Source organism: Globicephala melas, chromosome 1 (assembly GCF_963455315.2).
Source record: "Globicephala melas chromosome 1, mGloMel1.2, whole genome shotgun sequence".
Taxonomy (NCBI): domain Eukaryota; kingdom Metazoa; phylum Chordata; class Mammalia; order Artiodactyla; family Delphinidae; genus Globicephala; species Globicephala melas.
In genome coordinates, this window is record NC_083314.1 from 57,988,184 (window position 1) to 58,058,986 (window position 70,803).

The following is a 70,803-nucleotide window of genomic DNA, read 5'->3' on the forward strand; positions in this document are numbered from 1 at the left end:
TGTGAAAGAGGAGACTGGGTATTGTGGAGAAAACACAAACATCTATCGAGGGTTGAATTAGGAGATCTGTAAAATCCTTTTGAACTTTAAAATGGTGATTATATGAAGACAATATACATTGTTTCAAGGAAGGCAAGAAAGAGATCTTAAACTGGAAGTCCCTGAAAACTGTGCTCACTCAAGTTTTATCTGACCTGTCCAAGGCTTAAAAATCTTAAAAAAAAAAGTTGCTAAACATTAAAAATCCAGAAAATAACAGATACAGATATCAATACAAAGCTTTCTAAAAATTTTAGAAAATCTGATTTTGCTGGGCCTGCATTTTTTCCTCTTCAGTTTATTGGAATTTGGAATTATTGAGAAGGATCAGTGTTAACTCATTATATTTATTTATTTATTTGCCATGCCATACAGCTTGTGAAATCTCAGTTCCCCAATCAGGGATTGAACCTGGGCCATGGCAGTGAAAGTACCGAGTCCTAACCATCCTAACCACTGGACCACCAGGGAATTCGGTTGTTAACTCTTATTGAAATGTTTGGTAGAATTCAGCTGAAGCCACCTGGTCCTGGACTGTTGTTTGTTGGGAATTTTTAAATTACTGATTCAATTTCAAGACTGGCAACTGGTCTGTTTATATCTTCTATTTCTTCCTGATTTAGTCTTGGGAGATTGAACATTTCTAGGAATTTATTCATTTCTTCTAAGTTGTCCATTTTATTGGCCTAAATTGTTTGTAGTATTCTCTTAAGGATCTTTTGTATTTCTGTGGTGTCAGTTGTAACTCCTCCTCTTTCATTTTTTAAATTTGGGCCCTCTCTCTTTTTTTCTTGATGAATCTGGCTAAAGTTTTATCAATTTTGTTTATCTTTTCAAAGAACCAACTCTTAGTTTCACTGATCTTTTAAATTGTTTTTTTAGTCTCTATTTCATTTATTTCTGATCTGCTCTTTATCATTTCTTTCCTTCTATTATACTAACTTTGTGTTTTGTTTGTTCTTCTTTTTCTATTTCCTTTAGGTGTAAGGTTAGAGTGTTTATTTGAGATGTTTCTTGTTTCTTGAGGAAGACTTGTATCACTATAAACTTTCCTCTTAGAACTGTTTTTGCTGCATCACATAGATTTTGGATTGTTGTATTTTCTTTTTTATTTGTCTTCAGGTATTTTTTGATCTCCTCTTTGATTTCCTCAGTGACTCATTGATTGTGCATATTGTTGAACCTCTGTGTGTTTGTGGTTTTTGCAGTTTTTTTCTTGTAGTTGATTACTAATTTCATACTGGTGTAGTTGGAAAACATGCTTGATATTGTTTCAGTCTTCTTAAATTTCTTGAGACTTGTTTTGTGGCTTAACAAGTGATCTATCCCAGAGAATGTTTCATGTGTGCTTCAAAAGAATGTGTATTCTACTGCTTTTGGATCAGCGTTCTACATATATGTATTAACTCTGTATTGTTTATGCATCATTTCAGGCCAGTGATTCCTTACTGATTTTCTGTCTGGATGATCTGCCCATTGATGTAAGTGAGGTGTTAAAGTCCACAACTGTTATTGTGTTGCTGTCAATTTTCCCCTTTATGTTTGTTAGTATATGCTTTATGTGTTTATGTGCTCTTATCTTGGGTGCATATATATTTACAATTATTATATCTCCTTGTTGGACTTGTTGTCAAACCCAAGCTTATGTGCCCAATGCAGAGTGGGGCCAAACAAACAGAAGTGGGGTTTGAAGCAGAGGAAGTTTTATTGCAAGGGTCAAGCAAGGAGAATAGGTGGTTCATGCTCAAAAGACTTGTATTTCCAGATGGTTTTTGGGGAAGAGTTTTTAAAGGCAATATTTGGGGTGATGGCTGCATGATGTATGACTTTCTTCTGATTGATTGGTGGTGAGGTAACAGGGTGGTGTTCCAGGAATCTTGTGTTTAGCGTGAAGTTACCATCCTCCACCTCACCTCCCTAATTGGACAGTTTGAATCTGCCTTTTGGAACTCAGAGATGGTTTAGGAGGCTGAAACGTTTTTCCTATAAACAGGAAATGGGGGAAACAAAGGATTTTGTAACCATGAGGGCCCCATAGGGTCCTGCTCTTTCAATCCCCCCTTTTCTTTGATACTCCTCAATCTTGAGGGTTAACAGGTGTGGGACTGTAAGCAGATAGGTTAGGGGGTCCCCAGAGAAAGAGAACCAGGAATGGCTTTCTTGACATAGAGAAGCCATTTTGGCCTAAGACATTTTGTTATCTAAGCCTGGCTACAATGCTTACCCTTGAACAGATCTCAGTATTTAATGATCTTAAGGGAAGTAAGGGAATGCAGAGCAAAGGAGAAGCAGGCAAGAAACAATAGTTCAGCAGTAAAACAGAGTCCTAGTTCCTCCTCAAAGGATATTCATGACAATCTGATCAGTCTTTCAGTACTGTAGGAACTAAGGCTCCCACTCAGGTGGAGGATGGAATGATGATGTTGACCCTCCTGACTTCAGTCAACTAAAGCTTGGACTCTGTCCGCCTTTTCCCCAATTCTATGCTGAATTCTCCCCTACTCAAACCCCTTCATGAATATGCATGTACCCTTAGCTTAAAACTTCCCCAATTTTGCTGTTTGAGGAGACACTGCTTTGGGAAAGATCCCTGGTGTTTTCCTTACTTGCTGTAAGTAATAATAAGTCATTCCTTCTCCTGACCTTTGGCATGGTTGTGTCTTTTGGTTCGACACCCACCCAGAGGCAAATCCAGTTTTTGGGTAACAGGACAAGAAAGGGGATAAAGTTTTGAATAGGGAGGTTAATCATAAACTCAGCAGAGGAGCTAGGTTTTAGGGGGAGTTGGTTTCAGTCCCCACTCCTGTTTCAACCTTCACTCAGTCTTTGAGGGAATGGGGTGCTGACTGTTCTGGCTACATCCTGCTGAAACAGGACACAGTTCTGCCTCAACTTGTAGAATGGACACCAAGGAGTTGGAAATATTCATGAATTCCATGTCTTGGATCTGAGTCTTGTGATTAAGATCTCAGTCCCTTGGTCTACCATTTTGTAGCTACAGAGCCAATTAGACATGGGAGGAGAGGTGACAACCTGAGCTTTAATAAACCTTGGAAAATAAATCTTATTCCCTGAGGGATTCAGGAAAATAAGCCTGAAAACCAGTCTGGACTTGGCACTTTGAGGTAGACTTGTTGTAGCCAACAAATATTTTCTCCTGAGAATTCATGTTTTCCTGGTCCATTTTTTCTGATCCATTAATCTGTGTATTCATTTGAAATAATAATATAATATTGTATCTTTATACTATATTTAAACACCTGACAGAGGAATTTCCCTCCCAGATTTGTCTTCATCAAAATTTTCTAGACTGCTCTTTTTTATGAATTATTTCAGATTGATTTTGGAATTGTCACATTAATGAGCAATTTGTTGGGTTTACAAACATCTCAAAACTCCTTTCTTTGTATTTCAGCATGTTATTCGTTCCTGGTTTCCACTCCTGTCTTTCTAATTATTTCTTTCTAGTTTCCTTCTTTTACTTTGCCAACTAGGGCTGTCTTCTTATTTTCTTTTGATTCTACATGTTTTCCCTGGCTGATTTCACTCATGTCTTTGGCTTCAACAACTATTTTTACCCATGCTAATCTTTTTTTTTTTAATTGAAGTATAGTTGCTTTACAATGTTGCGTTAGTTTCTACTGTACAGCAAAGTGAATCAGCTATACGTATACATATCTGTGCTAATCTTAAACCTCTTACTTTTGCCTTGTAGATCCATACTTCCAATTGCCTCTGGGACATTTTCACAAGCATTTCAAATTTAGCTCACCCTAGCTTATCATCACTGTTTTCTAATCCATATCTGCTCCTTTGGGATTTTTTAGTTCAAGTGGAAGAGTTAATATCCCTTAGGTTCCCAATGGAAATTGTAATGTCATCTCTGACTCTAGCTTTCCATTTACTCAACACATATAGGTAGACACTAATTCCAACAGTTCCACTTTGAATTTAGCCTCTCATCTCCAATATCACCACCACTGCATCGTATTAGGTTAGGGGATTACCATCTTTGGTTTGGACAACTGAACAGACTCCTAACTATGAACCTTCCTACCAATATTTTCTTTGGTGAGGACATCCTCCATACTACTGCCAATGTTCTTTTCCTAAAAAATTCAGGTCATTGAAACCATAAAACTCTTAGAAGAAAACATAGGCAGTACACTCTTTGACATTGGTCTTAGCAATATCTTTCTAGATATGTCTCTTCAGGCAAGGGAAACAAAAGCAAAAACAAACAAATGGGATTATATCAAGCTAAAAAGCTTCTGCACAGCAAAGGAAACCATTAATAAAGTGAAAAGACAACCTACTGAATGGGAGAAGATATTTGTTAATAACATATCTAATAAGGAGTTATATCTTTGTCATATATATAATATATAAAGAACTCATACAATTCAACAACAAACAAACAAAGAATGCAATTAAAAAATGGGCAGAGTAATATTCCATTGGGTATATGTGCCACATCTTCTGTATCCATTCATCTGTCAATAGACACTTAGGTCACTTCCATGTCCTGGCTATTGTAAATAGAGCTGCAATGAACATTGTGGTACATGACTCTTTTTGAATTATGGTTTTCTCAGGGTATATGCCCAGTCATGGGATTGCTGGGTGTATGGTAGTTCTATTTTTAGTTTTTTAAGGAACCTCCATATTATTCTCCATAGTGGCTGTATTAATTTACATTTCCACCAACAGTGCAAAAGGGTTCCCTTTTCTCCACACTCTCTCCAGCACTTATTGTAGATTTTTTGCTGATGGCCATTCTGACTGGTGTGAGATGATATCTCATTGTAGTTTTGATTTGCATTTCTCTAATGATTAATGATGTTGAGCATTCTTTCATGTGTTTGTTGGCAATCTATATATCTTCTTTGGAGAAATGTCTATTTAGGTCTTCTGCCCGTTTTTGGATTGGGTTGTTTGTTTTTTTGATATTGAGCTGCATGAGCTGCTGGTAAATTTTGGAGATTAATCCTGTACCAGTTACTTCATTTGCAAACATTTTCTCCCATTCTGAGGGTTGTCTTTTCATCTTGTTTATGGTTTCCTTTGCTGTGCAAAAGCATTTAAGTTTCAGAGTCTGTCATACAGAGTGAATTAAGTCAGAAAGAGAAAAACAAATACCGTACGCTAACACATATATATGGAATCTAAAAAAAAAAAAAAAGGTCATGAGGGACCTAGGGGGAGGATGGGAATAAAGACGAAGACCTACTAGAGAATGGACTTGAGGACATGGGGAGGGGGAAGGGTAAGCTGGGACAAAGTGAGAGAGTGGCATGGACATATATACACTACCAAACGTAAAATAGATAGCTAGTGGGAAGCAGCCGCATAGCACAGGGAGATCAGCTCGGTGCTTTGTGACCACCTAGAGGGGCGGGATAGGAAGGGTGGGAGGGAGGGAGATGCAAGAGGGAAGAGATATGGGGATATATGTATATGTAAAGCTAATTCACTTTGTTAAACAGCAGAAACTAACACACCATTGTAAAGCAATTATACTCCAATAAAGATGTTTAAAATAACTAACTAACTAACTAACTAACTAACTAATTAAATGTTAGACCTAAAAAAAGAAAAAATGGGCAGAGGAGCTGAAGAGGCATTTTTCCAAATAAGACATACAGATGGTCAACAGGCATGTGAAAATATGTTCAAGATTACTAATTATTAGGGAAATGCAAATCAAAAGCACAGTGAGATATTCATGTTTGTTAGATTGGCTATTATCAAAAAGACAAGAAATAACAAGGGTTAGAGAAAAGGGAACAATCATACACTGTTGGTGGGAATGGAAATTGGTGCAGCCACTCTGACAGACAGTATGTAGAACAGAACTATCATATGATCCAAGTATCCCACTTTTGGGTATTTATCCAAAGACTATAGAAAAGCACTAATTGAAAAGATATATCCACCCCTATATTCATTGCAGCATTATTTGCAATAGCCAAGATATGGAAACAACTTAAGTGGCCATCAATGGATGGATGGATAAAGAAGATGTGGTATATATATATATATATATATATATATATATATATATATATATATATAATGTAATACTACTCAGCCATAAAAAGATGAAATCTTGCCATTTGTGACAATACAGATTGATCTTGAAGGTGTTATGCTAAGTGAAATAAGTCAGACAGGATTAGGATTTCACTCATATGTGAAATATAGCAAAATAAGTGAACAAACCAAACAAAAACCCCCCAACCATGTAGATACAGAGAACAGAGCAGTGGTTATCAGAGGGGGAGGAATGCGAGGGGAGGACAAAATGGGTAAAAGGGATCAACTGTATCGTGACGCATGGAAACGCAATTTTCGGTGGTGGGCACGCTGTAGGGTATACAGAAGTAGAGATATAATGTACGCATGAAAAATAAATAAATTGAGGTTAATTTTGACCTCCTAATATCTCAAAAAATTCAGATCGTATCATCTGCCTTTTCCTCTATTGGCTCTCTGCAGTAGACATTATAGGGGAGGAAAATTAATTTTCCCTCTATCCTTCTGAGTTCCTGGCTAAGACCCTTGTAATAAAACACAGATTAACAAGAGAAAAAAACAGAAGTTTATTAACATGTATACCTCATGTGTACATGGGAAATGCCCAGAGAAAAATGAGTAACTCCCCAAGGTGGGGTGGAATTCCAGTTTATATAGCATTTTCAACAAAGAATAATAAATTTGTGGAGAAAGGACAGGACAAAATAAAGCAGATTTATGCTTCTAAGGGTGAAGGTAAACACTATTTAGTAAAGTTTGTTATGTAGATTCCTCTGGTGCCTTTTCCAGGCTGATAGGGTCTAAAGTTGTCTCCAGGTATTAACATTTGTTCTTCCTGATAGAGAGAGGATGAGGGCTTTGTGAATTTATGTACTGCTTTTAGGCAAATAGGAGGAGGGTAGAGAGCTTTTCTTGTGTCTGATTCTCAATTGGCTTCTTCTCAAGATAATCCTTATGCCATAGTGGCATATTTTGTGGTGGCATAATGTGCTACTCTTCAGTGTCATAAATTCTAAACTCCTTAGCACGAAATGTAAGACTGTATCTAATTTGGCCCTACCTTCCTGTTCATCCTTATTTTCTATCACTTGCCTTTTAATACCCTTTACTCCTATCACTTAACTTGAATTTGTTTTATTCATGGCTTCAATGATTCCATTCCTTCTTATTAGAATACTCTTTTCCATCTTCTCCTGCATATTATTCATAGTCCAGATCAAATGGCACCTCCTTTGGGAAGCTTTTCTAGAGATGCCCAGGAAATATTTCTGTTTCCTACACTACTTCCTTCACATTGCCTTTTTAATCTTGATCACATTTTTACTATGTAATATATATGTAAACACACAGTATAATATATTCTCATAATATTCATATATTCTTCAGAAATCTGATTAAATGCATTGTGCCATATTTATACACACACCTATACATACATGTATATATATGTATACATATGTACTTATAGATACAAACATGTGCACATGTATTATATAAACAAACACACACATATATGTATATACATGTATATATATAAAATGTACACAATGCATTTAATCATATTCCTGAAGAGTACTACCATATATGAAGAATATTACATGGGTGGTGATATAAGTATGTCCTTTTTGTTCTCAATGCCCTCATGTGCTGTTTAGACAAAATGATAGGAACTAGTCAAATAGCTCTTGGAATGAACTCTGAAATAGGGAGCAAGAGGCTTAACTCCTTAGTTCTGCCCTCAATCCCCATGTTACCTCAAAGTTTTTACAGCCTCATTGTAAAATAGGGCAAGGTGATGATAATGGTTAGAGGAAATGCCATAAAGATTAATGAAGTACTCTCAAACATGAAAGAGAATCAACATTAAAAAGTTCTTGTGATTGAAGCAGTGAATATATTATCTCAATTTAGTTTATTACTTTATGCTAGAATTTTAGGGGTAAGGAGAACATTAAAAAATAGTTTGTTTTGTATCTGATGACACAAAACCAAGCAGTCTCTTAACTGTTAGCCTTTCTCCCTATCTGTTGTAAAAAATCAGTGATTATCATTGCTAATGAACTGATAAAAATGGTTTTGTTTATTCAATTTGTTAATGAGCTTGCCTGCTATAGTCCTTACACTGCGTTCAGTCACAAACATATCCACGCGCCTACATATACACATTTACATACACACAAACACAAATTTCACTGGCAATCCAGCTAAGTACCCAGTCAGAAGAATAAAATGCCCTTGAGTTACCTTGTTCTCTAGACCTCTGTTGCTCCTCAGTGTTCCTTTGTTCACACCTTATTTTGCATAACTGGTAAAGCTGTTGGGAAGATACATGCTTATGTCTATTTACTACACAGGACAAAGTACATAGAGGTTGTAAGTAGCATTGCATCAAATTTAAGTTGATGAAAATTAATCTTGTCCTTTTGATTGAATAAGACACCAACGACTCCAATTTACCAACTAAATTTCCAGTCGGTTTAAATATTCTAAGTCTGAAGAGTCAACACTACACTTAGCCACATTTCCACCAGAATCTTGGTTGGGGAAAACAACCCTCCAGTACTGGGTCTGGATGGGGAGGAGACTCTTACACCCTGAAACATGTTCCTGAAACATAGACATCTCCACTCAAAATATCACTTTTCTTGTTCTCCTCAAGTGTCTGTATCAGTTTCCACATCACTATTTTTTCATATCGTGTAAATATCCAATTGTTCCAGTACCATTTGTTGAAAAGACTGTCTTGTAGCTATTGAATTACCTTAGATAAAATGAACAAATTGCTTGAAATACATATACTGCCAAAGCTCTCTCAAGAAGAAACACATAACCTGAGTAACACTACATCTATTAAAGAACACAAATTTGTAGTTTAAAATTTTTCCACAAAGAACTTCAGGTTAAACATGGCTTCACTGGTGAATTCTATCAAATATTTAAGAAAGCAGTAATTTCAATTATATACAACTCTGCCAGAAGATTAAAGAGGACAGAATACTCCCCAACCCATTCTATGAGGCCATCCTTACACTGTTACCAAAACCAGACAAAAATATTATAAAAATTAAAGACAGATTAATATCCCTCACAAATGTTACCAAATATAATTCTGCTGCATAAAAAATGGATAATATATCATGATCAAGTGGGTTTTATTTCAGGAAAGCAAGATTGGTTTAATAGTCAGTGGAATTCACCATATTTATAAACTAAAAATTAAACATAAGATCATCTCAATAGATGCAGAAAACAGCTGAAAAAAGACAACATCCATTCTGATGAAAATTGTCAGCAAACTAGGAATAGAAGGAATGTTATTCAACTTAATGAAGGGAATTTATGAAAAATCTAGAGCTAATAACATACTTAATGGTAAAAGACTGAATGCCTTAATCCTAAGGTCAGGAAGGGATGTCTGATCTCCCCATTTCTATCCAAAATACTGGAGTTTCTAGCCAGTGCAATAAGGCAAGAAAAAGAAATATCATACATTCAAATTTAATGGGAGAAGTAAACTGTATTTTCAGACAACATGATTGTCTATATAGAAAATATGGAATCTACATGAAGTTCCTAGAACAAATAAGTGCACTTGTTAGCAATAAACAATAAGAAATTAAACAAAATTAAACTACTATTTATAATATTCAAAAATATGTAATACTTAGGACAAATCTGACATAAGATGGGTAAGACACTAAAAACTACAAAACACTACTGAGAGAAAGGAGATCGAAATAAATGGAGAACTATACTGTGTCATGGGTTAGAAGACTCAACATTGTTGTGATGTAAATTCTCCCCATGACAAAACACACGTTAAAAAGTTGATTAAACTTTGTTCAGCCAGCAAATCTGTGCTCACTCCCATTTATCGCCCCATCTTTTACCTTATCTTGAGTATCTCCAAACTTGCCAATTTAGATTCTTATCTAAAGAGAGATGCTATTATCCATTTTATTTAGACTTTAGTCAAATGGGCTAGGATTCATTTTAAGTCTGCAGGAAGGGAAAGAGCAGCTATGAAATTTAATATCTGTATATGCATATTTGCAATTGAACTTCTGGGCTGAACTCTGAAACCCAAAGAACTTTCCCATTAATAAAATGCAAGTAAAACAGCCAAACGAAGCACTGGGAATAAAAGTGTTTTAAGCAAATTGTAAAACGGTTGGGGTCTCTTAGATTCACTGACAGCTCTTGTTCTGGTTGGCTTTACTGTCCTGTCCCATTGGGTCAGGATGGCATTTCTGGCTCCATCCCACTTTCCTGGTCCCATCAGTCGAAGCTGGTATGGGCTACAAGGACGAAAGTGCACCTCCAGGGCCAGCTGGGGATCAGTCAGGAAGAGCCATGGTATGTTAGGCTTGGCCCCTATGAAGGAGCCCAACTCATCCATGTATGTGATGTAATCTGTCTACAAAGTCTGGCTCTGGCCAAACCTGGGGAAAGAAAAGAACACATTGGAATGAGTGCCACAGTTGTAAACAGAAGCACAAATTTCTTACTTTTTACTCTCAGAAAAGTAACATTTTAGTCAGCACCTCCAGTAATACCCCCACTCCTCCCTTTTTCCACAACATAGAATTTATCATTTGTTCTTTGACTGTAAGTGAGCTTTTTTTTTTCCTCTCCTTCCTAACCTCTATTCAAGTGTGATGTCATTTTGGACTTTTGTCTCTAGCCATGAAGCCTGGAGTGAACTGACCCTAGGGTCTCAAGGTGACTGATTAACTTAGTTTACTCTTTGATACATGATTATTCTTTATATGACATTGCTTAGGATCTCCCCTAATGTTAGATTTTCATATCAATGTGTTTAAAATTGGGTTTATGTATAGTTTTAATATTGTTACAATTTACTAATATAAATTGTTTCATACGTTTAGTTGGAGTGTGATCTCATTTGCTTTTAGAAACCCTTATTTAAGCAATAAGATTGACATTGAGGCTGCTCTTTTTCCTCCTCATTATTCCTATTGGCCTCTAACATAAAGGGTAATAAGTAGAAAATACAAGGGCAGGTGAACTCAATTTAATTCTTCATTTGGTTTTCTTGTTACATCACTGCCACTGCTCAGTTTCCAGCTAGCTAGTTTGCTGACAGACGCATGGCTGGTGGGAAAGGAGCTGTTGGGGAAAGAGTCAGAGTCATTTCTGATCCTCTGCACTATTGGCATTTTGAGATGGATAATTCTTTGTTTAGGTGGACTGTTCTCTGCACTGTAGGATATTTAGCAGCATCCCTGGTTTCGACCCATTAGATGCTAGTAGCATGCCCTCTTCACTTGCAATGACCAAAAATGTTGCCAAATTTTGCCAAATATCCCCTGGGTTGCAAAATCACCCATCTGAGAACCTGTGCTCTAGAGTTACACAGGAGAAGTGCAATGACAATTATTTGCCCATCGAATACTGCTTGATTATAGCAAGTGTTTAAAAAATGTGAACTTTGACTAGTGAAAAGATTATAGAATCTATTAATGTTTTCCTACACATATAGGCAAATTTTAGGATTTGTTTATTAGCAAGTACCATCTCTTACCATTTGAGTTTCTTCCCCATTTTCTCACTAATATCATCCATCATTTCATTTGTAGTTGGCAGGGTGCATGAGTCTAAAAAAGAAATGAAGACAGAAATATTGAAAAAGACAAAGAAATCAGAAATATGTAATTATACATGATTAATTTCATTCAGTGTTTATGAACTATGTCCCTAAAAGATTTTGTATCAAGAGGAGCTATCTTTAGTATGTTTAGCAGAATAACAATTCACGGAAACAAAGATCTGAGAAGCCAATGAACCTGCTCTGGGAATGGCAAAGCTGGCCTACAATGAAATAGTGACAGTGGAAAAATTTTTAGCTTCAAGTCATCCTATCTTACATTTCTGATGACATTATGGAGGGTCAATCCTCAACATGCCTCATGCATATAATACCTTATCAGTTTCATCATTTCTTTCTGCATCCTCTTACTAAGAATTCTCTCAAGAAATAGTCTGGTAAAATAATTCAATCTAAGGTCTATGGCAATTAAAATTGGACAATGGAAGGAAACCTGGGTTTTCCAGCATCAGCCTGCAGCCAAGGAAGATGTTTTAAGGGGCAGCAGAAAATTTTTATTTTTTTAATAAATTTCACTATATTAGTGGAGGCCTCTTTTAATTGCTAACTGTAGCTCATTTGCCTTTGTAATAATGGCAGGAGAAGTTATGGCATTCCCATGAATACTTCCCAGTCATTATTAGCATCTCACCTCAGCCTGCTGGTACCCTGTGGTCAGATACTTGCTGTGCCCCTGCTAGAAAGTAAGGGACCAGAATTTTGGTCATTTTGTTTGATGTTGTATCTTAAGTGCCAAGACAGAACCTGGCACATAGCAGGTGCTCAGTAAATATTTGCTGGATGAATAAATGATGCCCATTGTTTTATGTACATTTCTTGGGTTTATGAACTATGTCTGATTTTTCCATAAAACCTCAGATGCTTGGCACTGTTTTGCTTTTCAAGAGAAAAAGACAATAGAATCATTTTATAAGTGAGCACCCTTACAAAAGATTTCATAATGGGTTTTTTATTTTTTATTTATTTATTTTTTAACATCTTTATTGGGGTATAATTGCTTTACAATGGTGTGTTAGTTTCTGCTCTACAACAAAGCATAATGGGTTTTTTAAAATAACAATCTTTCATGGTACATTTGAAATAGAAGCTTACTTATGCACAACATCTTAAGAAAACATACACATATACTCTATGATTTTAACTTTTTCTTCATTACTTGTAGTCTAAGTTTTTATGGACGGTATGTTAGGTAAGGTACACCTATATTGGCCAAGATTCTCAAACCCTTGAGTAAAAGGATACTTTCAATAATAGTGGTGATCAATATGATTGGAGTAAATTAAATTGATATTTGAGATATTGCCTTTCTCCTCATATCCTTGATTTGCCCACACAAACATACTTGTAGTCCCTGAAACCCATGGGGTCCAGGGGGAGGAAGGGGGAGAAGATTATCAACAGAGTAGGAGTGGCCCAACACTGTTATTCTGACACAGTTGACATCGGTAATGCCTCCAGCATGTCCTGACACCCACCAGGGTCCTTTCAACCTTTGCAATGTACCTTGACATTGCAGTGATCCACTGCTGTCCTTCTCTTGCCTTTATAGCCTTGCAAAGTCCTACCAATTCCCCTATGAGAAGTCTAAGCTCTTTAACACAGGTTATAAGGCCCTCCATGCTCTGGTTCCTTCCTCTATTTCTTGCTGCTGCCTGCCTCTGCTTTATATTTCCTTACACCAAAATGTTTCTGGTTCCTCACACACTCCATGCTGTACTTTACCTTTATATCTTTCCTCATGCTGTTCCGTTTTTGTGGAATAACTCACTACCCAACTCCCCTCACCAGAACACTGTAGAACTTTCCCTATTGCAGCATTCCCCTCACCTTATTTTAAGCTCTGTGAGGTCAAGAATCATGTGTATCTTATTCCCTTTATATCCCTAGCACCTAGCACAGTGCTTGGTGTATAGTATGTGCTCAGTAAATATTTGTTGACTAAATGAATGAAAGACAGAATGGTCCACTTACTTGCAAACACTTTAACTGTCCAGTGGGTCTGCAGGTCAGCTGTAGGGATGGCAGACCCAAGGGACCGGACAAGGTCAATCACAGCCAAGGTTGGCTTCTCCATCAGCAAGGGGAAGATGCCTTTAAACAAGGTGACCTCATTGTTTCTGCTTTTGATGATGGAGTCATCAAGGAAGGGGTAGGCATACCCATAACCTGTTGCAAAGATGACAACGTCAATGCCCTCAAACATTGTCCCATCCTCAAACATGGCTGAGGTCTCTGAACTCCTTCACACTGGGCTTGATGGACACAGTGCCACATAGCATGTGGGATGGTGGTTCGTCATTGAACACAGGCTCTTTCCTCAGGGTGCTATGGAGAAACAACAACAAAAAAAGCCCTTGCTCTAAAGTACCTCGTTTCCAAAAAATATTTGCAACAGCCCATATCACTGAACAAATTTCAGGGTAAGCAGTTAATCATCAGCATGAAGACAACTAAACTTTCTTCTTTTGGGAAAGTCCTTTCCTGTTGCTAGTAACAATCCTTAGGAATATCTGTCTGACATACAGATGGCGAACAAGCACATGAAAAGATGTTCAGCATTGCTAATAATTAGAGAAATGCAAATCAAAACTACGATGAGGTACCCCCTCATACCAGTTAGAATGGCCATCATCAAAAAGTCTACAAATAATAATTTGGGACTAACAGATACACATTACTATATATAAAATAGATAAACAATAAAGACCTACTGTGTAGCACAGGGAACTATATTCAGTATTTTGTAATAACCTATAACGTAAAAGAATCTGAAAAAGAATATGTATATATTTAACTGAATCACTTTGCTGTATACCTGAAACATTGTAAATCAACTATACTTCAATAAAAAAATTCTATAAATAATAAATGCTGGAGAGGGTGTGGAGAAAAGGGAATCCTTCTATACTGTTGCTGGGAGTATAAATTGGTACAGCCACTCTGGAAAACAGTATGGAGTTTCCTTAAAAAACTAAAAACAGAGTTACCATATGATCCAGCAATCCCACTCCTGGGCATATATCCAGAAAAGATGAAAATGCTAATTTGAAAAGATACATGCACCCCAATGTTCATTGTAGTGCTATTTACAATAGCCAAGACATGGACACAGTCTAAATGTCCATCGACAGATGAATGGATAAAGAAGGTTTCGTATGTATATACAATGGAATATTAGCCATAAAAAGAAACGAAATTGAGTTATTTGTAGTGAGGTGGATGGACCTAGAGTCTGTCATAGAGAGCGAAGTAAGTCAGAAAGAGGAAAACAAATACGGTATGCTAACGTACATATATGGAATCTAAAAAAAAAAAAAAATTCTTAAGAACCTAGGGGCAGGACAGGAATACAGTCGCAGATGTAGAGAATAGACTTGAGGACACAGGGAGGGGGAAGGGTAAGCTGGGATGAAGTGAAAGAGTGGCATGGACAAATGTACAATAGATAGCTAGTGGGAAGCAGCTGCATAGCACAGGGAGATCAGCTTGGTGCTTTGTGACCACCTAGAGGGGTGGGATAGGGAGGGTGGGACGGAGGGGATATGGGGATATATGTATATGTATAGCTGATTCACTTTGTGATACAGCAGAAACTAACACACCACTGTAAAGCAATTATACTCCAATAAAGATGCTAAAAAGAACCCAAAAACCTCTGTGTAACTGAAAAGTGGTTTCTTTTGAGGAGCAGTTGAAGGCTAACTTCAAAATAAACATTTCCCCTCTGTTTCAAGAACAGGATAAAAATTCACACAATGTGCTGCCTTGAAAGTACATCTAAAAGCTGGCAGCCTCTCTTTCCCCATATTCTGAAGGAACTTTCATGAAATGAAGGAAAAGTATGGAATGTTATATTGCTCCTGGATTCAAGACATCTATTTCCCTCCAGCCCAACAACCCCAAATGAAAGGATTGTGTCTCTGATGGGCTGCCTCAGGCCTCACTGTTTCCTCTTACATGACAAAAGCATCCTCTACTCATGGTTGCTGTATTTCTCATAATGGTGAAGCTCAGAGATTTAAAATTTTTTAAAACCTCACTTGGAAATTTCTGCTAAGGTCAGAAAAAGAGTGAAGGCTCACGCTTGGAAGGTTCTCATGTTTGAGTCTGTACCGTTCACGCGTAGCTGGTAACTTCTGTTGATGGTTGTGAGAAGGAGCTTTCTCAGCTGCCCACTGAAAGGAGGGCTGAGCTGCGGGTTGCAGACTGGTTAAAAAACATGTAAGATTCTGCTCCGGGAAACAAAGGTGATAAGACCTCACAATATTTCCATCCTTAATGAATCCCTGCTCTTTCGTTCCTGGACTCCAGCCAATTGTAACATGAGGAGAGAAGAGTACGTGCCCTACAGCTCCTTGGAATTTTCCCTAAAAGGATGTTCTCCAAACAAAGGAAAACAGAAGTATTATATAACAACAGACAATTGCTCCAGAGAGCTCACATTTTCATTATTTCAATATTAGGGTGGTTTGAGCCAGTAAGGAGGAAATTAAGCTCAGACTCTGCCTCTGGATGAGAGAGCTTGTCCTAGACCTAGATGCCAAGCAGCTCTGGGGCACATTATCACTGTGTCTTGGATTATAACTGTGTCCATCTCCCATCATCCCCACTAGAACATAAGGCACTTGAGGGCAAGGTCAGAGGCTAATTCAAGACTATTGTGCATGCATTTTAGCAGTCTGCCTTGGTGGTCTTTGATATTCCATCTCTGCTTATCAAGTCCTATTTTTGCTTGTCTAGATATACCCTCAATGTCCAGCTTAAAAGCTGTCTCCCTTCTCATGTCTTTGCTTGTCTTCCCTCCCACCAATTGGAAGTCATTCCACCAAGCTCTAATTGTCTTTACTGCCCTAATCATACTCTGTCCTATTCATTTATATTATGATTATTCTAATACTTCTTTTCTCTCTGCTAATACTTCTCTCTCTAATACTTCTTTTTTCTCTTTTCTCTCTCTTAGAATACTGTCTGCCTGCTGTACTTCTTATATGTAGCTATGCCTAACATAGTACCCGATGCATAATGAACTCAAATATTTATTTTCTGAATGAATAAATGAATGAATGAGTGAAACAAAAGTTCAGATAGTTCTGGTTCTATTATTTTCCCCTTTGCAATCCAAGTGATACTGACCTATTGTACATGGCTTGTTGAGCAACCTCTTATTACAGCAACAATAAAATCTTTAGAGGTCATGAGGTCCTATATTGGAGTACATTAAACCTAAGACATGCTCACATTCAGCGTGCTAGTATTTAAACTCCATTTGGTTTTCATTTTACAGAAAAAGCACACTGTGAAGAGTTCAGAATTATCAGGTTTCTCTCTTCTGGATTACCTTCTGCCTAACAGGACTTGCAAGATGAAAGCTTATGTAACACATTTTTCAAAAATTCCTCTCTGATCATGCAACGTACCAAGCAACTTTTCTTAGAAAATAAGGAAGGGGTGGGGTGTATGGAGAGGGCTAAAGTTTAGAATATTTGTATATGTTTACATCCCCACAGGGTTTTTGAGTATAATTCTGCTTATGCACAGTGACTTTATGGAAAAGAGACATTCCCCTCTTGTGGATAACCCAGAGTCTGACTTTGCATCTTATTGATCTATCATCTAATGCTTCTTCAAATAAATGTTCTGATCTGGCTGCACTAGTTGACTCACAGATTTCTGGATACACCATGTTCATTGCCTTCTTCTGTGCCTTTCATGGATTGCTGGTCACCCCTATCTAGAAGGGTGACCAGCAACCCCTTTTTCCTACCTGATACTGGCACACTGTTGTGTTCTGCACTGTTGAGAACGCCACTCTCTGGAGTTGTGTCACATAATGGTTCTGTACTTTTCTTGTCTGAGAACATCTTTCAAGTCTCAGCTAAGTGCTATCCCTGTAGGAAGTTTCTTTTGACTTGCTAATATTCTAGTAGTCCAGCCTCATCTAAATCTCAAGGCACTTGTTTATTTAGTTCACAGTCACCTAGGGCTGTCTTGTTGTAAAGTTCTATAATCTTTCTTTTTTTGGGGGGGGGGTCATGAAATTAAATTTTTATTTTTTTAGTTTTTTTTCGTTGTGGTTTCTGTATTTTATTTTATTTTATTTTATTTTATTTATTTATTTTTCTTCTTTTTATTGTGGTACACGGGCCTCTCACTGTTGTGGCCTCTCCCGTTGTGGAGCCCAGGCTCCGGACGTGCAGGCTCAATGGCCATGGCTCACGGGCCCAGCCGCTCCGTGGCATGTGGGATCTTCCCGGACCGGGGCAGGAACCCGTGTCCCCTGCATCGGCAGGCGGACTCTCAACCACTGCACCAGCAGGGAAGCCCGAAGCTCATTGTCTCATGAGTGTTAATTCTTATCTCTGTTAGACAGATTTCATATTTCCTATCATGGACCATCATGTGTACTTTAAATTTTATTTTCCTCAACACCCAGTAGAGGGTTGGGTATTCAGTAGGAGATCTATAAGTAAATGTTGATTTAACTTGATGACCCCTTTCTAAGTGTTTTCTTATTAGTAACACAGAACAGTGATTAAATTCATCTGCCAGAAGTACTCTTTGGTATCATGGGATTTGGAACAGACTTCATCTCTTTCCACAGGAATGCTTGGAGCCATTCTTCTTTGGTTTTGAATGTAATATTCTGTGCTTAACTTTTCAGACAAGTCTATGCCAGATGCGTTTGTTTGTTTGTTTTTTGTACTGGTTGCAAAATACATTCTCTCTATTTATTTTGTTATATGAAATTGGCTTCAGGATTTGGATCCACTTAAATCCATGAGATTTTGGCGTACATCTCCCTTCTGATATGGTCAGGGGGAGAAGTGGGGGAATGCAGTGAATTAGAAGCTGAGAAGTTTCCTAAGTTTGAAATTAGGCCAATCACTCCACAAAGAAGACATTTTCTTTTATTTCCTCAAGTGACATACCGTTTAACCAAGGTGTTCCTATATTCAAAAGCCCCTAGTGTCATCCAAGCCTGATTTGCCTAGACTGATATTCAGTTAAGTTAAATTCATTTACTAACTTACTTAGTCTTTCATTAAAATATGTATACCTACTATGTGCCAGGTCCAGTTGTAGGCACTGGGGATTCAGCAGTGAGTAAACACAACTAGTTATTGAGAAGTCACAGGGGATGTGGAGAGAAATGGTTATTGTTCCAGCATTCACAGATCTCTAACATGTGTGTGTTTGTGTATGGAGGAGAAGGATGGTGGAGAGGGGAGAGATTAAGACAAGTGCAGGCATAACTCTAGTGCAGGGAAAAATGTAAGTGACACCAAAAGGAAACCAAGTTACTATATGGATTCAAATGAGAGAGAACACACATTTATATAGGGGTAAATTAAGAGAGCCTTTATGGGGGAAGTGGTATTTGAGATGGGTTTAAAGAATGCTGGCTGATTGATTATTATTTTCTCTTGACCTCAAACAGGTTCTTCTAAAAAAATTTTATTTTTAAAAATTTTTGTACAACTTTTAAATGTTACTTTCCATTTACAGTTATTAAAAAATATTGGCTATATTCCCCATGTTGTACAATACATCCTTGAGCCTATCTTACATGCAATAGTCTGTACCTCTCACTCCCCCACCACTATATTGCCCCTCCCCCTCACTGGTAACCACTAGTTTATTCCCTATATCTGTGAGTCTGCTTCTTTTATGTTATATTCACTAGTAGTTATACTTTTTAGATTCCACATATAAGCGATATCGTACAGTAATTATCTTTCTCTGTATGACTTGTTTCACTTAGCATAATGTCCTCTATCCATGTTGCTGCAAATGGTAAAATTTTGTCCTTTTTTATGACTGAGTAGTATTCCATTATATATGTATCACAGCTTCTTTATCCATTCATCTGTTGATGGACATTTAGGTTGCTTCCATGTCCTGGCAATTGTAAATAATTTGGCTATGAATATTGGGGTGCATGTATCTTTTTGAATTAGTGTTTTTGTTTTTTTGGGCTATATATCCAGGAGTGGAATTGCTAGGTCATATGGTAGTTCTATTTTTAGTTTTTTTAGAAGCCTCCATACTGTTTTTCACAGTGGTTGCAACAATGTACATTCCCACCAACAGTGTATGAGGGTTCCCTTTTCTCTGTATCCCCATCAACATTTGCTATTTGTGTTCTTTTTGATGATAGCCATTCTGACAGATGTGAGGTGATATCTCATTGTGGTTTTGATTTGCATTTCCCTGATGATTAGCAATGTTGAGAATCTTTTCATGTGTCTGTTGGCCATCTGCATTTCCCCTTTGGAAAAATGTCTATTCAGTTCTTCTGCCCATTTTTTAATCAGGTTGTTTGTTTTTTTGATGTTGAGTTGTATGAACTGTTTATATATGTTGGATATTAATCCCCTACTAGTCATATCATTTGCAAATATTTTTTCCCATTCAGTAGGTTGTCTTTTCCTCAAACCTGTTCTTTCATGCTCTGCTGTATGAAGCTGGGCCTGGGACTCTGCAAACATCATTCTCCTTTGCCAGCTGGCTCCTTGTTTGGGGGGGGTCTAGAACCTGGAAAAGAAGGGGCTTGCTCCTTTCTGTTTGCTTCCTGTTCCTGTCAGCACTGCTGCAGCATTATGTCTTCTGCTTGGCAGCGATGCTGGTGCCATAGCTAGGTCCGGGTTACAGTTGTTCTAACACTCCTAGAACCAATTTATTTATGCTGCTTCAAAGAGACCAACACCAGCCAGCTGGCAGCCTCCTCAGAGGTACCATCTCAGCTCTGCAAGTTCCCTTTAAGCTTCTCAATTCCAATAATCCCAGTCTCTCCCCTTTGTCTCTTCAGGCCTGGAGGTGGTAGCTTCTTCGGCTGTTGCTACCTCTATGATATTCTGTGTTCTCTTTTTGTCCTTTAGGGTTTCTGATATCTTACCAACAATTTTTTTTTTTTTTTTTTTTTTTGCGGTACGCGGGCCTCTCACTGTTGTGGCCTCTCCCGTTTGCGGAGCACAGGCTCCAGACGCGCAGGCCCAGCGGCCATGGCTCACGGGCCCAGCTGCTCCGTGGCATGTGGGATCTTCCCGGACTGGGACACGACCCGCGTCCCCTGCATTGGCAGGCGGACTCTCAACCACTGCACCACCAGGGAAGCCCTCACCAACAATTTTTAATATTATATTCTTTATGTTAAAATAAGTGGTGATGTTTCTATTTTCTGACTGGGTACTGACTGATACAAAAGTTGGTGCCAGGAATGGTCCAAGGAAATGGACACTCAAAAATGAGATTTGGGAGTTGGTTTGGTCATCTCCCTGAACTTGAATGCAGTGCTGAGCCCCTTGACAATTGTGAATTGGGATGCAGTGATCCATGGAAAATGGTGGTATCACAACTAACCATATTATCACCTGTGTTTGATTGTGGGGAAGTACGTACTAAAGCAAGTGCCTTGGAGGAACAAGTGGCTGTTGCACTTACCTGTGTGGCAACAAAGATGACTGAAAGGTCATGGGGAGGGATGGCTACTCTGAGCACACTGAAGTGCTTAAGAAAGAAAATGACAGGCTCCGGTCTTTAGACTCTCAGCTCAATGCATGGTCAGAGAGGCAGAGCTTCTGTGGTGACCCTAAAAGGATCTCTTATTCTTCGGGGCTAACTTTGTTGAAATTCAGAACAAATTTAACTTTTGCAGGCTTCAGAATTATAACATAAGTGGAGTCCCCAGCCTCAGCAAGTCTTTCAATAAACCTGAGAATCTTGAACTTTTGAGTCACTCTAAGCCTCTCTTATGGTGGAAGCAGCCTACCTCCCATATATGAGGATGCTTAAAGATGCTGTAATAACTTTGCAACAGGATGACTATTCTCTATTCTCTACCCCAATCTACCCTTTCTTTGTTGCCATTAGACACATAATCAGAGTTAACCTCAGCAGGTACGAAGTCTGACCCAGGAGGAAAGAGTTTAGATTTAAGACGGGTTTGAAAGATGCTTAGACTCCAAGCAGGAAAATAACTATAGCTATAGGCATCAAGATGGATCTATTCAGAGATCAAACTGTAAATAATCTAGTTAATTTGGAACGTGGTTGCAAGTAAGACTAGGAAAGCAGGTTGAGCTATATTGGGAGGCACCCTGCATGTGATTAAAATGGAGGAAGGAAGAAGTGGTGAAGGATTTTGAGTAGGAGTAATGTGTTTAGGGGCTCATCCCAGAAAGGTAACCTGGCAGTGGTGTACAGGGTATATACTGTGACAGGGAAACTAGTCTAGCTGGCCAGTTAGAGGTCCATTTCAATAGTTTAGGAAATAACAGTAGTTGGACCTAGCTTGTTGGCAGTAGGAGTTAAAAGGTGAGGAGAGGAATGCAAAATGGTGTACGTACTTTGGAAAACAATTTGGCAGTTTCTGCCAAAGCTAAACATACTTAACATACGATCCAGCAGTCGTGCTTCTTGGTATTTACCCAAAGGAATTGAAAACTTACGTCCACACATAAACATGCAAATGGATGTTTATAGCAGCTTTATTCATAATTGCCCAAATTTGGAGGCAACCAAGATGTTCTTCAGTAGGTGAATGTATAAATAAACAATGGTACATCCAGATAATGGAATATTATTCAGTGCTCAAAAGAAATGAGCTGTCAAGCTATGAAAAGACGTGGAGGAATCTTAATGAAAGAAGCCAGTCCGAAAAGGTTCCATACTATAAGATTCCAACTGTATGACACTCTGGAAAAGGCAAAACTATGTAGACAGTAAAAAGATCAGTGGTTGCTAAGGGTTATAGGGAGAGTGGGAGGAATAGGCAGAGCACAGAGGAATTTTAGGGCAGTGAAACTATTCTGTATGATACTATAATGGTGGATACAAGTCATTATACATTTGCCCAAACCCACAGAATGTACAATACCAAGAATTAACCATAATGTAAATTACGGATCTTGGGTGATGATATGTCAGTGTAGGTCCATCGATTGTAATAAATGTACCACTCTGGTCAGGGATGTTGATAATGGGAAGGTTATGCATGTGTGGGGATAGGGAATATATCGGAAATTTCTGTGCATTTTTCTCCATTTTGCTGTGAGCCTACAAGTGCTCCACAATAAAGATACAATTAAAAAGGTGGGGGCAGGTAAAAGACACATAGAAGGTGGACTTTATAAGATCTATTCTTACACTGCAGATGGGGATTCTAGGAAGAAGAGGAAAATGAGGTGAAATTTTGAGTCTATGTAACTAGTGGCGTGAATGTGAGTCCGCGCAAGGTGAGGGGGAGGGGCGAATATAAGAGAGGGAGTAAATGAGAAAATGAGTAGGTAAAGGCAAACGTGGGGTGGGAATAAGCAGTGAAGATGCCCAAAAAGGTGCATTCTGTTGAGTCAGACTGTGATTCTACTGGGAGAAAATAGATGTATTTGCAGCTGAGTTTCCACACTGGAATGAATCTCTACAGAGATATTACTGGGGAAACTGGGACTTTAGAGTACCAAAGAATTGACTAGAAATCCATCAGGTCTTGGGCGGATATGCTTGAAGAATATAGTTGCAGTAGCTAAGAAAAAGACACACCTAGGATTCAAATGGGGTTGGGGTTGGTAACCACCAACCTTCCATAATTTGGGGGTCACTTTGGTCTGAAGCTAGAGGACTGGACTAGATGACATTTTAGGCCTTTATTCTCTATTTTCTATTATTCTACGACATGAAATTTTTTTTTGGATTTCTTCCTAGTCTTATTGGGATATAATTGACATACAGTACTATATAAGTTTAAGATGTACAGCATAATGATTTGACTTACAAATATTGTGAAATGATTATCACAATAAGTTTAGTTAATATCCATCATCTCATATAGATACAAGATATTTTATTTTTATTAATTTGTATATTTGTTTATTGACTGTTTTCCTCCAGTAGAATGTAATCTTCTTAAGAGTAGAGATAATTTCTATCTAATTTACTGTTGAGTCCCCAGGGCTTAGTATAGCCCTTGCACATTATAAGTACTCAATAATTATTGGTGGAAAGCATAAATTCTATTTGTTCCTTACTATTATCATTTTTATTAAAACCTTTGGACTAGAAAATATGATAATTATTTTGGAGTTGAAAACACTGGCATTGGAATACTATTTACAGTAGAGTAACAGTCTGAGAAATAAGCAGATTATGTTGCTTCCACTATTAGTTGGGGCAACTAGTAGGGTTGCAACTAATAGTATTTGGTGTTCTTCCAGAAGACTACTGATTAAGAAGAGGTTGGGGATGGGCTTCCTTGGTGGTGCAGTGGTTGAGAATCTGCCTGCCAATGCAGTGGACACGGATTCAAGCCCTGGTCTGGGAAGATCCCACATGCCGCAGAGCAACTAAGCCTGTGTGCCACAACTACTGAGCCTGTGCTCTAAAGCCCGTGCACCTAGAGCTTGTGTTCCACAACAAGAGAAGCCACCACAATGAGAGGCTCGTGCACCGCAACGAAAAGTAGACCCCACTCGCCACAACTAGAGAAAGCCTGCACGCAGCAACGAAGACCCAACACAGCCAAAAATAAATAAATAAATAAATTTAAAAAAAAGAGGAGAGGTTGGCAGAACCACATAAAACACCGGACAGGATTAGTGTTGGAAGGATGTAAGTGACACAGTGAAGTTTAGATAAGAGTTTACCATTATCTTGCTGGAAAAATTTCAAGTTATAATTTTCTTATTTGAAGTCTCTGGGTCTGGGTCAGCCTTTCCTCAATTTACATAAGCTTGGGAAAAGAGGATTAATAATCGCCAGTTGCGCCTTTACACAGAAGCACCTGTTTACCTGCACAGAGAATTTTCAGTCTGTTGGTTTTGCTGCCCCCAATCCCTGGGCCAATTCACTTCCAAGGTGGAAGGTGCAATGGCCACCTGCAGGGTCTAGAATGAGTCTTGGTTTACTAATATTGGTAAAGTCTTTACCTGGTCCCTCACCAAGACCTTCTGTAAATCCTACAGGGCTGACACCTTCTGGCAGACACAAGAATGAACAGATCTCCAACTGTAGGAAGCATAACTGATCAAGGACTCAAGCTGATCACTGCTCGCTGCCTTGGAACTGAGGCCATATTTATTGGGCTGCTCCCAGCCAGTGACTGAGTGTGGCAGGGATACTCAGCAAGTCCATTCCTTGTAGACACAGGGCTCCTCTGATACCCAACTTTGAATCTGTAATTCTCCTATGGCCTGGCCTTGCCAAACTTTTCTTAGGCTAATCTACGGCCTAGGATGCTTCACCCAACCCTCTTCCCCTCTTTCCTTTGCTTGGCCCAGACTTGCTTCCCTGTGTGACAGCTCTCCCTGTCTTCCAGTTTCTTCCCTGTTATCTTTCACAGTTTTCTCTTGATAAAATCCATGTTCATTTAGTCCTGTCTTGGCATATGCTTCTTGAGAACCCTGGAATAACATACCCTTTCTGTATGACTGGACTTTTTCTCTTTGTTTTTAAAATCAAAAGTGAAGCCCTATTCTGATCTCCAGGCCACTTTATTGGGACTCTGATAGCCTGTCTGGTTCTTAGAAATATTCCCTCCTTTCCATTTAGGAGCTGGATCTTTTCATGTCATCTGCTTCTGGCTCAAGTCTTACTTGAATAGGTGGACACTATAGAATCACAGTGTCCTTTGGAACCATCTGTAAGACTTTGACTATTGCTACCACCTAGAAATTCACTGCCTTGTCTTCATTATTGCTATGACCAAGAAATCACCAACTTGTCCTCCTCTTGGATATCAACAGCTAGTTAAGGCAAGTTGGACTCTGGAATTTTTACCTCTGGCCACATATCTGTGGTGCTGGCCCTAGGATGAGCAGGTAAATTGCACAAGCCTGTAGCCTACATGATTTTGGGCTTTGTTGCCTTCCACACCAGCCTGCAGTTGAGGTCCTAGCGTCCCATACATCAAGAATTAAAGTACCACTCATCTAAATGAGGTGTTGAAATATACACCCCAGTAGAGGTGATATTTTCAGCTGGTTCCAGTAATCCTTAATGAGAGTGAATTACAGATTCTTTATTGAGATTACTGTGAAAGTAGGAGAAATATGAAAGCAGTGGGTATTTGAATAACATGGCAAATATTCCAAGGAGCACAAAAGCAGAAAGGAAAACCTGGTACTTCAAAGCAAACCTCATTGCCTCCACAGTTTTCCCCAATGTCAGGGAGTGCCTTGGACTTTCTCTCTTGAGTTGAAATCTCTATTTGCCAGATATCCACACAGTTACACCACAAGCAGGAGGCTATACATTTCCATGTGGGGTATAGTATTACAACTAATCCTTCTGGCAAGAAGAAATGGACAATTATTCTGACCAACTTGTGTTTCTAAGTTTGTAAGCTGTATATTTTCAGGCCTTCCTCCATAGCTAAGCCTGGTAGCTGAGACTTGTGAAAAGCAGTTGTGAATACAGTAGGTACAAAAAAGCCTATAAGAAAAGGTTTGAGCAATGGAGGTACCATCTCAAGATTAGAAAGGGTACTCAGAACTTTCTTTGTTAAATGGTGTTCTCTTAACCCAAGAAAACAGTCAACTGAGAACTGGGTTTCTAGATTCTAGTTGCTTTCCTCTTGTGCTTTGTCACAGCATTAACCTGCACCCTGCCAGGGGATTGGAAGACCCCTGGCTCTACCGCTACCTCTTTGCATGTTTATTTCCCCATCTGCAATATAGGCATGGAGAATGTCCTGGTAAGCTTACATGCTGTTCATGAAAAGAGGATGATAAAAGTAAATCTAAATGCACTTGGAGACCACTGTGATGCCCTAAAAATACAAGGTAATGCTATCTGGATAGGAATGGTAATAATAATGAACAAGGGCAACCATGTACCTCTGGAGTTTATGCAGCAAGTTGATTAGCCTCATGAATTAGTACCATGGGTTTCTTTCCATTAGTTGACTATTAACCCCCAAATAGTCAGCTTCAAAATAAATAATATCCTGGTTTGTTTTTAAGAATCTGATTCCTTTGTCCTTCAAGTATTCCCATTTGCTTCTATAAATGTGAATGTATCAAATACAGAGTACAAATTTGACTTAACCTGATCTATCACCTGGCCTATTTTAAACCTCTTTTCAAGAACAATAGATTGGATATTAGAAAGAATTGCTTAAAAAACATAATATTTCTTAATTTAATATTATTTAGTTTAACATTTAATATTGATATGATTTGTTATGATAGGTTAATTTTGATACTAGTCATCTTGATAAAAGGTAACTATAATACTTATTTAAGACCTATAAAAGTAAATTTTTATTGCACTACCCAAATGCCAATGGATGTATCATTTTATATAATGAATATATCACAATTTGAGAGTAATGAACAATACTATTTATTTTACAGAATAAAAATGACTTTGAAGGGAACATGTTAAATAATTTTACTGAATAAATATATATTAAGAATGTATTAAAATGCATGTTTTTATGAAGTGTAGTGAATACACATGCAAATGTATTTACTAATTTAATAAATATTTATAGAGTATCCACTAGTACCAGACACAGTGAAGGCACTGAGGATACAGTGGAGAATAAAACAGGCGGGATTTATGTTCATATTGTAGCTGGGAGTGAGAAAGAGGAAGATAGATAAGAAACAAGTAAAAAAAAAATGAATAAGATGATTTCAGAAAAAAGCAGTGTCAAGGAGGAAATAAAACAGGATGGTTTGAAAGAGGGTTATGCTGATGTAAATTGGGTGGCCAGGAAAGGCGTTTTTTTTTTTTTCCTGAGATTGTCCTATGTCAATTGAGATCTGAATACCATAAGAAAATGTCAGTATGCAGAGATCTTGAGATAAAGCATTTCAAGCAGAGCGACAGCAAATGTAACTGTTCTCAGTTGGGAATGAATTTAGTTGGAAAGAAAGCCAGTCTGGTGGGAATACAGAAGGGCGGAAAAATGTATCCGATGGGGTTGAAGGTAGAGCAGGATCTTGTAGGTCATGATGAGACTTTAATTTTATTCTAATTGCAATGGCTCACCATTGTAGGGATTTAATCTTGGGGGTGACAAGATTCTATTTGTGTTTGAGAAAGATCACCTTTGCTGCTACATAGAAATTGAAATGTTAGGCAGCCCTAGCAAACTAATACCTGAGACAAAGAAAGGAATCAAGGATCATGCCTGGGTTTTTGGCTTGAGAAACTGAATATTTAGACATCTTATTACCAGAATGAGTAAGGCTGAGGAAGAAGCAATTTGGGGTATACATGGGTGTGTTGTTGGTGGGGAAAATGAAGAGTGAAATTTAGTAGTTAAAACTACATGTTTGAGATGCCTATCCACATGCAAGAAAATATATCAAGTAGGCAGTGGTATATGTAAACCTAGAAAATTTAGAAGTGGTTATACAAATGGTTCAAATAAAGGAATTTAGAACCATTCCTCATCACTTTTGGATGTCAACACAAAGAGCTTGTTATACAGAACTAATATCATTTATCAATGTTGGTAAGTTGGACTATGGTTTGTATATTATTTGTACTGAAGGGAACTATGTGATGCATGATTTCTGGGTCTCAAAGATCAACAGATCTTGGACAGACACAATAAGGTCAGATGTCACCTTGAAATCCATTCCAAATTAGGAGCAGTTGTGACATTCTGAAAAAAATGTACTGGATTAGATGTCATGAGATGTGGCTTTGGATTTGAACTGTGCCCTTTCTGGATGAGTGTGTAATCCTGGATTATAATCTCTAAGACTCAGATTTTTCAACCATTTTATAATGATTCTTATTAGGGGTGATTTCACTCCATTTAGGACATTTTTGAAATTTGCAGGGGCAGTTTCTGTTGTTGCATGATTGGGGAGCACTAGACATTAGATACCCTGTAAAGTCCTATGACATTGGACAATGATTTGTCCAATATTTCAAGCAACTTTTGAAACCCAGTGGTTGTGTATTTGTAGGTAAAAAACCCAAAGAGGTCCTAAACATTACAATGGGGCTACAGTGGTTAAGATATATTTTTTATATGTGTATGTAGGTTATATTGTCTATAAATTTCACTTCAGGACTGTAAATAGAGCATTGTAAAATACTTACTATTAAAAGGGGGACATTGCATTGGATTGTGTTGAGGACTATTGACTTCTAAGGGCCATCAGAGAGACCACTTGGCCGAAGACTCATATTCATAAAGGACCTCACATTTATTCTTTTGATGTTGTCTACAAATGAGATTCACAATGGTAGAACTGAAAGACGTTTTCTATCTTAAAACATTGAATTTGCAGCTGTGTCTTAGGGTACAGCTAGGGTATTATGAATTCCTATTTTTGTAATAAAACCTATAACTATCTTGTGAATATATATGTAATATTGTGTCATATCTTTTGCTTTAAAGTTTTAGTTCTATATAAACTTTTAAAATAAATTACAGTTTTTATAATATTTTTGACATTTCTTCATGTCAAAAAATTGTTCTGATAGAAAAAAGTCTCAGGCTTCTCTTGACTTCTGAGAAGTCCTGGTGATAAGACCTGTGTTAAAGGGTTATTCTGAATATTAATTAAGCTGCAATACTTTAATTAAACTCTAACATAGCAGATGCTAGCAATTTCTGAAAATCTTGGGCAACTGAGAACACAGAGGCTGGATTTCTACAAAAAATTAGAAGTTTTTGCTTGCTCAAGGCAAAGTTAGATTTTTTTTTTTTCAGTTCTCTGTTACATACCAGACTATACCTGACTGAAGACAGGGGCCATATCTAACTCAGCATCTTCATCACAGCATGTAGCATGGTTGTGTCTAGGGGAGCATGCTCACTTCTTGGAAGACAGTTTGGGGTTAGCATGTGGGACACCATCCCAGAAGATCCAAGGGTCCTTCAAAGTGAATACTCCTGCCTCCAATCATTTCTGCTGAAGGAAAAGGAAAAAGGAAGAAGGAAGGGGAAGAGAGAAGATGAAGAAGTTAGAGAAAGAAAAAAAGAAGTAAGAATAGTAACAGAGAAGAAAGAAGAGGAAGATAAAGAGGAAGAAGACAGGAAGGAAAAGAGGAAGTGAAGAAGATTGGTAGGTAAATACACTGAAGGCTGACTTTGGTCTCAGTATTTGGCTAAAAACTGCTACTTGGCTTCAGAAGCTGGAAACCTCTGAATGGCTGAATTGCCGAAATCCATTTCAAGGTCCTTCCTCCTGTTGCGGAAAGTGGGTGTGGCCAATAATCCTGTGATCCTGCAGGTCAGCTTCATATCTAATCAGCATAGCTATGACAGCTGTACAAAAAGAATTTTATTTGCTTTTATTTTTAATATCTGACTATGCACTTTTAAGAACTGGTAAGAATTTCTAGATGAAACTGGGAGTGAAAAAAATCTTTTGTGCTTCATATGTTCAAATTGTGTGTCAGTTGAAATACACACACACACACACACACATATTTAGTCTTATCCGAGTAACTTGTGGAATTGAATGATTGAGAATTACTGTTATGTACCAAAGTAATTAAGACATTGATAATAGTTCAGTTTAGTATGGGAATAGATAGATGTTAATAGGACTATTAAGAGAGTATGTTGGCTACAATAGTTTAGGAAAACTATTAATGAGCCAATTAATGTTTACAAAAACTTAAAGAATCATATGAGGAAGAATAAAAGAAACTGTATCAATTTTAATCTTCAATTTATTTTGCATACTAGCATTTATAACATGAAACAAAATAAATTTTATGTGCTGTATTTAATTTGTTTACTTGATTCCATGTGGGCCACAGGGTTTCAAGAAAAGTTCTGTTTCACTTGGGAATATTTGGGAATACTTCACATCTGTGAGAAGACCTTAAAAGCAGAATATTATTTTGCTACCTTAAACAATTAGGAAAAGGGAATGATTTAAAGTTGTCTACAACAACATCCATAATAAATCTTAGCTCCAAAGATTAAAATATCAAGAGAATTTAAAAAAAAAGAAAAGGAGAAAGTGTTAGAGAAAAATGTGATCTCCTCCTTCTCTTGTTGCTCTAATGGCTTCAGTTAGAAATTTTGTAAGGAGTATTTCATAAGGAATATGGATTCCAGGATTTTGTAAGGAGTATTTCATCTAAAGAAGCATAATAAAGAAAGGAATAATGAATAAGAAAGATAAAATGGTATTTCCCCCCAAATCTGTGACTGTCCCTTTATAACCAAGTATAGCACAAGATTTTTTTTTAATAAAGTCTGTTTGGGAAAAAAAAAAAGAAATGAAGGTGTAGTAAGAAATATGGAGTTCAACAACATGCAGAGCCCTCTGGTGGCTGGTGATGCTGACAGATTATTTTATCTGCTCCATAATGTCAAACTTGAAAATCTTTAGCTATCAAAATTTAACTGTAACATGTAATAATACTTTAAAAAATAAAATTTTAGATTTATTCTGGCACCCCATTCTATAAGGGTATATAATTTTATATGATCTGTATCAGGTTTTATTAGGCTTGGGTCATAGCTTTGGCTAAACATTTAATTTTTTAAAAGACTGTCCATTCAGTTAAAAGGTATATTTGGTGCTCTACTCATTATTATTGTTATTGTTGTCATTATTTTGCTGCTACATGTTGGAAAGTTGGTTCCTTATTGAGAATCTGAATAAAATGAGTTACTTCTTGCTAACTTTCATTATAAATGGGGTCTCCATGCTATGTTTCTTGGCCAGGACAGGAGGAATCGTCTGGAGGACAGAAATAGAATATAATAGCCAAATTCTCCCTGCAAATAGTTTGTAGAAGTAGGCTGGGACTATCATATTGCAGCTACTCTGCTTAATCTGTTCTTTGTTTAGATTTGAAATACATATTTCAAACATTGTTTAAGGAGAAAAGGAATCATGTCAAATGTTTCAGGAGAAGACTTAGGTTAGAGATAAAGAGAATATATCTAACTATGAAATGTTATGGAAATGTTATGGAATTATGAAATGTTAGTGGAACCTGAAGAGAATTGATTAATGTTCTTTAGATCATGACATGGTTCTTACAGGGGCTTATTTAAAGGCCTAGAAATAGTACTGTCTTACTGACTAACGCCTGCTAAATAGGAAAGTAGGAGGTGTGCAATTCCTAATTTTTAAATAGCAAAGTTTCTTCCCAGGTAGTGTTAGTAACTTTCAGAATCCTAGATGGAATGATGATTAGAACAACACAAGGAAAGCAGCAATTGACAGAACAGAAATAAGAACGGGCCTGAACCAACTGCAAAATAAGCAAGGCTTCAGAGGACTCCCAACAATTCTTGTCGTCGTGGGTTTCAACGTCCGGTCCCACTGGGTCAGGATGGCATTTCTGGCTCCTGGCCACTTCCCCGGGCCCACCAGCCTAAACTGATATGAGCTGCAAGGGCCAAAGTAAACCTCCAAGGCCAACTTTGGATCTGTGAGAAACAGCCATGGGATGTTGGGCTTTGCCCCAATGAAGGAGGCAAGTTCATCCATATAAACGATATAATCCGTCTGTATGGTATTGCTTTTGCCAAACCTAGGGGCGGGAGAGGAAACAAGACTGTGGTCATCCACGCTTTGTATAGGAACAAGAACAGGGAAAATGCCTCACACCTTTTTATCCATGGGAATCAGCATCTATCCTTTGTGTTGGTAAGGGGACTATTGCTCATTATCCTGTACTTTGTAGTTGTTACTAAAGGACTTTCATACTGATCTCATTTGGACATTCCACAACACGGCAAGGCAGCTGAGAAAGGCATTTTTATTCACATTTACAAGTAGGTAAATTGTCTCTTGCTCAAGTGAGGTTATTACTTCATGGCCACTGAGCTAATTAGTGATAGAGGTAGAACTGGAGCCCGGTTCTTCTGACTAGTTCTCATTTTATTAGAGCCATCTGTTGGAAGGCATCCTTTACATCTTAGAGGATTTATGGGCTAGAAAATTGAAGTCCACATCCACGTGTTCCCAAACTCCTCTAACTTCTAATCTTTCTGGGTTTCCTTTCTATGACATATTGCAGGAGCTATGGAGGGTTAAAACAGGATTTAGTGGGGTATCAGGTACAAAATAGATCCTGGATATAAATATTTGTTGAATGGCTGAATTTAGCTCATAGCTGTCAACGTAATGACCTCACTCAGGGCCATTTAAGACTAAAACAGTCCCAAGTATTCACAAATTCTGCTTTTTCTATGAAAATTCTACATCCCTTTACAATAGCTGCTCTTACCATTTGAGCTTTTTCCCCATTTTTTCATCAATGTCATTCATCATGTCCTTGACAGAAGGCAAAGTGCAAGTTCCTATAAAAAGGGAAAGACATGATAGTAGTTAAATAAGTCTGGCACAGGACCAGCTTGCAATGTTTCCTTTTTAATAGTGAGTTATGAATCACATTAGCATTTCCAAATTTTTTGTCACTGTCTAGCAAAATAAAATTTTGAGACAAACATACAGGTCATTCCCAATCTTCTCAGTGATGATACTCGTCACAATAATTAAAAGCCATTACCCAAATAATCTTTTATCTTTGTATCTTTGCACTTAAACCAGTTATCGGATTTAAAAAATCAGTTTCAAAATATTAGATTATATATTCTAATCTCTCAGCTTTATTTTTAAGTATGTTCTCTAATAAATTATAGCCAAAGGTAAATAGGCATCTCTTTTTTAAGATTTAAGAAAAAAAATCTTCATAGGAAGTTATCTTGCTTTGCCAGGAAAGGGAATTTCCAGCAGATAAGATAGAGAATTTAGTGAAGCCGCAGGGTTCTCTCTGAAAACCTGAATGAGACTGAGGATATGTACTGTCCATAAGTCACCAAGGATATCGGGAAGTCCCAGGAGACCAAATCTGATTTGGGGCTGCCCCAAGATTTCAGGCTCTTTCTGGCATCAATTTATAGAATTCTCTGAAATCTAGACCCAAACTTTTGTACCCAGATGCTTCAAATTAATGTGGTTTCTTTGGCAATTCTGCGATCACCTGGAACCAGAATTCCCAGCCTAGCTCTGATTGCTCAAGACCTACAATGACTTGCCTAACTCCCTATTCCTGAAATCCTTATAGACAGGGTCATGTGAACAGTCTGTAGACATGGCCTTGTTTCAAACCTTGGAACTCATTCTGTCCTTGGGCAGGAGGAGAGATGGAGAAGAGGCTATATTCCATAGCCCACCAGCTATTGCCATTGGGCTGCTTGTAGCTGACCCCTCTGTCCTGGTACCCTGGTTCCCCCAAATTGGATTGTTTGCCTTATCTTCCATTTCCCCCAAGACTGAGTCTTTGCCTTGTGCATCAGTTCTCTGTTGATTGGGTATCTGCCTTGTCTCCTTTCTTCAGAGCCCAGGTTACAACTCTTGTCCACACAGAGAGTAAGTGTCCCACATTTTAATGCCAGTCTCTTTGAACCTGGACCCTGATCCTAGCTCTTTCTAAGTAGAATTTCATGCCCTCACCTTCCTGGCTGCTGCCTCACTGGAGTAACATCATCCTGCAACACATCTCTGCTTGGGGACCGGGGAGGGAAGGAGATTCAGAGAGGTCACTGATATAAAGGACTGTAATGATGTGGATAGTAGCCTGGTGGTGGGCGATGATGCAGGCTATGTAATTGCAGGTTCCAACCACCAGTATAAAAGAACACTTAAACCCCAGCAAGTCAGGTAGGACTGGAAGCCTTAGATGTGGCTTCAAAGGAAGCAGACCAGCTAAGATTCCTTATCCATAATTTTCATACCTTTAAGACCAACTAGACTTTGCACACTAAACTTTGACATCTCTATTTGTTCTTTAACCATGGCCCTGTTTGGTCTTATTGTCTGAATTGGCCCACAACTGCATTTAAAGCTTAGTGTGAATCTGATCCCAGTGCCTAGGGCTGGATGATGCTGCCTGCCTTCTTTGCTTGGCCCCAATCAAGTTTGTTGTTTCCTTTTTCTTTTTAAAATACAGGGATTTAGTATTCCTTAGAGACTGTCTACCACACCAAGTGCTTTCTGCTTCTAATGATCCATGACAGGGAAGAAAATAGAGCAGGAAATCCACTTCCTCTCTAGCAATGATAATTTTTTTTTCATGACTGTGGATGTTTAAAGTTGGCTGGATATTGGCTTTGAAACATCTTTTATTAACCTTTCAAGAAATGTCATTCTATTGAGTTTTGAAATCTTAATTTTATAAAGTTGTCATGCATTTAAGATGAGAGTCTCTGGTGTTCTCAAGTTTAATGAAAGGTCTTGGGTAATTAACAGTTCTAAGGAGTTATTAATCACAAACTACTCCTTGAATAATACCTTGTACTATTGTTTATGACAATTCAATGTAATATGTTTTTAATTGTTTATAAAATATAATACTAAAAAATGTAGAATTATAGATTCTGGAAACTGGATGGGACCTAGGATTTGTCCCTTGTTATTAGGATTATTGTTTTCACAAAGACTCAAAGCCATTCTCATTGGCTTCCATCTTTCCCATCAATGAGCTTCTTTGTCTGCTTACCCTTTATTACTCGTACTGCGCAGCGAGACTGCAGGTCAGTTGTGGGGATGACAGCTCCAAGGGACTGGACAAGGCCAATCACTGCCATGGTTGGCTTCTCCAGTGAAGGTGGGAAGATGCCTTTAAATAAGGTGACCTCGTTGTCTCTGCTCTTAATGATGGAGTCATCAAGGAAGGGGTAGGCGTAACTATAGCCTGTTGCAAAGATGACACAGTCAATGGCCTCAAACACTGTCCCATCCTCAAAAATGGCCGAAGTCTCTGTAAACTCCTTCACATTTGGCTTAACGGTCACAGTGCCACATAGAATGCGAGCCGGGAGCTCATCATTGAACACGGGCTCTTTCCTCAGGGTGCTATATGGAAAACAGAGATGACCATTAGAACAGTAACATTTCCTGTTTCTTTTATTGGTCCATAATAATTAATTAATGATTGTTAATAGTTAATTAGTAAGGAAGGAGAAAATGACTCAAGATTTTTTAATGTGCCATGGAGTGTCACCAATATGGTTGAAGAACAAAACTGATGTAAGACAACATTGTGGAGTAAGAGAAATTGTTTTTTTGCTGATCCCTTCTCTATTTCCTGTGATCTTTCTCTTCTCTTCCACAGAGCTCTCTCTAAATCCCAGAATAAGCACTCAGGCCCTTCCCCCTGTTAAAACCTATATCAGGAAAAACTCTTAAAGTCAGAGTACCTGGGTCTTTAGATTTTTTTCTTTGCTACTTATCAACTGTGAACCTTGATCAAATTAAGTTTTCTTAATTTCTCTTGCCTCATCTTTCTCATCTGGAGTGGCAATAAAGTTATACCTACCACAGGTCATTGGGAGACCTAAGTAATATAAAGAATTTGGCATAGTTTGTAGCACATACATAGTGCTCGAAATGTTAGACATTATTCTTAACATAGCATACTCCAAAGTGGTCATCGTGATGTAAAGAAGATCAAATAGGTGGAAGGAAGCTAAAGGTGGGAAGACTGCAGTCAGGTTCTATCATAAAATGTGAAGAGCCCCGTGCAGACAAAGGCACAAGTCAGGTGAGGGAGGGAGCATCTAGGAATTTAAATAAGGCCAGGAGCAGGAAGAGGCCACTGGAAATCTGGAAAGAGAGAACTTCTGATTACTTTTTATTCAGTAACATCTCTAGTGAGTGCACATAAATCTGAAGTTAGGGGTGAACGGAATAGTGTTGAAGGAAAAGACTTTGTTCTTATAGGACGGTGAGAGCTGTGAGAGAGCCATAGGTAGACTCCACTGGGGAGGAAACTGAGCCAGACAATGAGATTGGTTGGAATGCTGATTGGAAAAAGGCTGGATTCAACTGCTCGAATTACCTGCCATTTATCTTAAACCCACTGCCGTGTTGAAACTTCTTTTGTCAAGGCCGCCAGGATCTTCAAGCTGCCAGATCCCATGGTCTACTCTTACTCCTCACTTTACTCAACTTATTAGCAGCATTTGACACACTTGATGGTGTCCTCCTCCATGAAACACGGTCTTCATTTTGCTTTCAGGTCATCACTCACTCTTGATTCCTTTCTACCTACCTCGCTATTCTTTCTCAGTGTCTCCTGCTGAATTCTTCTCCTCTTCCTGACCTCTAAATGATGATGTGCCCCAGGACTCAGCCCTCATACCTTTTGTTTTCTCCATCTCCATTCATTCTTCAAGAGACGTCATCTAGTTTTCATTTCTTTAAGTACTATCTATATTCTGACCAGTCCACATTTTTGTTGTTGTTTCAGTTCACATTTTAAACTTACGGTTTGAATGTCTCTTCTGTCTTGTGTATCCCACTGCGTTTCCACATTTTTCTGTGCGAATGTCGAATAGACATTCCAACTTTTATACGTTTAAAACTAAATTTCCGCTCCTCCCATGGTTTTCCACGTCTCAATAGATGTCACCTCCATCCTTGCCCTCTTGCTCAGATCAAAAGTCTGGAAGACATCCTTGACCCTTTTTTTGCTTTCACATCTGTTATTCAGTCTAACAGAAAATGCTGTTTGGGTTTACCTTCAAACTGTATCCAAAATCTGACCACTTCTGAGCATTGATGATCCTAGTTCAAGCCACCTACCCCTCTCATCTGGATGTTTGACAATAGCCTCTTTTTTTAAATATATTTTTTTTATACAGCAGGTTCTTATTAGTTATCTGTTTTATACATATTAGTGTATACATGTCAATCCCAATCTCCCAATTCATTCCACCACCACCACCACCACCCCTGCTTCCATACATTTGTTCTCTACATCTGTGTCTCTATTTCTGCCTTGCAAACCGGTTCATCTGTACCATTTTTCTAGATTCCACATATATGCGTTCATATACGATATTTGTTTTTCTCTTTTCTGACTTTCACTCTGTATGACAGTCTCTAGGTCCATCCACGTCTCTACAAATGACCCAGTTTCCTTCCTTTTTATGGCTGAGTAATATTCCATTGTATATATATACCACATCTTCTTTATCCATTTGCCTGTCGATGGGCATTTAGGTTGCTTCCATGACCTGGCTATTGTAAATAGTGCTGCAACGAACATTGGGATGCATGTGTCTTCTTGAATTATGGTTTTCTCTGGGTATATGCCCAGTAGTGGGATTGCTGGATCATATGGTAATGCTATTTTTAGTTTTTTAAGGAACCTCCATACTGTTCTCCATAGTGGCTGTGTCAATTTACATTCCCACCAACAGTGTAAGAGGGTTCCCTTTTCTCCACACCCTCTGCAGCATTTGTTGTTTGTAGATTTTCTGATGATGCCGATTATAACTGGTGTGAGGTGATACCTCATTGTAGTTTTGATTTGCATTTGTCTAATAATTAGTGATGTTGAGCAGCTTTTCATGTGTCTCTTGGCCATCTGTATGTCTTCTTTGGAGAAACGACTATTTAGGTCTTCTGCCTATCTTTTGATTGGGTTGTTTGCTTTTTTAATACTGAGCTGCATGAACTGTTTATATATTTTGGAGATTAATCCTTTGTCCATTGATTCATTTGCAAATATTTTCTCACATTCTGAAGGTTGTCTTTTCATCTTGTTTATAGTTTCCTTGGCTGTGCAAAAGCTTTTAAGTTTCATTAGGTCCCATTTGTTTATTTTTGTTTTTATTTCCATTTCTCTAGGAGATGGGTCAGAAAAGATCTTGTTGTGATTTATATCAGAGAATGTAAACTCTTAGAGGAAAACATAGGAATAACACTCTTTGACAATAGCCTCTTACCCAGTGTTTCTACTTCCTTCCTTGACCCACCCATCTATAATGAGTGATGACCATAAAAGCCAAAGTGATCTCTTCAAATTAACTTAGATCTTGTCTTCAGTTTACTCAGATGCCTGCAATTGCTTCCCACTGCAATTGCAGAGTAAAGGCCAGACTCCTTACAGTGGCCTACAGGACCCAACATCAACTGGCTATTTTGATGTCTCTGGTTTCATTTCCTGCTACTCTCCTGAGCCCTCTTCTCCAGGAAGAGAAGCTCATTGTAGTTTGTTGAACATACCAGTCATACCCCTGAAGAGGTGATGTCCTAGCTGTTCCCATTGTCCAGAATACTCTTCTCCAGATATCCTCATGGCTCATTTTCTCATCTCTTTCAGGAATTTGCTTAAAAGTTTTCTCAGTGAGGCCTCCCCTACGGAGTGTTTAAAATTGTCCTGATGGCACTCCCTATTACCCTTGCTTGCTTTGTTTTTCCTCCCTGATACATGTCATTGTATGATTTTCTGCTATTTGTTTATTGTCTGTTTCCCACTACTAGAATGTGGGACAGGGATTTTATGTGTTTGTTCACTGCTATATCCACAGGATTTAACACAGGTCCTGGCACATAATAAATGCTTAATAAATATTTGTTGAATTAATGAATTAACTTTGATGTAAACAGCTTATAACTTGGGTTTTTCACCCATGTCAAAGTAATTTCTTATCATGTGACTGGCTTGGGGGATGTTATAGGAGAGAGTGAGGAGGAGACTGAAGATGTAAACATTGTGGCCATAGTTCAGTGCGAGGGCTCCATTAAGGGGCAGGTGTTGAGAGCGAAGCACAGGGAAAGTTCTGCTTTGCTTAACTTTGTCATTAAGAAAGAGGCAGTAGAGCAAGGTGGCTAAGAGTGAGGGACTCTAGAGTCAGCAAATCTGGACATGGCTTTAACTTCCTGGCTGTGCGGCTTTGGTAGAGTTAACTACATTGAACCACAGTTTTCTCATCTCTGAAATGAAGATTATAACAGAGCCATCCTCATAGTTGTTGTGAGAATAAAGGGAGGTAATGCGTGTCAGAGACTCTGACTTGTATTAAGGGCTTAAAACATGTTGACTACTATTATCATAACTCTAGGGACTAATTCCTGAGGTACTGATATTATATAACTTCGCAGCTGTGCAAATCTGGTAAGGAGGATTGTGAATAGGAAAATACCCCTAACTTTTGCAATTCTTTATCCTCTGAAAAGTGAGAGGTGATTACTTCACTTTGATTTGTTTGGGGGTTACAACACACATTAGGGTTGTTGACACTGAAATAAAAATTAGCAGGCATATCATGTTTAAGTCTACTTTACCCATTTAAAGGCATCAAGCCATAGTTCTCATGCTTGAATCTTGCATTCATTTGCTTGACGTACCACCAGTCAGAGATGACTGTTGGTAAGTTGTTGTTGAGGAAGGTTTCAAATCGAGTGATAAACATCATGTCCCATGGATAGCCACCATGCCAGACCCGGCTCATCACCCAGGAGCCACTTCTGGAGCTGACGATGACCTTAAAAAACACCATTTCAACCATTAAAGTGGTGACCATTTGTACTGGATACTGTGATATATCCCCCAGATCTGCCTTTAGGAATGGAGTTATTATAGCAGCTTCTGGGAGTGTTGCCAGAAGGCAACCCTCAGCTGTCAGCCCTCCTTGGCAGTTAGTTTGGTAACTTATACTCTTTGGATTCCCTGCATTCAGTGACTGGTTCATGGAAGGATATAAAGGCCCAGCCTCTCACTTCAACTAGAGACAATTCTAAAGGACTATCCTAGCTTCAGAGTAAGTAAAGGAAAACTTCTTTCCCTTGCCTCAGAGGTATTCATCCAGAGAGCTCTCCCAAATAAACTCCCTGCCTTATAATCGACATCTTAGGGTCAACACTCTGTTATACTCCTCCAGGCAAATTTTCATATCTTAATCAAATCTTCTCTGGTGTTGATGACCAATAACTGAATTCTAGTGCATATTTCTTCTAGTGCTTATCTGATGATCCCAAAATGATCCCATTAGTTTCGGAGGAATTTACTGGACACATGTTAGACACTAAATGTCCCAAAGAAGAAGATTGTTGAATGGCAACATCACTCCTTGCTGATGTTCTGCCTTTGCCATACAAGCTATTTAAAATTTCACAAGTTACCAGGGAAGTTGAGCTATATGAAACACTACTTAGTATTCCGATCAAGCACCCTGCTCTTCTCCCGTTTCGTTATCACACCTTTCAAATGGTGTGTCTGTCCCTTTAAAGAACTCCCTTAGTATCTGGGAGGCGTACCTGTTCTGCTGTGTGGCTGAGTTCTGAGGCAATATCACAGCCCGAATTCCCCAGGCCAATCACCAGGACTCGCTTCCCCTTGAATATTCCTGGTTCTTTATAGTCCCAGCTGTGGAAGCATTTGCCTTTAAAAAGTTGTAGACCTGAGTGAAAAGTGGGAAACATATGAATCATTTGATTTCCATTTAAAAAACTGCTGTAACAGATCTTGTGGGTGAATATAGTTGCAGTAATCTGGAATTTTAGCACACCAGGTATGTTAGATACAGTGGAAGCATATTTTAATTTAATGTGTACTTTTATAAATTGTACTTTTATATATGTAAGAAAGACATTATCAAGGTCATTCATTCATGTCAGATTTGTAGACGGCACCCTAAATTTTGGTCTTACCTTGAAAGGACTCTTTTGGTAGGTTGGGGTACACATGATGTCCAGAACAAATCATTACAGCATCAAAGACAGCTGATTCTTTTTTACCATCCTTTTCAGTGATAACGTCCCATTGGCCAGTGACTGAGAAATCAGGACGTTTATTTACACTGGATACAAGTGTCTAAGAGAAACACAGAAAGATAGCCTTCTTTTTTTCTATGCTAACAGGTAGGTTTGGCACCAACTTGATCAAATAGGATGAAAAAAATCTTTAATAGTGTCTTAGGAAAAATACTTAATTCATTATGAAGGTACATATTACAAATTCAAAATTCCTTCAGAATAATTCAAAACATTAAATGGTCTATATGTTTTTTATCCCCACATGGTTCCTTGTGTATGACCAGTATTTTCTGCAGTAGAAGAGTGATTCCTTTCGGAGCTATGACAGTGAATTGAATCATAGTTTACAAGAGGCATGTAGCACATGTAGTAAATAATCTGGTGGCCAATAATTTTTGTAGTAACAACATTTCCTAACGTATTTCATTAGCCATTTTATTTTTAACGTTATTGTCTTAAAATGAAAGATGTCTGTATTCAGAGCATAAGTTCTTTTCAGATTTTAGTGTGTGTAAGGATTACGTGAAAAACCTTAGGAATCAGGATCGTGCCTGCAGCCCGGGGAGGGAGCTGTGAAGGAGGAAAGGTTCCCACACCTTGGGAGGGCTCCTCACCAGTGGAGAAATTAGACTGGATGGAGGGGGAGTTTCAGAGCCTAAAAGGAGAAAGCAGCCCCAGCCCCAGCTTATTTTCTAATATAAGCATTTAAGCTTATAATTTTCATGAAAGTTTTGCTCTCTCTGCTTCCCACAAATACCGATATGTAGAATTTAAATTATCGTTCAGCTCTAAATATTTTAAAATTTCCATTGCATTTTCTTTTTTGACCCATAAATTGTTTAGGAAAAAAGAGTTCTTAAGTTAATGGAATGTGGTCAAGTTTTGTAAATTTCCTACATATTCTTGAGAAGAATGTGTATTCTCTAAATCTAGGGTCAGAGAAGCCACATTGTTAAAAACGTTGACAAGTAAGAAAGAGACACTGAAAGAACTAATGGGAATCTACTAATAAAAAGAAAATTCCTCACAGCAATGCCCCGAATTAATTTCTTGATAACATCTTACCTTAAGTTGAATGTATCTCAGGAGGTTCTTTTCTTTGGCAAACGCAGTGATGTATTCCTGGAGCTTACTGTTATGCATAAAGTTGGGAAAGTCATCAGGAAAAGGGAAGTCCGGAAAACATGTCATCTCTTTGGAAGAGTTGGTAAAGACTGACCGATAAATGCTGGCCCTGCCTTCCTCGGCATGGTCCTGTGAAAGTATGGTTTTAAATGGAAGAGAGTTTGTGAATGAGTATACTTATCACAGTCAGGGCCAGTTCCAAATAATTAGCACTCATTTTCAGTCGGCCTTTACCCACAAGTAAGTGAAATAAGATGAGGCATAAATTAACTTCACTTAAACAATTTGATGATAATCAAAGGAACTTAGAATGTGGAAAAATATATCTTTCTTAACATCTTTGCTTTTCTAAGGGAAACAAATTCTGAATTTCATCATGTCCTTTAAAGAACATGTAACTGGAATAATTTTATTCCTTTTAGCCATTAAATACAGTGATAGATATTTTCCAAAACTCACCCATGCATGATTTCAGTGTGTCAACACATAAGCATGGACAAACAAAATGTGATATATACATACAATGGAGTATTATTCAGCCTTAAAAAGAAAGGAAATTCTGACATATGCTGTGATAGGCATTGACTTTGAGGATATATGCTAAATGAAATAAGCCAGTCACAAAAAGATAAATACTGTATAATTCCACTTAGCTGAGGTACCCTGAGTGATCACATTTATAGAGACTGAAAGAGCAGTGGTTGCCTGGGACCAGGGAGAGGAGGGAATCGAGAGTTATTGTTTAATTTCTGTATTATTTTACTTTGGGACGATTAAAAATGTTCTGGAGAGGGATGGTGGTATGATTGCACAGTAATGTGAATTAACTTAAGGCCACAGAACTATATGCACTTTAAAATGGTTAAACAGCAAATCTTTATTGTGGTTTATTTACCACAATGAAAAAAATTTCCTTTAGCGTGTCATGAGGTAGTTCTGGTGGATTAGATCATGATATTTTCTTATGTACCTAGGGCAGAGAGAAGTTTGGTTATGTTTAGAACAGTGTTTTTCAAATGTTTTTGCCCATATCCTATAGTTAGTAATATATTTTATATTGCAACCCAGTGCGTGCACACACACAAACACACACACAGTGGGGACAAAAGTTTTATGAAATAAATCATTTTCAACAAGTTGAGTTGCACACATACTTTCTATACATTTCATTTAAACATGCAGATTGATTCATTAATTTATATCATAGCACACTAATGAGTCATAGTCTCCAGTTTGAAAAACATTGGTTTAAAGAACTGGGTAAGGAGAAAGGGGAATAGAGGCAGAAAAAGGGGTAATGGTGGATTACTTAAGTCCTAAGCTTTATTCTGGAATTCTGAAATTAACATTGAGGGGAACACTGAGGGAAGAGGGGCTTTTGTTTTCACATTTGAAATTCTGGTAAGATATCAGAATACATATCAAAACCTCCCGCTGAACCAGCCTGGGTAGAGGGAGGTTGACACAGGAAAGTCAAGTAGCAATGATTAGGAAGAGGTAGAACTTTAGTTTAGTTTAGTTCTCTTGAACCCATTCAGTTTGAACAAAACATAGGAGTTCCTGCTTGCTCCCAACAGGGATGCAGAAATTATCTGAGAATCTTAGTACGTAGTTTACCAGAGAGTTGCTATGGAGGAAGCTAAGCGACATTTTAGGAGAGATGCAGAGTGGACCACTTGAGTCAGGGACTCAGTGAGAAAACTGGACCTGGCAAGTGAGGTCTATTCAGCAAGCAGATTCAGTGGCTCCTGATTAAGTTAAGAGAGGACAGTCTCCAGGTTCATCAACTGCTGTCTTATCCTCTTGAAGGATGAGTGTGAATGGTAACCAAATAGAATAGAAACATCAGGAGACCAGAGCGGCCAGAGGACAGTCCCAAGACCTGTGTTTGAATCTGGGAAACTTTGGCTTCCCTTTACTCCAAGGTCATTTAAGTTCTCCTTCTCCATAAGCCCAGATACAATTTTGGAAAGAGCTGAGGGGCAAGGAGGGGACCTGAAAGACCGAGCATTGACCCAAAAGAGACCTAGAGATTAAGCTGTGCCAACTGGGGGTACTCTTTGTGTCTTAGAATGCTTTTATGCTTCTCTCTATGTAATTCTGGACATTTGTCTGTTGTCCTGTTTATGCTAGACATAAACGAGTGACCTGAACACTTAGTAGTCTAGTATTACTTACTGACGAAACATTGCAACATATCAAGAACTCATGGGAGAAAATGGGAGAGGATCTCCCAGGACAGAGTGAGAGTTTTAGGGTTCGCTGACATGCTTCATGACTTTCCCTCAACTTATAGCATGAGGCATTTGGTAGACAGAATTTTAAGAGTGACCCTTAGTGCTCCTCAGCCTTGTACAGTCATTTGCCCTCTGAGTCTGGGTGAAACCTGTAAATATCATATCACTCAAGGTATGAGGAGGATTCAGCTTGTTGTTCTTGGCACTGAAGATGGAGGGTGCCATATGCCAAGGAATACTAGCAGCCTTTAGGAGCTGAGAGGAATCCCAACTTACAGCCAGCAAGGTAACAAAGACCTTAATCTTACCACAGCAAGGAACTGAATTCAGTCACCACCCTGTATGAACTTGGGTGCAGATTCTTCCCTTGTGCCTCCAGATAAGGGCCCTGCCCAGCTAGCAGCTTATTTTTGACCTCGTGAAACTCTAAGCAAAGAACCTAGCTGAACTATGCTGTACACCTGAGAGTAATAAGTAAGTGTTGTTCTGAGCTGCTAAAGTTTGCAGTAATTTGCTACGCAGAAATAGAAAACTAATACAAGGCCAAAGGTAAGGTTTTGGAGCAAGCCAAAGTCAGGGAAAATTATGTAATGTAACAACAAGGGAGGAGTTTCATATAATAAAAATGATGCAAACCTTTGAGACAGGTTTGAGGTGCTTTTGCAACTTTGGTTGCTTCAGGATAATATTCAGTAAATCCCCCTAGCAATGCTGAGCTGATTGGTCTTCAGTTTTTCTTGGATTCCGAAAAGGCCATGATTAATGAGAGAGGAGTTGCAGCATCAACTAACCACATCATGTGTGACTTGCTTAAAAAAGAAAAAGAAAAAAAAAAAATATGTCATGAACATCTTACTGTTCCTATTTGGTATTATAGTGTATCTCAGAGCCCATGTTTATAGACTGATTCTTTTAAGTTGATGATATAAGAAGTTCATAAGAGAATGACTATAGAGTCATAAATTGCATTTTCAAATATAAATTTTTTGTGGGGCAAGTGTTCAACAAAGAACCAAACCTTGGTTATTTATGGAAGTAACTTTATTTATTTATTTTTGATTACTTAAGTAATCCAGACTTCTGATTAAACATGAAAGATTATGTAGATGCATTTAACTCTTTTTCCACTAAAATTACTGTAAAGGTATCAGAGATATGAACCCACAAGGAAAAAAAAGAAAAAAAGTAAAAGCAAACAAGAAATAACAACAGTATTTTGAAAGTAGAACATAGATGCATGAGTGATAACTGACTTAACAGACCAAAGAAAGGTGAAAGCTGAGACTAGATCTAATCAACTGGGAATCTGGATCAAATAATGATACTCTAAGACATTCAAAGTCTACAATCTTTTACTTCACATATATAATTTTTCAGAAAACTACTGAGGATGTACTCTCATATAGTCTACTAAAATGAGAGAATAAACAAAATAGTAGAAAGATAAGGTTTCCAGAAAATAGGGTTACCCAGGGTAAAGCAGTGTAGCTAGCCTAGGGAAAAGAAGGAAGACAATCTGAAAGAGTATCTTTAAGAGATAGTTGAGAGAAGAATTAAGCTGGTGAAACACCTTGTGTGTTTAAACATGCTGAGAGAATTCTGTGGGATGGCCTGGGGTTTGAATTAGAGATAGCATTTATAAAATTAAACCAACAAAGGACACAAGGCAGTTATTAGCTCCAGTGAAAACAAAAAGTTATTTAAGAAAGAAAATATAACAATGAACAGTATTTACATGGTTATAATAATATAAGCATGAAGGTTTACTTAAACAAAAAGAATGGTATAACTATATGAACAAGAGAAGATGGAAAATCTTGTAAATGGGTGTGTCTTTTGTTTGAAATATTCTAAGGGATTGTTGTTTGTACATAGCACCAATCAAAAAAATTCTATAAATACAGAGGAAGTTACAAGAAATGGGTCAAAAATGAATATGGTGGAACAGAGAATTCAAATTTAGCCTAAAAGAGGCCAGGTATTAGAGTAAGAGGAGATACAGTGTTGCCTGATTTTCTAATTTTTCAAAAGAAGATATATCCCTAGATCTTTATGTGAAATATCATGATTTTAAAATAATGGATCAAAAAATTTTAAAAATGTATAGATCAAATAAAACAGAACAGCTTTAGTATAAAAAGAGCCAGTTTGCTAACTCTAAAACATGTATAAACTATTGATTTTTGTCTGGTAATTCCAACCTCATTGTATTATCTTATTTTTTGCAGCCATTTTCCAATTGATGTCCTTCATGGTATAAAATCAGATGGACAGTAACTGATAATTTTTCCTCCTTTCCAGTTTCTCTTTTTTATTATCAATCGCTTGTCTTATTGAATTGGCTCGAACTTCTAAAAGAACATTAATCAATAGATCTTTAAGAGAGAACTTAAAAATTTCCTGGAGGCAGTATTTTCCATCATTTTGGTATAAGTTTCTATTTTATTGTATTGGCAACAGAGAATTTCATTTTATTTATACATTTTTTCAAAAATTTTGAGGCTTTTTGGTTGAGTCAGTTTTAGAAATGTTCCATGGGCACTTGAAAATAAGGCATATTTCATTTTTTTATAGTGTTGTATATCAACTAGTGACAGACCAAAGTGCAAGATGCAATAGTTGTTAAGCTACTATTTGACCAAAACTATGATCCTTAAAAAATAAAATAACAAAGTAAACATTAGTCTAATTCTTCAGATTGCACTTTCAAATTTAAAGAGCCAATTAAAAAAAAACAAAAAGCAAACAAACAAACAAAAAAAAACAAAAAAAAACCCCACCCCAAATAGGGGCTTCCCCGGTGGCACAGTGGTTAAGAATCTGCCTGCTAATGCAGGGGACATGGGTTTGAGCCCTGGTTCGGGAAGATCCCACGTGCCGTGGAGCAAATAAGCCCATGCGCCGCAACTACTGAGCCTGCGCCCTAGAGCCCACGAGCCACAACTACTGAGCCTGCATGCCACAACTACTGAAACCCATGCGCCTAAATCCTGTGCTCCACAACAAGAGAAGCCACCACAATGAGAAGCCCACGCACTGTGACGAAGACCCGATGCTGCCAAAAATAATAAATAAATAAAGTTAAAAAAAAAATACCCAAAAGGGGCTCCAAAGAAAAACATTTCTTTCCTTAAAAAAATTAACATTGTTTTCTATCTGAAATGATTTTCCCTCTGATGAAAGATCAAACTGTAGATCTCTATGTAGAGTTGCCAGTTCATAATGAAAAGCACTGAGCACTAGAAATTTAGAATTAGGGCTCATATAACTCAAAGTTTTCAGGCCCGTAGAATATAAATTTTTAGTATAATACTAGAATATTCCAATCACATCAAAAGCCAATGTGGCTGTGGCCTTGTTCTTGACAAGTAATTCAGTGGTAGATTAATTGCCAAGTTTGCGTCAGAAAGCAATGTGATCTTGAAATATGGCGTGAGTTTTCCGCTGCTCCCTTGGGTTGTTGACTCTGCTAGTGTGCATTTGGGATGCAGAGGTGGAGGAATTCATAGCTTTGGGTGAGTTTAGGAAGCTTGATAGTGATTATAATTAACACAAGGAGAGACTAAATATTAAAGATCAAATAGATACATAGGCTAGAAAAAAGTCAGGGGAAGTGAACAATGGGTTGTATGCCCAGAAAAAAACAGACTTTATTCATGACACTTCAGGCCAAAATCCAGTTTACTCACATATTGTTTGGGGGACTCCTGAGAAGGAAAGACCTTTCCCCTAGACCTGCATCCTAGTCACAACGTACTTTATCTTCTCAGCGATCAGAGCAGGTGAGGGAAATACATCATCTTGCCTTTAGATCGGGGTTAGAAGAAAGAAGTAGAAGGGCTATAGGAAAGTGCTATAGGAAACAGCTACAAAAGTGTGAATTATCTGCACTTTACCCTTTTTACACATAACTAATATTTGGATCTCTCTGAAAGAAAAAAAAGTTGAGAGAATGTAAAGTGCTATCTTTAGAAACTAAAGATAATGAAAATACAAAATTTAACCTGATTTTATAATATAATCCCATGATGTGAATTCTAGGTATACTGCTACAGACTCCTAGAGGTATTTGAGAAACACTGCAAGTCACAACATCATTTGCAATCTTTAAGTCCTCTCACAGAGGTGAAATAGTTTGGAAACTCCGAATAACCAAGTATAGTAGTTTCTATTAGCTTCGTGAGGCTATTGTAATAAATTACCACAAACTTGACAGCTTGAAACAGCAGGAATTTATTCCCTCATGATCCCAGAGACCAGGAGTTGGAAACCAGTATCACTGGGCCTAAATCAAAGTGCTGGCAGGACCATGTTCATTCCAGAGGCTCTAGGGGAAAATCATTGTCTCTTCCAGCTTCTGGTGGATGCCAGTGTTCCTCGGCTCTTTTAGCATCTTGAGGCCACCTGTATTCCTTGGCTAATGTCCCCTTTCTCCATCTTCAAGGTCACAACATAGCATCTTCAAATCTCTCTTTCTGATGAGGTCGCATTTTCTTTTCTATCTTTGTGTGTCAAATCTCTCTCTGCCTCTCTATTTTAGGGGTTTATGTTATGGCATCTTGGGCCCAACCAGATGATCCAGGATAATCTCATCATCTCAAAATTCTTAATTTAGTCATGTCTGTAAATATCCTTTGTCTTTATTAGGAACATTTACAGGTGCTAGAATCAGGACCTGATATCTTTGAGGGTGCCATTGTTTGAAAAGCCTACCACAGTGCACTGTCAGGCCCCTAAGGATTCACATTTATCCCACATGCCAAATACATTCACTTCAGCCCAACATCCCCACAGTCTCAGTCCACTGCAGCATCAAATCAAGTCCCAGATCTCACTTATATATCATCAGCTTAAAAGTCCTAAATCTCATCATCTAAATCAGGTATATCCCAGGTATATCCCAGGTACCCTGGGATAAAATTCTCCATTTCTGGACCTGCCAAACGAGGAAACATGTTGTCTTCCTCTAAAATACAGTGATGGGACAGGCACAGGGTACCAGTTACAAATGTTCGCATTCCAAAAGGAAGAAAATGGAAGGAAAAAAGGAGTCACCAGTCCCAAGCAATTTTGGAATCCAGCAGGGCAAGTTTCATTAGGTTTCAAGACCTGGTAATAAGCATTTGTGTCTCAAGGCTTCAGCTTCTGTGTTTGAGGTTCCAGCCTCTGGGGTAAATTTTCTTTTTCTTGAAGAGTAGCACATATTTGCAGCTGCGTAGTTTTATCACTCTATGATGCTAGGTTCAAAATTTTAAAGTCTTCCTTGAATAACAAGAGAGGCAGCTGCTCTCAAAAGCTATATCAGCAGTGTCTTTCTTCAGCAATGCTTTGCAAAGTAAGTTTTTATTTATTTATTTATATTTATTTATTTTTGGCTGTGTTGGGTCTTCGTTGCTGCGCGTGGGCTTTCTCTACTTGCAGCAAGTGAGGGCTACTCTTTGCTTCGGTGCGCAGGCTTCTCATTGCAGTGGCTTCTCTTGTTGCGGAGCACGGGCTCTAGACGCACGGACTTCAGTAGTTGTGGCACATGGGCTCAGTAGTTGTGGCTCGCAGGCTCTAGAGCGCAGGCTCAGTAGTTGTGGCACATGGGCTTTGTTGTTCTGCGGCATGTGGGATCTTCCCGGACCAGGGCTGGAACCTGTGTCCCCTGCATTGGCAGGTAGATTCTTAACCACTGAGCCATCAGGGAAGTCCGCAAAGTAAGTTTGAATATGAGGATTTGGTTAAGATCAGGAGACTTGTGTAGGAGACTTGCCTGCTCAATAAGCCACTTGTTGAAATGTCACCCAGTAGTTTAAAAAGAGGTTAAGAATTCAGGCTGGAGAGACAAGTCAGATTGAACTGGGGTCTTGTCTTTACCATTTACCAGCCATTTATCATTTTTTCTTTTCTTTTTAAGCTTCAGATTCATTTGTAAAAGGGAAAAACTCATACCTAGCTTATAGGATTATTATAAAGACTGAATTAAATGGGAATGGTGTTTGGCATATAGAAAGTGCTCAATAAAATAGCCCTAAGATTCATCAGTGTACTAATCTGAAGATCTGTCAGCACATTCCAGTGACACGCTGGGCTCCACAATGTTATAAAAGATACTGCATGGTTTGAAGAGTTCTTTACAGCCTAGAAAATATCTACATTAATAAGAATAATTCTCATATCTTTATAATATTTAAAGAGCTGTCACAAACACTGTCTCCTTAAATACAACCTTTTATTAAGTTATAAAGTTTAATACTAATTTTGCATTTGAGAAGGAAATGGTGGCTTAAAAAGGGTTAATGATCTTCCTATGTTTGCATATGTGTTAATGGTTTATCAGAAGAAGAAGAAGAAAACAGGAGTAGGCTTAGCCAGACAGCATTCCTAAGGTTGGAGACACTGAGGGAGTTGGGGGCACAAGGCAGCCCGCACACCCTATGATATGCTTGTCAGACAACGCAGGAAGTGATTTAACGTCAGCTTACAAGCATGTCTGCTGACGGAGTCCTTCATATAAATGCATAGAAGTAAAAAGTCATTGAAGAACTTCAAATCAGTGTGTCCTATGCTTGGTTCCTCTCGTAGCTATCTCATGAATTATGCGTTTTTGGCAAGACCAAAGTCAGCACCTGAAATCTTAAAATCTGTGGTCTGAATCACTAAGAGGATGTTCCAGAGACCCAACAAAAGAATGGAAAGAGCCGTTGCTTTTTAAATGAATAACTCATGTAATTCCATTACATAAACCTAACCAATATTTGACCATGTATTTTATCCCCAAGTGGCTCACTTATTAATGATTTATTGGAGTTGAGCTCTGTACACAGAGACTAACCAGCCCACTACCTCATTTACTTTTGAAGTAAGTAAGGGACTTACTTTCCAACCTGCTTCTGATGTTGTGTTTCATAGAGTGAGTGTAACTGCCATGACAGCTTGTTTGGAAGGCTGTGTTCAAGCAATGTGCTCTCACACTTCCCATTTCACTCCCCAGTCTATTGCAGTGGTGTCCCACTCACCGAGAATTTCCACAGGCCCCCGACGTCTTCGCCCTTCTCAAAGCAGGTGGGCTCCAGCCCCTCTTCCAGGCAGCTCCTGATGGAGGCCAAGCCACTGATGCCAGCTCCAATGATGGCCACTTTCTTCACCATGGTTGCCTGTGCAAAGGCCCAGGGAACATTTCCAGCAACAGTATTGCTGAAGACTCATTTTTGGATTTTTTTTTGGTATCACTTTTTGGCTTAATAAGCAACTTTGTTTTTGCACCAAGAAAAGCAATATTAAAAGAAAATAGATCAGAACTTTTTTTAAGTTATCTAACTATACTTTGCATTTCTCTTTAATTTCTAAAGAGAATATTTTTTCCTCCCAAAAGAAGCACTTTGTTTTCAGTCAACTCTCCAAAATTAAGAGGCTGGTGATCTGGCAAAATATTTGTCTTCTTTGCCTTTGGCCTTTTGTCAGTTACTCTGTACTAGAGACAGTAAATGGGAGAAAGAGGAGATTCACCACTAAAACACATATACACACACTTATACCCACAAACATTTATGTATGTATGAAGGAAGAAACAAATATATATGTGTATGTATATAAATGCATATACATATACACATATAAATACACATATTTATTTCTTCTCTCTACTTTAACATAAGCCTTGAGGAATAAAGTCTGGCTATATCTGTGTTTTGGTATGCCAGGAAGTCACCCTCTTTTCTCCCCTAATAATATTCTTCACCTTCTCAATTAAAAAGAAAAGTCAAGTCTCTTTATCTAAAAACAACTTCTTCCCACTAGCTGCTACCCTCAACCTCCATTCTCTTCTAAAAAAAATTATGTTTCCTAATCTTTTCCTATTCCTGACAATATCTTTAGACCTGACTATTACTTTTCTCTGTTTTTTTCTTTTTAGACAAAATCACATAGATATGCAGAGAAGTAGATTTGGATGACAAAAGTCATAATCCTTAATTCTCAGAAAGTAAAAAATATCTACTTGAATTATACGTCATTCTCATTTTGGCCATATTTGGTATAAATATAGCATGCGCCTTCTCCATTTACCAATCCCACTCTCCTCCCTCTCGCATCATTACAGTATCATCCTTTTTTTCTTTTTCTACCTTTTCTTTATCTTCTGTTCTTCTGAAGGTTTAAGTCTTGTCCAAGATATTTGGGCAGTTTGAAAGCAAAAATGCTTCCCTGAACCAACACTCGGGGGGGGATTATTGCAAAATGGGAGGAGCTGCTCTTAAAGAGGAACTCGTTTCCCAGTCCTCCAGCAAGCTCCCTGCCAAGGGTGGGGCTCTGCTCTAGTCTCTTGGCTGCCCAATCCCTGCTTTCCCTTTAGTCCTAGTAAACCCAATCTACTGCTTACACTCTTGGACTCTTGGCCTGGGACTCCGGCATTTGTCCCAGATAGATGACTCTGCAGTTTTCTGCTCCATTTTATGATGTGTTATTCAAAATTTACCTTATTTTTCTCATTTCTTATTCTTCTCTGGGTATCTCATAGTAGCCCCCCAATACTGTTGAAAACTAGCTGTTTAATTGAGATATCCCAGCAGTGAAGATGGGTTTTCTCTCTTTCCTCTTATCCTCTCTTTGGACCTTTGTGGTCAAAGGCCTAGATTTCTCAAATTTGTATTTCTTTGATTCTGGTCAGTGTGTAGTCATGGAAAAGATCAAATTCCATAAATTGATCCATTAGCACCAGGTAAAATTATGTTGGTGATGAGACTAAATAAACTGCACTTAACTCCCGGTCATGAAGTATATTGAAGTTTCTAAAAATTGTTTCCCTACCAACCATATTCCTCTATCACTTAAAATGATGATACCTCAATTATTTGACTCAGTGAGTCCCCTCATTAAGCAGGTAATACTTAGCATAAACTGGCATATATTTAATTCTGGAGCAATTGCCTTTTTATGTTTCTTGGAGGTGGTGATGCTCATCTATAAAGTAAATGTGGTGAAGTGGAGAGTCAGAGACACTTCAAATCTTAGTTCAGTCACTTAGAGCTGTGTGGCCTTGGGTAAGTCATTGAACCTCTCCAATTCTTGTTTTCTTCATTAATAAAATGAGGATACTATCTATCTTGCTCAATTGTTACAAGGCTTAGAGGAGATATATATATATATATATATATATACACACACACACACACATGTATTTATATCTATACACTTATATATACGCATATGTAAACCTGGCATGTAGTTAGCAATTACCAAATGGTAAAGGTATGTTGTAGGTAAAATTGTTTTTCTTTTTAATCACAGGCTCACTAAATTTTCTAAGCTGCAATTCGGATCACATGTTTTTATCTCCTCTCGTTTTACATAGAGCTCTTTTTAGTTTTTAATGCTACTCAAACTATAGTGATTATGGATACCTTCCTTAGGAAGCAGTACCATTCCTATAGCTTTATTCATCTAAGGATGAGCAGGACACACCCAATTCTAACTTGACCTCTAATGCTATTGTCTCTCTCCACAAGGTAAAAAAGTCTACTCTTCCCAATTCTTCCCTTTGCAGGAGTATATTTCATCTGTAACAGACCCATTTATTAACCCCAGTCCCTCTCCTGGACACCTCTGCCTAGTTTTTACTTGCTGCATCTTTCTGCAAAGACCTCTTTCATCTTCAGAATGCCAAATGCCCAGGACCTGGCTGGGGGAGTGGCCACTACCTGCTTCATTGCCCCTCTTTTCCACACTCTTTTACATGGTTTCCTTCATGTTCTCTGGAGTAGGGCTGGGTGAGAGAGAACATTAGGAAGAACGATTTAGCTTAGAGCATGTGGCACCCCAAGGAGGCATCCCTTGTTGGTCATAAGATTACTCTTGATTCCTGGCCACATTCCCTACACACTGTATTTGACTATTCTTCTCCCAGATCCTGTAGTTTCAAGGTTCTAGGAGGTAGTTTAAAAGTGGGTGCATCAGTGAGAGGAATGACAACTGATTTCCTGAAGGAATGTTGGGACTAAGCACCTCGACCCTACTAGCTCACTCTCTTCTCTATTCCTTGTCTTGTACAATCCCCATAACTGCATACAAAGATGCCCATACAAGCTTGTAAAGAGGTGCTCATTTTGTACATACCCAGGGGGATTCGGTGCCTCCTTTCCTCACATGAGCTCTAGAGCTGAGGTTGACAAACTTTTTCTGCAAAGGGCCAAATAGCAGATATTTTGCCTTTGTGGTCCATAAAGTCTCTGTTGCAGCTATTCCACACCATGCTGTAGTGTGAAAACAGCCATAGAAAATTGATGGGCATGGGTGTAATCCCATAACACTTATCTCTAGACACTGAAATGTGAATTTTGTATAATTTTCATGTGTTATGAAATCTTCTTTTGATTTTCTTTCAACCATTTCAAAATGTAAAACAATTCTTGGCTTGCAAGTTGTGCAAAACAAATGGGACTAGATTTGGTTACAGTTCTACCCCTGCTTTAGAGAAACAACATTGTTGAAGTGAACCGTTGTTCAGGGTGTTACCGGTCTTCTGTGAGGTGATCTTACTAAAAAGCTTCAAAGTGAGGATGTCGTTGTGTTTTTAAGAAATTTCCTAGGGAAGAGAATTTCTAAGTGGATATGCCTCTTGCGAATTCAATGTACCTATGTTGATGTATTCCTCTATAGTAGGTGTTCTCACACTCCTGCCTGCTTCCTAAATGAGAAGAGGCAGAATTACCCTTCAATTAGTGGAGGTATGGCTGGGAACTTTACCCATTCTCTGGGACTATAATTAAGTTATCAGTTCCATCTATTTACTTATCTGCTTATACATAGAGATCATGAACACATAGAGATCATGTCACATGGCTGTGACAACGGCCAAGGATGATGTAAAATGAAAGTTTAAAAAGTCCAACAAAATAAAGACAACTCCAAGTCAAATGTGTCCTTAATTAACATGTTCCACTGTTTATACATTCCCTTCAAGATTAGTTGAATCCCAGAAAACTCTTTGAATCCTACTTTATAAGAGATCACTGATTTCTAACATGGCAGCTCTCCCACCAAAGCCACTGAGTACACATGGACTGCATAGGAATGCTTCCACACAGACACTCCTTCAAGACTGGGACAGGTAACTTTTTCACCTAATTCGTAGAGATAGAGAATGTTAAACAAAATGAGAAGACGGAAGAACATGTTTCAAGGGAGAGAATAAGAAAAAAACCCTAAAAGAAAACTTAATGGAACAGAGATAAATAATTTATTAGATAAAGAGTTCAAGGCATTAGTAATAAGAATGCTAATTGAACTTGGGAAAAGAAGGGATGAACACAGTGAGAATTTTAACAAGGAACTAGAAAATATAGAAAGGAAAAAGTCAGAGCTAAAGAATACAAGTACTGAAATGAAAAACACACTAGAAGGAATTAATAACAGACTAAATGATACAGAAGAACATGTAAGGGATCTGGAAGATAGAATAACGAAAAACACACAATCAGAACGGTAAAAAGAAAAAAAAATTAAAAATGAGGATAGTTTACGGGACCTCTATGACATCAAGCTTACTAACACTTGCATAATAGGGGTACTAGAAGGAGAAGAGAGAGAAAGGAGAAAATATAGTTGATGAAATTATGGCTGAAAATTTACCCATGCTGAAGAAGGAGACAGATTTCCAGGTACATGAATCAGAAAGTCTCAAACAAAATGAACTCGAAGGGACCAACACCAAGACATATCAAAATTAAAATGGCAAAAGATACATAGAGAATTTTAAAGGGTGCAAGAGAAAAACAAAGGACCATGTACAAGTGAACCCTAATAAGACTATCAGCTGACTCTTCTGCAGAAACTTTGCAGCCAGAAGGGAGTGGCATGATATACTTAAAGTGCTGAAAGGGAAAAACCTACAACTTAGGATACTCTACCCAGCAAGGTTATTATTCAATATTGAAGGAAAGATACATAATACAGTAATATCAGCTGGTAGCATTGGGAGTGAAAGTAATAATAGTACAGCTATAATTAGGATGGATCAAACAAATAGTGGTGTTTGATACTGAGATATGGCTGGTAGTTTTATATTGATAATTCTAGTAATAAAACTGATTGCACCTAAAATTGATGGGACACCTGCTAAAGGTAATGAAAAGTTAGTCAAATCTATAGAAGGTCCATTGTGAGCTAAATTACCAGTTCAGGGCAGTCATACTGTTCATCCTGTTCCAACATCTGCTTCAGTTATAGATGAGGCAAGAGCAAGTAAGAGTGATGATGGGAGAGGACTTGCCTGGTGGCACAGTGGATAAGACTCTGTGTTCCCACCTAAGTGTCCATTGACAGATGAATGGATGAAGAAGATGTGGCACATGCATACAATGGAATATTACTCAGCCGTAAAAGGAAATGAAATTGAGTTATTTGTAGTGAGGTGGATGGACATAGAGACTGTCATACAGAGTGAAGTAAGTCAGAAAGAGAAAAACAGATACCGTATGCTAACATATATATGGAAGCTAAAAAAAGAGAGATTCTGAAGAACCTAGGGGCAGGACAGGAATAAAGACACGTAGAGAATGGACTTGAGGACACGGGGAGAGGGAAGGGTAAGCAGGGACAAAGTGAGAGAGTGGCGTGGACTTATATATACTACCAAATGTAAAATAGATAGCTGGTGGGAAGCAGCTGCATAGCACAAGGAGATCAGCTCGGGGCTTTGTGATCACCTAGAGTGGTGGTATAGGGAGGGTGGGAGGGAGACACAAGAAGGAGGAGATATGGGGATATGTGTATATGTATAGCTGATTCACTTTGTTATACAGCAGCAACTAATACACCATTGTAAAGCAATTATACTCCAATAAAGATGTTAAAAAAAAAAAAAAAAGACTCCATGCTCCCAATGCAGGGGGCTTGGGTTCGATCCCTGGTTAGGAAACTAGATCCCACATGCATGCCAAAGTTCACATGCCACAACTAAGGAGCCCATGTGCTGCAACTAAGGAGCCTGGCTGTTACAGCCTGGCTGTTACAACTAAGACCTGGTGCAACCAAAAAGTGATGATATGAGATGTAAAAGCTTACATTGTTTATTCAAGGAGTTACTATATCAGGGGCTTCAATGACTAATGTTACTAATCAACTGCCAAAGCTCCTGATCATAATAGATATTACTATAAAAAAAGGTTATTAGAATGTGTAAGCAATAACATTTCCTAATAAAGCTGTCATTTAACCTAATTCAGTATGGATTGAAGGCTTGGGAAGGTTCCTACTATTCTGGTTCAAGCACCAAATAGTAAATATGATATGCCAATATCTTTATGGTTTGTTGAGAATAATAAGAGGTTTATCAACATAGGTAAAATGGCTGAGTAAGGATTAGACTAAATCTAAAGGCAGAGGTTGAATCCTCTTTTTACCAAGCCCTATAGTGAATAACAGATTGAATTGCAAATTCAAAGAGGCAGCTTTAATTCTGCCAGGCTTCTCCTACCTTTCTCCCCTAAGCAGCTGGAGAAGACTGAAGCCAGCTGACTAGAGTATTTCACTGTTAGCTAAAATTTCATGGGATGGAAGCATCCCCATCTAGTGAGGATTTAGCTTAATGGAAGTGTTTGATCTGCATGCAGCTGATGCAAGGTAGAGTCTTGCAATCCATGTCTCAGAAACAAAGTAGATAACACTTGCTTAGGGCTTTGAAGGGACTTGGTCTATGTTAACCTAAATCCCTAGGCCAGTACTGATAATATTGGCGTTAGGGGCAATATTGATGCTGATACAGTAATGGATAGAGATTAAAAAAAATTTTGCTTTATATTTTCAAATTGTCATTTTATTTTTATTTTATTTACTGATAGGAATAACGTTAGTGATATAGAATAAATTAATCATATGTAGATTAAGTAATGCTACAATAGGTATTAATGTTGGTATAATAATGCTGCTATTTTTGGTGGGAGGCCTCCTGGGGATAATATAATTAGAAGAACTATGGTAGTAATTAAAGGTATTCTGTTTCGTATGTGTGGAAGTGTTGTGATGGATGAACTGTAAATAAATAATACAAATGTAGTAAATGTTAACATAATATAAATGAATAGATTAAGAGCTATAAAAGTTGGGTTATAGATCATGATAGCTGCTATTCAGCCTAAATGGCCAATTGATAAATAGGCCAACATTTTTTGCAGTTGTGTTTAGTTGAGCCTTCCTCAGTATCCTAACTGTAATTGATACTAGAGCAATAATGAATATATCTAGATTAATGGATGATGAAATTTGATATAAAACTGACATGAGTGCAGGTTTTTGTCATGTTGATAAGATTAAGCTTCATATTAATGGAATGAATACCTTGTGTAACTTCTGGTACTCAAAAATGGAATGGGGAAAGTCAAAGTTTTATAATAAGGGCCACTGTAATAATAGAAGATGCTGTTGGATTAAAAATTTTAGTAGTTGTTCGTTGACTAGAATCTATTATTTTAATAATGATAGCTATTATGAGACGTATAGAAGTAGTGGCTTGTGTTAGGAAATATTTGGTGGATATGTCGTGGATTTAATGTTACTAATTATAATTTTTGATTAGGAGTGGAATATTATATTTATCTTGAAGCCAATTCAGATTATTAATCAATGTGAGCTTAATATAATATTATGGTATCTGTAGTAATGGTAAATGAAATAGTAATAAAGATAAGAGGATTAATTAGTATGAGGAAGATACAAACCAACATTTTGGGGGTATCGGCTCGAAGATTTATTTAGCTGATTTTACTATAGAGTGTGATGTAATATGGTAACATGGAGATTTTTGATTTCTTAGGACTAGGTTCAGTTCCTAAAAGTCTAGAAATAATAGGGTTTAAGCCTGTATTATTTACTCTATCAAAGTAACTTTTTTATCAGGCATATTTCTTTGTGGTGGAATACTTGCTATAGTAACGGTATTTGACATATGCCATGTGCATGAGGCTAGTGTTAGAGTAAACATTTCTTCATAAGAGATGTATAAACTAGTCATATCTGAACTGTGGGTAAGATGCCTGAGTTTATAAAATAGAAGGTTTTTTTTTTTCGGTACGCGGGCCTCTCACTGTTGTGGCCTCTCTTGTTGCGGAGCACAGGCTCCAGACGCGCAGGCTCAGCGGCCATGGCTCACGGGCCCAGCCGCTCCGCGGCATGTGGGATCTTCCCAAACCGGGGCACGAACCCGCGTCCCCTGCATCGGCAGGCGGACTCTCAACCACTGCGCCACCAGGGAAGCCCAATAGGAGGGTTTTGATAATGAAGATAATTGTATAATTTTCTGGTATATAGGGATTGCAGAATGTTCCTCAGAAAACAGTTTTTGGTAAATTTTTTTAAATATTTTAAAATATTTATTTATCAGACAACCCATACATTGTTAGTATAGACATTGTGCAAGGTTAAAACATATTCAAACATCAAGATCCACATTCAGGCCTTCCCTGGTGGCGCAGTGGTTGAGAGTCCGCCTGCCGATGCAGGGGACGCGGGTTCGTGCCCCGGTCCGGGAGGGTCCCACATGCCGCGGAGCGGCTGGGCCTGCGAGCCATGGCCGCTGGGCCTGCGCGTCCAGAGCCTGTGCTCTGCAGCGGGAGAGGCCACGCCAGTGAGAGGCCCGCGTAAGTTCTAGAGGCTGGAAGTCTGGGGTCAAGGTGCCAGTGTGGTTGGGCTCTGGTGAGAGCTGTCTTCTTGGCTTGCAGGTGGTTGCTTTCTTGTTGTGTCCTCACATAGCAGAGAAAGAGAAAGAGGAAGAGGAAGAGGAGTAAGAGAGAAAAAGAGAGAGAGGGAGAGAGAGGTAAAATTTTTATTATGATAATGTTGGCATATCCTGCTGGAAAAGATAGGGAAAGGGGCCTGCTGCATATTTGATGTTAAAACCGGAGACAAATTCTGATTCTCCCTCTGTTAATAACAAAGGGGCTCGGTTGGTTTCTGCTAGGGTAGAAATAAATCATATTATGGCTGGTGGTCACGATGGAAAAATTAATCATAAGTATTACTGAGTAATAATTGGGTTGATAGTGTAAATGATCCATTTATAAGTAGTACAGTTAATTGAATAATCGCTAGTGTAACAACTCATATGACATCGTTTGTGATATGGCTCAGAGTGTACCAATTAAGGGCTATTTTGAACTTGAAGCTCATCCTGATCAGAGAATAAATAGCTAAACTTGATACAGATAATAAGAATAATACACCTAAATTTGTTGAATAGTGGATATGGTATGCATAGTGAAATTCATATTGATGATGTTAATGGTCATAAAATTTCTTTGACTAATAACTGTTTTCCGTCTTTCCCATTTTTTAAAATTGAAGTATAGTTGATGCACAATATTATGTTACTTTCAGGTGTACAACATAATGATTTGACAATCAAATACATTATGAAACAACCACCACAGTAAGTCTAGTAACCATCTGTCACCATACAAAATTATTACAATATTATTGACTATATTCCTTATGCTGTATATTACATCCCCATGACGTGTTTTTACAATTGAAAATTTGTACCTCTTTTTTTGCTATGTAGCTGTTTTTATTTATAAACACGTTTCATATCACTTTTACAAATTTAAAAATGGCAAAAACTCCTCCATAATCAACATTATATGAATTCATTTACATACCTGCTGATCCCTAGCCATTTAAAAATGTGTAAGAGCTAATTTTAGTGACCAGTTTTATAACAAAAATATCCAAATATTCTTCTAAAATTTCACTTTAGCATAATACCCTGTAGGTCTATTTATTTTGTACCAAATGGCAGTTGTTTACTGTAAATAATGCTACAATGAACATAGGGGTGTGTATATCTTTTTAAATTAGTGTTTTTGTTTTCCTCCAGGAAATAGTCAGAAGTGGACTTGCTGGATCATATGTAGTTCTACTTTAATGTTTTGAGGAACCTACATACTGTTTTTAATAGTGGCTGCACCAATTGAATTCCCACCAACAGTGTACAAGTGTTTCCTTTTCTTTACATCATTGCCAACATTGGTTATTTTCTTTTTGATGATAGCCATTCTGACGTGTGTGAGGTTATATCTTTGATAAATAATTTGAAAACATTGACAGTGGGTTGAAGCAGACCATGAAGACCAACAATATTTGGTCCTTTATGAAGTTATATATAACCCAATGCTTTTTGTTTGATTAATAAAGGAATGATATGGCAAGTAAAATAGGAACAATTAACAGAAGATTAATTCTGAACATACTGTTAAGAAGAGGAATTAAACCTCTAGTTATAAAGGTTTAAGTTTTATGCTGTTACTGAACTCTTCCACTTTAACAAGCCCTGTTCTTGGTCAGGGTTGATAGAAATTACTTAGATTGTATCATTTATTATGTTGAAGGCACTTTTGTCAAGTTGGCCTTATTTCTCTTGTCTTTTCATATTGGAAGAAATATTAAATAGAAACTGACCTGGATCACTCTAGTCTGACCTAAGGTCATGTGGGATACTAATCTTTTGAGCAAAAGAACCATTAATAGGGGTTACACCTTTGGAATGTCCTAATCCAACATTGAGGTCATAAACCCTACTGTCAATATGAACTCTTGAACAGGATTGCAGTTATCCCCAGAGTAACTTGTTCTGTTGATCAATTTTTGGATCAATAAGGGACAAAATGTATTTTGACTACTTTGGTCCAAATTTAAACCACTCTGAAATTATTTTTATACTCTGTGGTCACCCCAAACAAAATTATTAATCCATTTAAATTTTTATTATTCCTCAGTTTGGTTAAAATGTTTGTATTTGGATGATTAATTAATTAAAGCTCCATAGGTTCTTCTCATCTTATTTTGTTATTCCTTAGTTTTTACAGGAAGGTCAATTTCACTGATTGAAAGTAAGAGACAGTAAAACTCTTGCGTGGCCTTTCATACAAGTCTTTAGAGAACAAATGATTGTGTTACCTTTGCATGGTCAGGATACTGCAGCGTTAAACATATTTCATTGGGCAGGAAATGCCTGTAATACTAGAAATGCTAGAGGTAGTGTCTTTGGTCAACAGACAGGGTTTATGTTAGCAGAGTTTGTTTTATGTTTAAAAATCTTCTTAGGCACATGCTTGTGTTGAATTAACACTTGATTTAATAGTTAATTATTAGGTTAAATTTATTGTTAGGTATCAGTAGTTATCTGACCTAAGCTTATTACAAAAAATAATTCTTGTTACTGTTATTAACAGTTTTCTTTTATAGTTGATTAATTCAGTACTGAGTCAGTTTTTATTACTGATATTAAAATTGTTGAGTTTGAATGCTTTCTTAACCGAAGACTGCTTTTAAGCCACCTATGGATTTATTAATACTTACTCTCTAAGGAAAGTTATTTCTTATGTCTAAAGAGCTGTACCTTTTTGGATAACATTTAACTTTACGTAGGACTTATTTTTTTTTTAGGTAAATTTAAAGTTGAACTGGAATTCTATTGTGGATAGCCAGCTATCACCAGGCTCAGTAGGCTTTTCATTTGTACTGATATATCTTCTCACTATTTTGCCATGTAGTTGAGTGTGTTCTTTAAACTGCCTGCTCAGTAGCTCATGTGGTTTTGGGGTATTAGACTTAAGTCTTCCTTCTGAGATTGTTCTATTTAATTCATTATGCAAAGGGTAAAGGGGTAAACTTTACTCTTTAATACTTTAAATGCTTATTTCATCATTTTCTTATAGTACTTTAGAGCACCCATTAAGATTTCTATTGCCTATACTTTTATTTGTAAAAAAATGTTTTCTTTAATTTAAATACTATTGTTTAGTTAAGTTTGGACTAGCTTTAGTTCAAAGTGGTCATTTGAAGATGCAACCTCCTGGGTGTAAACTATATGCTTGACTTAAGCTGCACGTTGATTTGTCCAAGCACGCTTTCCAGTATGTTACTTGTACATTGACTTGTCTCATGTGTTAGATAATTATAAATATGAAATTAATATTTGAGGAGGGTGACGGATGGTGTGTGCATGCTTCATGGCCATGATTCATTTAAGCTATTTTTAATTTACTACTAAATCCTCCTTTAGTCTTTGGCTTCATAAAGGCTTTCAGATAATTTTTAATGTTCTGAATGTAGAAAAAGTAGCCCATTTCTTCTCACCCATCAGCTACACCTTGACTGTGTTTTTATGCTGATAGTTGTGCTTACTGTAATTCACTGAGGCTGGTGGTATGTAGGCTGTATCAGCAAGGAGTGGTGAGGCTTTTCTGGGTTTCTCACTTATAGAACAGGCTCCTCTAGAGGAATGTAAAAGGCACTATGAAGTCCTTTGAGTTTTAGGCTATTGCTAGTAGTACTGTGGCAAGAAATTTGCTGTATTAATTACTTGAGTTTAGGTCTAAGCATAATGGGGTATCTAATCCTAGCTTGAATCTTAGCTATTGTGTAACCAGAAATATTAAAGTCACTTTTGTAGGTTGTTGGTTTTTTTTTTTTTTTTTTTTTGTGGTACGCGGGCCTCTCACTGTTGTGGCCCCTCCCGTTGCAGAGCACAGGCTCCGGACGCGCAGGCTCAGCGGCCATGGCTTACGGGTCCAGCCGCTCTGCGGCATGTGGGATCCACCCGGACCAGGGCACGAATCCGTGTCCCCTGCATCGGCAGGCGGACTCTCAACCACTGCACCACCAGGGAAGCCCCTGTAGGTTGTTTTAATTTTAGTTGGAGCGTTTTAATTAAAACTTAACTAGCATTAAATTATCTTAAACATGCTTTATGACAAATTTTTAAAAATTTGGGTTAATTGCATGACTGTGGTAGCGAGCACGAAATTTACAAACCCTGACATTAAGTTAATATAACAGTCAAACTTTCCGTTATAGCCTAATTTTGATTACAGACGTCTCCCGTGGGGGCGTGGTTAGGCAAGGCGTTATGAACTGTTTATTATTGTGCTTGATTCCTGCTCCTTTTAATTTTTACTGATCTGGAGAGCATTCTCAAGGGGATGCAGATACTTGCACGTGTAATTTTATTAAAAATTAATAGAAAGACTAGGACCAGTCCTGTGTGTTAATGAAGTTTTATAAACTCATCTAGGCATTTTTCGGTGCCTTGTTTTAATTGTTAAGCTACATTAACTAAATCAGATCTAAAGAAATTCCTTTCCATAAAAATCTTGAAATTTTAAATGCTGTGTCAGTATTGGGAGGGGTCATGTTAAACCTATTAGAGAAGAAAAAAAATTCTAGCCCATTAAGTTTAACTTTTAGAAATATTTTAGCATTTTAAAATTTCATTTAATTAGGAGTTAGGCTAGAATATGTTTGGTTGAGATTATAACTGGTTTTATAACTGAAAATATGATTATAACTGAAAATATGCTATAAATTATGGAATAATTAACATTATTTAGGCTTTGTATGAGTTGTTATAGAGTTTTGTTTTGGGGGTTTGGCAAGATAAACTTATACAGGTCCCCTTATTCAGAAATAGAGCATTCCTATGAAATCTTTCATAAGCCAATGACTTAAAGGGAAGAAGCAATTACCTTGCTAATGGATGCACAAAATAAATAGAGATGAAGCATAGATGCTCACAGACACAGTTCAGAGCTATGGTGGCTTGATGCTGAGATGCTGAGTATAGTTCCCAGGCAAGGAGCTTGCCAGTGCCACTCTCCCTGCTTGGGGTGCGTGCTGCCTCTCTAAGGGCTCCTGCAAAACAAACGCTGAACGCTATTTTCACTTCCTGTCTTTTTTTATAAAAGTGAAAATCTTCTTTGTATTTCTTTTGGTTAGTGACAACAGGTACTTTTGTAGGTCTTTCGTGAAGGCAAAGTGGCATAAAACAAACTTTTGAGAAGCAGGGTGGATACCTGTACAATATGTACAGCTAAAGGTTAAGAGGGCTTGCTAAGATAATTTTGTTTGATGATAATATGTGTTCAAGTTTATAATTACAATTTTTACATCCTACAAGAATTGACTAATTAACCCCTTATGGTTACGATGTTGGTAATTAACGTTCAATTTAAGCTCAGCTACAAATTGCTGGACTGTGTTAAGGCCTTTGATGGTCATAGCTGAGTCACAGCATCCCCTCAAATTAAAAAAGATACCAAATGCATGACACCACAGTTACATGGGAGCCTGGGATGATTAGTCATTAGTCCATCGAGATGTCTTATCTAAGGGAATGGATGGACAATTTTAAGTGGAATGATCCTGAAGTAAGAACCGTATGCTAGCTATAGTTTTCCGTTAGAAACTTCACATATTTTGGGCCTGGAGCGAGAAGAGGGGTATAACCCAAACGACTTATTGGTTTCTCAGAACTTGGTAATTAAGGAAAGATAATGGCTATGAGAAACGTGGTGATAAGGATTGGTATAATCTGTAATAGATTTTAATTTGGGAGAAAAATGTGAATGGATATATACCAAGTTGTAGACATATTTTACCTTGGGGGGTAATTATACGTGAATGGATGAAAGAGCTAAGACTAAGGAAATGAATGAATGAATATATAAATAAATAAATTTTTAAAAAATAAAACAACTAAAATTTTTGATCAGGAAAATAATAAAACCAAAATGTTCTAGAACTTAGGTAATAAAAGATTACATTTCATCTGGGAGCTAACAAATAGGTAAAAATTAGAACAGGAGTCCGTGACAAAGTTTGGCTGTGATTTGCACAGATTTTTGACCCTTGGATGCACTGTTGAGAAACATAGGCTTGAAAGTTGGATCTAACCACAGGCCCTGAGTCGTTCCTCTACCTGGTGTTCTTTTACAAAAGGGCAAATTTGCTGTTACTCACACTGTTAATATTACCCCAGGAGCAGGAAAATCAAAGGGTTGTTATGAAAGAAACTAAATAAAAAACAGCTTATCGTGCATCTCTGAGTTTCCATCAGTTGCACAAGTTACAAATAACCGTAAGTCACCAGGAAAATGGCAGCAATTACCACCAGCCTTCCATCTAGAGCAGGAGGCTTGAGGAATAAGGATCATCACTTTTATGACTCATTAGAGGGAGATTCCTTGTCTTGGTGGCTTTGATAAATTTTGGGGGGGTTGGGAGAATAAGAGAGCCTTTTGGCCCTGTTCCGTTTCCCAGATTCTCTCAGCTGGAACTGGGTTGATGTACAAGGGCCAAAAAGATTTCCCAGGCTGGTTTTGGATCCATGAGGAACAAGGACATGAGTTTGAGGTTCACACCAGAAAAGCTGGCCATTTCACTCATAGAGTCCATATACTGTACTTGAGAGAAATACGCCAGCTGGGAACATACCTAAAGGCAAATAGGAAGCAAAACAGGAACCTTATTAACTGATGTTACCTTGATACTCATGCCTGCATTTTAAAACAATTTTCAAAATTTACTTTCCACTTAGAATTATAGAATTTAGAGTTTGAAAGGACATTAAGGATTAAAATTCTGAATGGCCTCACTATGACATTTTGGGCAGGGCAATTCTTCAATGCGTGGGACTATCTTAGTGATTGCAGTGTATTTAGCTTGCCTGGTACTCAGTCAATAAATGCCAGTGATACATCTCTGGCATTAGGAAAACAAAAAACCTGTCTCCATACATTTCCAGGTGATCCTATGTAGAAGTACTGCTGCCACTGAGAATCACCTATAGATCAACCCACTTATTTTATTTTGAGACAAAAAATGTGAAAGATGTTAATTGATTTATTCAAATCTTAGCTGACGAGTTCAACAAATATTTCATAATTCTTACCACATGTCAGGAACTGAGCTAGATGCTGATGATATAAAGATTTATAAGACAGAGTGCAGAGCCTAGCAGAGGAGGCAGACACATAGTTAACTTCACTATAATACACACACACATACACGCACATGCACACACACACACACACACAGAGCACACACGTACACGTACACACATGGCAAACACATACACACACATACACACACATTGCCAGTGTGCCGAGTTGGATGACATATTAAATAGGCAAAATAGCAAATAGATAAGGTTCATGGATCTGGTTGGAATTTATAACCATGGGGAATGCACATGATTATCTTTCATCTGTATCTTAAACTATATTAATATGTACTTTTCATTCATTAATCTAGTAAATGAGTGCCTACTGTGAGCCCAGTAATGTTCTAAGCATTAGAGATACATTCCCTCATGTAGCTTACATCTGAGTGAGCTCCTTTGTTGCAACTTTTCCAGTTCTACTCCTAAATGACTGACAACAGTGGTGCATCTGTAAAATTTAGGATATTTCCAGTAAGTTTTAAAATAAGTATTCTTTAATTTCACTATCTCTTGCAACCCCAGAATATCATCAAGAGGAGGAGACCCATCACTTATTGATCCATAAGTAATACAGAAGCAATTAGGAAGAAGTTATAATAAAAAGTTTTGAAATTGCTTTAGAAAGTATAAGTTTATGAAAATGTTACATATAATAAGAAAAATGGTATAGTTATGATTACTGTGGATTTTATCTATAGATTAATTAAATTGGTCTGAAGATTAGCTCCATTTGTTTATATGAAACTTTGTTTGTGAACTAGTTTTGTTGGCTTGACTTCTGAAGGTGCTGGGGGATCAAATGTTCTTTGATCTCTCATTAGAGAACAAAATGAACCCCTTTAAAGCACAAAACTTAGCATTTTCTGGTGTGATAAAAGTTAAAGTTAATCAACTATGTCTCAATTGAAAAACATTTTAAAAAGTTAAAGTTGTTGTATGATCCCTGTTTTATAGTAAAGTGATTTTTTCTTTCTTTCCAAGGAATTACTTAGTCTCAAAGACACACCCATTTATTTTGACATCTGAATTATCACTGTACCCATTATCTACTGTTGAAATAAAATTCAGAGAGCTTTGCTTGATGTCAATACTTTATTGTGTGAGAAGCAAACTTTTCTTGAACAGGGAGACTTCAAACTCAACAGTGGTATGAAGCTCAGAGGAAGGATGTTACAGGATGACTTATAAAGTGAAGACGAGGAAGGTGTTTAATCTTTACAATGATGATGATGATGATGGTTACAATAGGGGTTTCCAGGTGGCAGGGGATTGGTTAAAAGTGATTATCTTATACTATTTTAGGAAGATGACAGTTTTGCTTATTATTATCAGAGGCATTTACTATGATGTCTTAGTTATTACTGCCATTGAATAATAATATTTCATTTATAAAAATAGATTGCATATTATTACACATGTCAGAATTGGTCTCAGAAGCATACTATTAGATAAGCATGAAATGAATGAATAAGGATTAGACAACATTTATGCATAATCTCTATAATGAAACTTGAGGTTACCAAACAACAATCTTGTTGGTCTTTTTAGTATGCATTAAATCAATAAATTATTCCAAACACTCATATATGAGCAGAAAGTCTGTTTAGAAATCTACCTAACACCAAGGTTGACAACGTCTTCAGTCCTATGTTTGTGGTTAATATTATGAGGTTCAAGACTTGGACAGGGAATAGGGCAGGAGAGAAAATGAAGACAAAGAGGGAAGAATCCAAGGAGAATGATTTAGAGTCAGACAGAGCTGTTTTGAAACTCAGCTCCAGCATATATAAACTCAGCTGAATGACCTTAAGAAAGTGATTTCATTTGTATATTTCTTAATCAGCAAAGTATGGAATATGACGACTGTAAAAGGTGGCCACAGGGACAAATAAGCTGATATATATGGAGCATAAGCATAAGCTTCTTCTCAGAGAGTATTTTTGCACACATACTCATTTAGCAGCAAAACTTGATCTTCCTGGAAGAAAGCACAGCTGGGGAGAAAAATATAGGCACAAAAGTATACTTTTCTGTTTAAGAGAACCTTTCTTAGGTTAAGGCAGTGCACCTTGTAGCTCTTAGTAGAAGTAAGCAAACAGCCCTAGAAATCAAGTGGTAAATCACTGTAAGTCATCTTTATTGAGTCACTTAAACCAAAGCCAAACCTAATCTGTTTTGCCCTGAAACATGCATTAGAGCAACTGCTCTTAAACAGCAGTGAACATCAAGATAACTTGAATGGATTACAAATCAAAATAAAACAGATTACCATGATTAGGTTTCATTTCTGATCACTAGATCAAAAATGAAGGGTGAAGCCCAGGAATTAATCACTTTCCCCATAGTACCTGACCTCACCCACTAGCCCTGAAAGAAAAAAACCTTCCCTGGATGTGAGAACTGCTGAGTTTAAGGATTAGGGAAAGTACATAAACTTGACCAGACCACACTAGATTTGGTTCCCTTGTTCACACAGGCTAGGAGTTATGGCTTCCTTGGCCAGTATCTTAGTAAGGAGTACTGCACATTCATATCATCATTCTGCTTCACGTCTTTTAGCGTGATGCTACTTATATTTATGCTTATCTTAGCTACAGGGAGAGTCATATTTATGCTTATCTTAGCTACAGGGAGAGTCATTGACTTCTGGTTCCTATTCCAGAGTGTGGGTTTGAGATACTCTTAAATTTTTGTGTGACATACATAAAGTCTAGAATTTAAAAAATTGCTTTTTCTCCCTATTGGATATTTGACCTTGACCAAATTACTTAGTATTTCCGAGCTTCAATTTTCTCTTTCATAAAATGAGGATATTAATAGTAGCAGCTAGATAGGAACGTATTATAATAGTAAATTCCTACATTAAATTACTATTTTCAATTACAATCAGTACTTTGAAGTCTCAAATAGGTAAAACTCAAGGAAGCAGCATTAGTTATGTAATGCTGATTAACAAAATTTGTTTGCCAATTAGAGATGCTTTAAATGATAAAACTACCCAGTACAGAGCCCACCATAAAGCAGGTTCTCAGAAGTCCCAGTTCTCTCTATGACTCCCTTTCCCTAACTCATGACAACTTTTTATGTTCTGCCTTGCTTGTTATTTTGCACTGAGTTATTATTATCTCTTGTATTATTTAATTTCCTATTTGTCTTGTCTTTTAAATTATCCTTTAAACTCTTTGGAGGAAGGGAATACATACTGCACTCATGATGATATCCCCAGTGCCTAGCACAGGACCTTGAAACAGAAAGTGCTCAATAAAAGTGTCAATTGATGTGGGATAAAAATAGTAAAAAAGAATAATAGAAAGGAAAGACAGGAGTTTGTGGTAAGCAGAGTTAAGTGTGTCAGATACAGAGTAGCCTAGCGCTAGGGATGTTTAATTTCTCCCAACAGCTAGGCTTTGGTTTCTGCAAAGTCCCGTGATAATTACCCAAACTTTATGTAATCACCTAATTTAAATACATATTTGAAAAGCATGTAAATAGTGC

The 70,803-nt window shown here is 37.7% G+C and overlaps 2 protein-coding genes across 2 annotated transcripts; both read right to left on the reverse strand.

Annotated features, from left to right (window-relative positions):
* Positions 1 to 10,174: 10,174 nt before the first annotated feature.
* LOC115863120 (putative dimethylaniline monooxygenase [N-oxide-forming] 6) lies at positions 10,175 to 17,565 on the reverse strand. Its single transcript, XM_060287554.1, is given in 5 exon segments — positions 10,175 to 10,517; positions 11,621 to 11,693; positions 13,676 to 13,938; positions 13,940 to 14,108; positions 17,469 to 17,565. Coding segments are annotated over 5 exon segments (945 nt in total).
* A 14,265-nt stretch (positions 17,566 to 31,830) lies between these two features.
* On the reverse strand, positions 31,831 to 51,688 carry LOC115863055 (flavin-containing monooxygenase 3). Its single transcript, XM_030875499.2, has 8 exons — positions 51,557 to 51,688; positions 42,259 to 42,447; positions 41,089 to 41,251; positions 40,696 to 40,838; positions 39,724 to 39,923; positions 35,147 to 35,502; positions 32,873 to 32,945; positions 31,831 to 32,173 (listed from the first exon to the last, which is right to left on the reverse strand). Exons 1-8 carry the CDS (start codon positions 51,686 to 51,688, stop codon positions 31,831 to 31,833), a joined length of 1,599 nt encoding a protein of 532 aa, XP_030731359.1.
* Positions 51,689 to 70,803: the final 19,115 nt, after the last annotated feature.

Bases quoted from the DNA above. Each gene is read 5' to 3' on its own strand.
- LOC115863055 (XM_030875499.2), bottom strand. From the start codon at position 51,688: ATGGTGAAGAAAGTGGCCATCATTGGAGCTGGCATCAGTGGCTTGGCC. The intron at 41,252-42,258 runs GTAAGATGTTAT...TGTTTCTCTTAG, and splicing joins TGAGATACATTCAACTTAAG to ACACTTGTATCCAGTGTAAA. The intron at 32,174-32,872 runs GTAAGAGCAGCT...TCCCGCCCCTAG, and splicing joins ATGGGGAAAAAGCTCAAATG to GTTTGGCAAAAGCAATACCA.